The following is a 69,004-nucleotide window of genomic DNA, read 5'->3' as shown; positions in this document are numbered from 1 at the left end:
TGCACCCCACAGAGGAGGGCCAGCATGCCAGGCCTACTCTCCAGGGAGGCACACCACCCATGCTTGCTGGCTGAGATTGGCATGCAGAACAGACTCCCTAACCGGGCCTCGCAAGCGCCTCGGCATCTCTGAGCCCACTAACCAGCCGTGCATGCTGGGCGCTTGCCGGATCTTCAGGGGGCAGTCAGTCGCCCGGGGCAGACGGCACTAGGAGGTTGCAGGAATCTCGCTGCAAATCCTGCCTGGAAACCCAGGTCACCTGGAGGTTTCTGGCAGGGAGGGAGGCCTTCAGGGCCCCACGCCACGGGCTGGGGATGGAAAAGGAGCCGCTCTAGGCGGCCTTAGGCAGAGCCTCTGAATGGCCGTCATTAGAAATCGGTGCCACTTCTGGGGAGCTCCCGGGCGGAACTCCTCTGAATGATAGTTGCCACCACCCAAGAGGAAGTCTGATTCTCAGAACCCCTTGGATAACCCCAGTTCTGGAGGAAAATCCCACTAGGCTCCCTCTCCAGCTCTGCTCTACGGGATTAGGCCTTTCGGGGGAGTTTGCCAGGAAAGGGCCTATCTTGGAGGGCAGGGCGATGCCGAGAGAAGGGGTCTGGCCCTCTGTGGAAATGGAAAGGAGACAATGCGTGTCTCCAAATCCAGAGAGTGCATGAGGGGCAAACCAAAAAGGAGGCACCCCAGGACCAGGAGAATCAGTAAAGGCTAATTAAGACCTTTGTCCTTCCACCCTTGCAGCACCTGGGCCCACTCCTTTCCTTTTCATGTCCCAAGCCCTTGTGAACCAGCCAGCTTAATTCAGGGTTCTGGCGCAAATGCTTGAAAGCATCTGTACCCCATGCTCTGAGAGCTATCCTAAGTTCTCTAGTTTCATATTGTTGTTACCCACCTGTCTACCCCACTCGCCACCAACCCCCTCCCAAATTCTCTTGCTCCTTCCTGGGACAAACCATGATCCTCCTTGCCTTCAGCCAGTGAGCATAGGCAGTTTACATTGGGGAGAATGAGCCAACCACTGACCTGGCCTGTTTTCAGCGAGCATACACCTCATCGTCGAAACAAAGCTAAGCCCATTTATTAAGCCCACACTTGTCCTCCTGTAGGCAGGTCTTGTGGCCTCTGAGGCCTTGTCAGTGTCTGTTCTCAGCTTTGTTCTCCCCAGTACAGTGTTAAACTCTCTATCTGTCGAGGACCCTCCAGAGATGTCTCCTACGTTAAAAATGTGTCACTTTGATAATCTTAGTGGAGCCCAGGGAGATTGGCTACCCTGCTCCTTCTGCTTCCCCTTCTCCTCACCCTTCATTGCTGCCAGGGATCCAGATAGAGAGCAGTGGCTGATGGGGGTCTCCAGAAATGTTGTAATTTGTCCTCTGGCGAATGGCGGTTTTTCTCCAGGGGTGAGACTTCTCTCCGTATCTAGAAGCCAAGCTGGTTCTTAAGGCAAATGGGGCCTGGGGCTTAGCAGATGATGATGGCGGTCTGGCGCTGATCCGAACTTCCCTTCAGGCTAAAGGGAACTGTGAAGGGTGTTCTTCTGGATGGAGCATCTGCCCTTACATTCAAGGGCCCGAACAGAGCGGCCAGAGGCCTTAAATTCATCTTTGCCCTGCACATAGGACTCTTGGCTGCTCTATCCTTCTAGGTGACAGGTGGCAAAAAGCATAATTCAGGAAATCTGATGTTTTTTCTTTGTCTTCACAGCTGCCAAAAGTTTACTGAACAAGAAGTCAGATGGTGGTGTGAAGGTAGGTTCCCATCCAGTCCTCACGCCAGCACGCCAGCACTCACACCCTGATGACAGCCACATCAGGGGCTTCTGGCCTACCTTGCTCCTCTCCCCGTGGGGGTTCTTGACCTGCCGTTTGTTTTGGGTTTTTTTTTTTTTGAGGGGTATCTTTTAAACGCTTAATATGTGTCATGTACCGTTCTAAGCGCTGGGGTAGGTATGAGATAATCAAATCTCACACAGGGCCCACAGTCTAACTAAGAGGGAGATCAGGTATTGAGTCCCCATTTCCCAATTGAGAAAACTGAGGCACAGATAAATTAAGTGACTTGCCCAAGGTCATACAGCATGCAAGTGTCAGAGGCGAGATTAGAACCCAAATACTCCAACTTCCCAGCCCATACCTTTTTGTAATGGCCGTGCTGCTTGCCTGTTTTCTTTTGAGAAACAAACTGTCTCAGGGAAGCAGGTTCTAGTTAGTGTCGATCAGTCATATTTATTGAGCACTTAATGTGTGCGGAGCACTGTACTGTACTAAGTGCTTGGGATAGTACAATATAACAGACACATCCCCTGCTCACAATGAGCTTACAGACTAGATGGGGAAAGGTTCTAATGGGTAAATGTGTCTCCCCCGCTTCTAGACTGTAAGCCCGGTGTGGGCAGGAATTGTCTCTATTACTGAATTGTACTTTCCAAGCGCTTAGTACAGTGCTCTGCTCACAGTAAGCGCTCAATAAATACAGTTGAATGAATGAATGAATAAAGCAGTGTTTCTCTTCATTCTGAAAGAGGGTCTTTGGAGAGGATGTAAGTTATTCAGGCTGGTTGGACTCTTTGAGAGATCTCCTGAACCCAGTTCTATCCAGAAACTCTTCGTTTCATGTCCTGGGGTGCCCTCACCCCCACCCCCTCATCCCCAGCCACCTCCAGATTTGTTGTTTGATTTGAACCCCTTTGATGAGCTAGGTGCTGCAAGGAACAGATGAAAGTATTGGTGTGACTATTTGAGAGCCCCATGTGGAGTCAGGCAGAGCAGAGGAGGCAGGCAGGTAGGGGTTCCTGTGGCGAGCTCCTGGGGCCAGAACACGATGGCAGCTGCAGCCCCTGGGGATGAACGGATTAGATGTCCTCATGGGGATGGCCGGGTGGAGATGAGAAACCGGTAGCCTTTTGGACTGGCTGGACTGTCCTGGCACACCCTGGAAATGATCTTAATGAGTTTAGACTCAGAATTGTTTGTGGCAAACAGAAAAGACGGCCTGAATTTGCAACATGTTTATCCTGGGCCCTTCCCAAGACCGGTATATCCAATGCCTGGAAGCACATGTGTGCGCCCCATGCACTCTCCCTGTCTTTCCATCCCCTCTTCCTTTCCCTCCCTCTCTGTGCTTGCCTTCTCCTATGCGCTCCTGCCCCCAATATAGAAAAGCTTGGGCCGAGCGCATGACGTAAGGCAGGCAGCAGTGGGGAGGGTGTGCGGTCGGCTGTTTGGGGCTCTCTCCTCTGAGAGAAGAAAATTAACCCAGCTGCTTTGCGGCTGCCATGGCCTCCATCGGCTCTAGTGGACCCTGGGGCTGAGGACTATTCTCTGGTCCTTAGTCTGTCTCAGTCTGGCAGGAGTTGTCTAGCTGGGCATATCCCTTTCACCGCCTGGGTCCACAGACTCCATTTAGTCTCGGCTCCGTTCTTACCTTGCAAGTGGTTTGCTGGTGCTCAGGGGAGCTTGAGTTTGGGGAGCTTGGGGGTGGGAGGTGGAAATAGGGAAAGGCAGGGGACTGAAGGGGACCGGGGGAGGAAACGATACACAGTGGTGAATGTGAAAGACACTGCGAAAGATGTGTTGGCAAAACGGAGGCAGCAGTCTAAACCTGAAGCTGTGGGATTCTGGGTCAGCAGGAGGGTGTGCCTCTCTTCCCCCTTTCCCCTCTTTGAAAATGGGAGTGGGGGTGGGGGTTGGTGAGAGAAGAGCTGCAGGAAGGGAGTTAATGGATGCCAGAGGGAGAGGTGAGGATGGATTACAGAAATGTTGAGGATGGCGCTAGGAGAGCCTGGGCTAGGTTGGAATTTGAAGGAGGAGAGAAAGGAAGGATTCAAGCCCTAAAAGGGATTTTTCAGCTCTTCCTTTGCCCTCCTTACCAAAGAGGGAATGGGTAAATGGCTGTCTCTCAATCGATCAATCAGTGGTATTTGTTGAGCGCTTACTGTGTGCAGAGCACTGTACTAAAAGCTTCGGAGAGTACAGTATGACAGAGTTGGTAGATACGTTCCCTGCCCATAAGGAGAGGGCCGTCTAGACCGTAGGCTTGCAGTCCTAGAGGGAGTCAGAGCCAGTGGGCGCATCAGAGTTGGTTGGAGAGATGTGACTGGAAAGAGGTGTGGGGAGAGATTTGAACATCATTTCCAAGGTGGAAATCGGAGCAGCGGGATTGGGTCGCAATACCCAGAGAGAGTGAAATAGGGAGAAAGAGGAGTGGGAGAAACCAAAAGAGGGGCTGAAGACAGCCAAGGGCGAATCAGGTGGAGTCAGAGTCACAGAATTGAAGCCTGGAGGAAGATACAGGAGGTGGACTGGTGACTTCCTTGGACCCGCCTCCCTGTGACTGGAATTTCTTGGCTCTCCTAGGCAACGGTAAAATGAACCACCGTTGACTGTCTTCTTCTGCACTTCTGAAAGTAATAGTCCATAAGTATGAACCCTCACTGGTACCTCTGAAGTTACTTGGAAGTACTTCTACTCTCCAGTTTATATTTATTTGATTTATTTGTTTTTTTACAATATTTGTTAAGCACTTACTGTTTGCCAGGCACTGTTCTAACGCTAGGGTAGATACGAGCCATTCAGGTTGGACACAGTCCCTGTCCCACATGGGGCTCACAGTCCTAATCCCCATTTTACAGATGAGGGAACTGAGGCACAGAGAAGTGAAGTGACTTGCCCAAGATCACACAGCAGGCACAAGTGGTGGATTCGACGTTAGAACCCAGATCCTTCTGAGTCCCAGGCCCTTGCTCTACCTACTAGGCCACGCTGCTTCTCTCTTTCTCATGTTTCTGCCTTTTTACCCTACCCCCCACTCCAGTAGTCCTGCTGCAGGCACCCGTACAAGCTCCATTCTGAGTTCTCTGTCGTTGTTTTGCAGGCGATTTTGTCTGGAGGAATCCTAGAAAGATTTGCGTTTGATATAGGAGCTGATCTGACCTCTCCCCTTTGGTTTCGGCACCCAAAACGAGGTCTTTGCAAATGAACAACTCTCTGGAGGGTCGTAATGGAGAAGGGAGAGTAACTCTCAGGGCGATAGGTGTCAGGCCTGCAGTCCTTTGGGGGGCTGGCTGTGATTTAGGAGCCTCAGACTACCTTTGAAAATCAGGTCCAGGGGGCTTTTGAGCCCCATCCTCAATGCGACAGGTTTGGGGTTCAGTAACTCCAGTAAGCGGTCCTTGGGCAAGGCTTTGGAGTCTGACATGAAGTATGGACTGGGTAGGTTTTGGAGATACTCGTGGGGGTCTCTCTCTGTCAATCCTGCTGGTTCTGGGCAGCACTTCCGTCTGCCCCGGTGCAAAGCCCGTGCTGGTGCACTAACCTAAAGGCGTTTCTGTGCTGCTCTTCTCACCTCCTCTCTCCCCTTCTCTTTCCCTCTTGCTGTGGTGTGTCCAGAAACGGAAGTCGAGTTCCAGCGTACACCTGATGGTGAGCCCTGCCCACCCACCATCTGCTCACCCCTGCGCTGCCTGCCGCCCGCCCACCCCGTCATGCATCCCCATTCTCATGCCGTGCACGACTGCTTGTGCTCATCACCGCCGCATGTCTGTGCCAGACAAGCAGGGGGTGGCTCGGCCTGCTGGCAGGGGCCATTGCACAGGGGCTCTCTCACCCCTCCCTGCAGCTCCATGGCCACCCCCCCAACCCCAATGGAAAAACATGTTTGGGGAGCCCCTGGTCACTGCAGTCCAGTGCGGGAGCAAACGTTAGTATTTACAAGGCTGGTACTGCTGCCTAATCCAGTTGCCCTGACCTCCACGTTGGGGTGAGTGTCAGGCAGGGAACCCTCTATCTCAGGAAGGGGAAGGGCTTGGCTTTTCTCTGTGTTTTAGGGATGGCTACTGTGGCTCAGGGTCTCAGGGAAGGGTAGGGCTTTACAAAGACAATCTTGGGAGTTTCAGCTTTAAAGCACTCAATCAACTCTCCTCCTCCTACCTTACCTTGCTAATTCCTTACTACAACCCAGTGTACAGACTTCACTCCTGTAATGCCATCCTACTCACTTTTCTTCAATCTCCTCTACCTCACCTCCCACCACTGACCCCTTGACCACTTCCTCCCTCTGGCCTCGATCTCCCTCCTCCTTTATTTCCAACAGACCACCACTCTTCCCACCTTCAAAGCCTTACTAAAATCACATCTCCACCAAGATGCCTTCCACGACTGAGCCCTTTTTTCCCCCTACTCCCTCTCCCATCTGAATCGCCTACACCCTCGAACCCGTAGCCTTTAAGCACTTGATATTCACCCCACCCTCAGCCCCACAGCACATATGTGCAGAGTCATAATTTATTTTAATGTCGGTTACCCTCTCTAGACTGTAACCTCCTTGTGGACAGGGAACGTGGCTACCAACTCTGTTGTAATGTACCCTCCCAAGTGCTTACTGCAGTGTTGGGCACATAGTAAGCATTCAACATATACCATTGATTGATTGATTAATATTGGGGTTCACTGAATGGGAGCTTCCTGACTCTTGTCGTAGGGTTTGAGGAGCAGGACAGGTGCTCAGTGTCTTGCACCTCTATTCATTCATTCATTCAGTCGTATTTATTGAGTGCTTACACTGTGCAGAGCACTGTACTAAGCACTTGGGAAGTACAAGTTGGCAACATATAGAGACGGTCCCTACCCAACAGCGGGCTCACAGTCTAGAAGGGGGAGACAGACGACAAAACAATAGTAATAAAATAAATAGAATAAATATGTACAAGTAAAATAAATAAATAAATAGAGTAATATATATGTACAAACATATATACATATCTTCAGGCCCTTCTGTACAGTCTAGATACCATTACCCAGCCTAGCTCCAAGAGTCCTAATTATCCCCTAATCTCCAATAGAAAGCCTCTAAGGGGTGAAAAACTGTCAGGGATTAAATACATTCCCTCTTTACCTTCCATCAGTTAATCTGTGATATTTATTGAGCACTTACTCTGTGCAGGCCATTGTACTAAGCACTTAAGGGAGTACAGCACAATAGAGCTGGTAGACACGATTCTTGCCCACAGGGAGCGTACAGCCTAGAGGGGGAAACAGACATAAAGATGATATCACATCAGGTCTAGTTGTTGGAACCATCTCTTCTAGAGACAATGTGACTACAGCCCTATTGGAATCTGAAACCGTAGGTGAGCATGCAGTAGTGATTTCAGATTTCTCTAATTGCCAACTGAGAAATGGCGGGGGCGGTCTCAGGACATAGACATGTGATGATAATGAAGTACAGGTCCAAATGAAGGATTATGTCTCTCTGAGAAGGTTCTGCCCTCAGCCAAACCTCAGCGGCAGAGTCCAAGGAGAGTCAGGACTGGGCACGGCACGGCCCGCCCCAGCATTCTCTCTTCCTCATGATAATGGTCAAAGGAGCATGGCACCGTGGATTAGGGAGGGTGGTCTGAGCCCGTTACTGAGGCAGCAGGGGTCAGCAGATGGACCGTGGTAAGGTGCAAGCCCATAATCCCAGCAAGTTCTCTCGGATCCCCTCTTCTCTACATGTAGGGTCCTCTGTCAGTCCATGTGTGGTGTGTAGTGCCCTGCCATGGGCCACGTATCTGATCCTGGGCAGGGCTGCTGTGGGATGCCTCTGCAGGAAAAAAATGTCACTGGTTTGTCGTAACCTCCTGTCGGTCGGCTTTGGGTCTGGTGCATGGAGGAAAGGAACGGTGGAGGAACAAGGCCAGACCCAAACAGCTCTCAGGGTCTGGATTTGGGAGATGGTGTCAGATCAGGCCAGCGACTTGACTGGCTCCTCCCTCCACTTTGGAATTGTATATCAAAGCGGGGCCAATAGCCCCCTGACCCCGATTTCACACACTTTGTCCTGTTTGGTTATTTGGCTGGCACAAAGATGAAAGTTTCTGCCCTGTTTCCACAGGGACAGTCATTCATTTCCTAGTGTTTGAGTACCTGCTATGAGCGGAGCACTGTACTAAGCACTGGGAAAGAGGACAATAGAGGAGAAGTTAGACGTGATCACTGACCCACCCGGCGACTCACAATCTAAGAAAGGTAGGGGGAAGGAAGTGAGAAGGTGATGGACACCTACGGGAAGATCGAGATTAAAAACTGCAAATTAAAATAAAAGAAGGGCAACATTAAGTATAAAAGCTAGTACACTCTTCAGTTGTTTTCAGGCTCTTCATCTCTGTAGCTGGCCGGCTGGGTGGGATCCCTTGACACAACTATTGACGTTCAAATTCTAAACGTGTAAGTGGGACACGGAGCAGAGGCCATGACTTTCACTACAGAAATTGATTCCTTCTTCCAGCACCCTTCCCTTCCTCCCCATTCCTCCAAACCACTGAAGTCCTACAAAGAAGAAGACCCCCTCGAATCTTGGCTACAGGATGTAGTTTCACCGCGTAGCTCCTCCCCATCCTGGTGATCTGATCCCGGGTTGCAGCCCTAGGCCGCGGTGCCCAGCTGGCCCAACGGCCACTGCTGTCCCAGTGGTGATGCGTCTAGAGCCCTCTGTGTCCCCCCTTGGGCTGTGGGGTTCTTCAGCTCTCTTGGCACCCTAATGCCCCCCTCCGCACCCCCACCCCAATTATCACAACTGCTCCCAAGTTTACCAAGCACATTAGTGAACATTGCACAGTCGTACCTATCTCCAGGGCAAAGGCAGATCAGCTCTGTGGCCAGAACCATTCACTACATGCCAACCACTGGTAAAACTAAGCCGCACATTGCCCTCTGAGACTTCTTCCCGATCAAGGAATCGTATCTCCTTTTTGGCTCAGTTGTCCAGCTGGATGATAAGGCGTTTTCTTGTGGCGGCAGGGGACAGAGAGAGGAAAATTTGGGCAGTGGGGGCTTGGTTTTGCTTTGTTTTCCTTAAAGACGTTGTTCTTGGTAAGCAGAAATGATTTGAAAAGAGTGGGGCATTTGGGAAAACAGCCAGAAAAGGACCCTGGAAATTTTGACTTCCAGTTCTGGGGTTTGCCTTTGCCTCTCTTGATCAGTCACCTAGGCAAAGTAATGAACTCTCCTTTTCCCGGATGCGTCCCCCATGAAATAGGTGGAATGCTAAATTTCTTCACCAGGTGGGGTGTCCCGTAATGGGCCTCCTCTGGTAGTCATTGCAGGAGACTTTGGGCCTCAGAGCCCAGACACGGAACCGACAGAGCCGGGAGTCCCTCGGGCTACTCCCAGCGTTCCTCATCACCTCCGTAGCGTGTGCCTCTAGTCCATCTCCACAGCCATTGATCCCATCTGTACAGTGTGATGGAGACCACCGCCCGGCTGCCTCAGGGTGGGCGCCGTGGCCCAGGGACTAAGGGTTTTAAGTGGGCGGTCGGTGAGAAGAACCTGGGCTGCTGTTCTGACACTGGCGGAACTAAATCATCTGTTTTCTTGTCTCAGCCACAGAGCAACAACAAAAACAGTCTCGTAAGCCCAGCCCAAGACCCTGCGCCTTTGCAGACTGCCATGGTACCTCCTGACTACGGCTTCTCCGCCTTCACACTGTGGGCTGTCTTCCTCCTGCTCTCCCTTCTTCCCCAGGCTGCCTCTGCCCCCTTCCTCCTATGCCTCCCCCTGGGCTTTCTTAGATCCCTTTCGACTGCCTGCCTCCCCGCCTGCCCACCCACCTGCCTGTCTGCGACCTCGTGCCTTGGCTTCCCTCCTTTCTGTTTGCTGCTGCTGCTGCCGCCACTGTCACTGCTGTTTTTCTTAGGTCGGGGAAAGTAGGGCTCAGCTGAAACCCCAACCCCAGCAGTAGGCCCCGGGCGATCAGCTGGATGCTGTCCGGGGGAGAGTGGGGCAGGGGAGAAAGATGGGAGCGTGCAGATGCTAATGCTGTCCTCCATCCGGAAAAGACTTTGGACTCTCAACTCGTGGGGCGTCCCAAAATGGAGGCGTACAACACTCCTCCACTGCCATTTCGCTCTGTCTCTCTCTGGTTAGGTGGCTAGTCCTTTGGCTGCCGGCTCCCAGGGAGCTTCCCTCGGATTGCACTCTTCCTCGCTGTTTGCAGATGCCTCTGCAGAAGGAACTGTATTGTTTTAGCACCTGGGCATAGTGACAGTAGAGGGTTTAGTGGTGAATATGGTGGGAGCGATGAGGGCCCCTGCTTTCCTGGGCCCTATCTGTTTTAGGTTATGGAGCAGGAGACTCTGGCCAAGTCCAGAAGTGTGTGACGCGGGAGACTCCCTGGGCACTGCTGTTTTCCATTGGGTCCAAATAGATGATTCTTCTGGGCCAGTTCATCATTTGGCTCTCCCTCTGCCCTGGCTTCGATGTGTCCTAACTGCATGCTCCTGGCTGAGCATTGCTGTCACGTTGCCCTTGCACCCAGCCTCAATGTTGCTGTGGTGGGACCTGCCCCCGTTGGTCTCTTTGCTTTGGAGGTGAATAACGTCCCCCATGGAGGAAAACACATAACCGACGGAAGGGATTTGGAGGCAGAGGCCCCTGTCCTTTCAGCTTCCTCAGCATCTTCTTCCAATTCCTCTGACCCTGGGGTCTTGGACCCCAACGCTTGTTCCTATCCCCGAGACCCCCGTGAGTTTGGGATGGCCGAGGCCGTGTCACCGAGGCGGGGGGGTCTTTGTCTCCCATTTGGAGAACGGCCCCTCCAGTTGTCCCAGCCTCCTTTGGGGTCTCCCAGTCGGTCCTTTGGGGAGGAACTGCCGTCTGGCCCCTAAAATAGCAGGGTAATGCCTATCTTCCCCTCTTACAGGAGCCTCAAACTACTGTGGTGCACAATGCAACTGATGGTATCAAGGTGAGTGTGGCAGTTTGCCTGGTTTTCCCGCTCTTTACCTGTGGGGTGGTGCGTGCCCCGACCCTGTAATAATGACCAGACTCTCCAAGGTCACCGGCCGTCAGACTGGGGGTAACAGCCTCTGGCTCCCTTGGAGCCCGTAGAAATGGATTCTGTCATTTCCAGCGTACAACTGCTAGAGGTTGGGAGTGCTGGGGGGTTACCTAGCTAGGAGGGGCAGGGAGGGGATCGAAAACTATCTCCAATTAATTGAGGATGCAACCCATAGAGGTGGTATCTTCTGCAGCATTGCTCCTTGAAGATTTTGGAAATTCCCCAACAATTCCTTGGTGTCCCAGGCAGAGGAGGACATCTACCTTTGTCCCCTGGGTGGTGGCTGGGACTACCCACCTCTCCTTGTAACAGATTTTAAAAACAAATGGTCTGAGGGGCTTCAGGCAAGACCGCATGTAATAATGTGCTCTGTCTGGCCTGCAGGGCTCCACAGAGAGCTGCAACACCACCACTGAAGATGAGGACCTGAAACGTAAGTCCCCCTCCAGTTCCGTGGGAGTAGCAGAATGGGACGTGGTCTAGTGGATAGAGCACGGACCTGGGAATCAGAAGGACCTGGCTTTTAATACCGGCTCAGCCACTTCTCTGCTGTGTGGCCTTGGGCAAGTCACTTAACTTCACTGTGCCTCAGTTACCTCAACTGTCAATTCATTTATTCATTCATTCAATCACATTTATTGAGCGCTTACTGTGTGCAGAGCACTGTACTAAGCGCTTGGGAAGTACAAGTCGGCAACGTCTAGAGATCCAGCAATGGGCTCACAGTCTAGAAGGGGGAGATGGACAACAAAGCAAAACATGTGGACAGGTGTCAAGTCGTAAATGGAGATTAAGACTGTGAGTCCCGGGTGTCCAATCTGATTACCTTGTATCTACACCAGCACTTTGAATGGTGCCTGGCACATAGTAAGTGTGAGAGAGAGAGAGAAAGAGAGAAAGTAAGAAAATTAATTCAAGGCATACTGCAGGCCTGGGGTTTGATGCTGCTTGGCCTGTGTATAGGGTAATTATGAGTTGCTCAGTCCAGGAGTGAGATGGAGGGGAGTTGTAATAGTAGTAGCAGTATTTGTTAAGTGCTTACTAGGGGCAAGGCACGGTACTAAGCACTGGGAAATAAGTGAGGCATAGGCACGGCCCCATACCTCATAGGGGCTCACAGTCTAAGAATAAGGTGGTGAGGGGTTGGAGACGAACACACAAGAAAGATGAAAGGGGAAGAGAGGACTTACATTGGGCAGGGTTTTTGGTTTTTTTTTTTTTTACCTCTGCCCCAAGTCAGGTTTAGGCAAAAGCAGAGGCCGCTGCTTCCGCCCACCGTTTGACCTTAGATCAGTGTTCCCAGAGCAGGGATCAGTACTGGACGTGAGATCTGCCCTGGGGAAGTTGAAATCAGAAGAGGACCAAGCCTACCAAGCCTCTGCTTAGCCCTGAGAGAGAGATTTCATTTTAGCCCCCTGTGGGACAACCCGATCACCTCGTAATGTCCCCAGTGCTTAGCACAGTGCTTTGCACGTAGTAAGCACCTAATTAATGCCACTTAAAATTTTTTAAAAAAATTATTTCACAAAAGTAAGGCAGCCCAGGCATGACTAGGGCAGGAGAGAAAGCCTTGGTATAAAGGCAGGGGGTCTGAAAATGGTGGCCCCAGCCCCATGCAGAATTTCTTGTGGGTTCTCCATACACAGATGCAAACAAGGATCAACACAGAGACCCAGAAAAACTGAAAATCTTGTGCTCCCAGTTTCCTGGCCTTTACTGTATTTTAATCTGAAAATTTCCCTTCTGGTTGGAGTCCCAGGTCCCCAGGGCCATTGAACAAATCAAACAAAGCCAAATGCCTAAAGGTCAATCATTGACAAATAATTGCCTAATCCAGCCATTTTCAACCAGTCACTGGACCGGGGGACCTGGTCTTTATTGACAGGCCAAGAGGACAGACCGCAGAAATTCAGGGAGTCCAGGAAGAAAGAAACAGCTGGTGAGAAGAGAGTACCTTGTCTTAGGCTCTGAGGCACAGCAGGCCTTCCCTCTACTCTCTGTTACTCCTCTGCACCACCAGAAAGAGGCTTGGCTCAGGACGGGTGGGGGGTTTGAGGGGGAGAGAGAGACTGGGTGCATAGACATAGGTGAGAAGGGGAGCATTTACAGTGAAACCTTGAGATACAGTTTCTAAAAAATGGTGAAGACCCTTATCCTAATAATTACTGACAATTCAGTCATCAACAAAACTATTTCTTGACTCCTAACTCTTTCTGAATCCCAAGTCTGATCTTGGCCCCAGCTACCCTAAAGAAGCAGCGTGGCTCAGTGGAAAGAGCCCGGGCTTTGGAGTCAGAGGTCATGGGTTCAAATCTTGGCTCTGCCACATGTCAGCTGTGTGACTTTGGGCCAGTCACTTGACTTCCCTGGGCCTCAGTTACCTCATCTGTAAAATGGAGATTAAGACTGTGAGCCCCACGTGGTACAACCTGGTCACCTTGTAGCATCCCCAGCTCTGTGCCTCAGTTACCTCGTCTGTAAAATGGGGATTGACTGTGAGCCCCACGTGGGACAACCTGGTCACCTTGTAACCTCCCCAGCTCTGTGCCTCAGTTACCTCATCTGTAAAATGGGGATTGACTGTGTGCCCCACGTGGGACAACCTGATCATCATCATCATCATCATCATCATCAATCGTATTTTTTGAGCGCTTACTGTGTGCAGAGCACTGTACTAAGCGCTTGGGAAGTACAAATTGGCAACATATAGAGACAGTCCCTACCCAACAGTGGGCTCACAGTCTAAAAGGGGGAGACAAAACCAAACATACTAACAAAATAAAATAAATAGAATAGATATGTACAAGTAAAATAAATAAATAAATAAAGTAATAAATATGTACAAACATATATACATATATACAGGTGCTGTGGGTAAGGGAAGGAGGTAAGATTGGGGGGGCGGAGAGGGGGACGAGGGGGAGAGGAAGGAAGGGGCTCAGTCTGGGATCACCTTGTAACCTCCCCAGCACTTAGAACAGTGCATTGCACATAGTATGCGCTTAATAAATGCCGTCATTATTGTTATTATTACCCTTGGTTCTGACCCTAGCCCTAACAAGATTTTTTGATCATTAAAATACCGGGTGGGTTGATTTTGATTTGTGGAAATTCTGGAAAATGGAATTTGTTAACGATGGATTTATTGCAGTGCTGAAAGTTAAAAAAAATAATAATAATTCTTGCCTGAATGGTGGATACCTCTGCCATCTTCCCAGTCAGAGAGAAGTGTACTTTGGGGTGGGAGGGCTACAGCTTTGGGGGCCAGCGAGCAGGCTCTTCATCATCATCATCATCATCAATCGTATTTATTGAGCGCTTACTGTGTGCAGAGCACTGTACTAAGCGCTTGGGAAGTACAAGTTGGCAAAGGCTCTTGGCTTTGAGGGGGGCGGGGGAGTGACAGGTGGCTGGCCAGCTTGACCAGCTACTAAAGATGAGTCCAGGGCCACGGGATGGAGTCAAAAGGGAGGGTGGGACAGCAGCTGCTGGCGACCAGTGAGACAGCAGGGGCTGAGAGTCAAGTGGTTCAGCTCCTCTCTGGCCCCGTCCCCTGCTATCCCTGCCCTTCCCCATTCCACTGCCACCCAAACACCCATTTCTGACTCTTTTCCATATACTGGAGCCGAGCTAATACTATCAATCAGTCAGTCAGTCATATTTAGTCACAGTCTTCTAGACTGTGAGCCCACTGTTGGGTAGGGACCGTCTCTATATGTTGCCAGCTTGTACTTCCCAAGCGCTTAGTACAGTGCTCTGCATACAGTAAGCGCTCAATAAATGCGATTGAATGAATGAATGAATTTATTGAGTACTTACCATGTGCAGGGTACTGTGCTAAGCACCTGGGAGAGCACAGCACAACAATATGACAGACACATTTCCTGCCCGCAGTTAGCTTTCAGTCTAGAACAGTCTTGGAGAAGCAGCGTGGCTTAGTGACAAGAGCACAGGCTTGAGGGGCAGAGGTTGTGGGTTCTAATCGCGGCTCTGTCCCTTATCAGCTGTGTGACTTTGGGCATGTCGCTTAACTTCTCTGTGCCTCAGTTCCCTCATCTGTAAAATGGGGATTAAGATTGTGATCCCCATGTGGGACAACCTGATCACCTTGTACCTACCCTGGCGCTTAGAACAGTGCTTGGCACGTATTCATTCATTTAATCGTATTTATTGAGCGCTTACTGTGTGCAGAGCACTGTACTAAGTGCTTGGGAAGTACAAGTTGGCAACATTTAAAGACGGTCCCTACCCAACAATGGGCTCACAGTCTAGTTGCGCCATAGTTAGCGCTTAACAAATAGCATTATTATTACTATTAAGACTAGTTCTAGCTTACTTCCAGCTTTTTGAATTTTAAGTTGGTTTTGAAATTTTTACTTTTTAAATTTTTTTAGGCATTTTGTTTTAGGTGATTCGTTGTTCACCCAATATTGCTCCTCCACAGCAGGAGGAAGTAAAGGGGTGTTGTTGCAGAGGAAAAATCCAGAGGAACTGCAAGTGGAAAACACACGCATGCACACACACACACACACACACACACACACACACACACACACACACACACACACACACACACACACACACACACACACACACACACACACACACACACGCCCCATGATGATAATGATGATAACTCAGCCTCGAGGCGCTTGAATTGGCGGGGAGCAGAGCTGCATGTAGATTGGCACTGAGAGGATAGTGGGGTAGCAGGTGATTTTAGTGAAGTGTGAGAACACCGGCAGAATTCCAAGTAAGGCGGGAAAGTATGCTTCCAAATTATCCCCTGCCTCGGGGGAGCATTGATACCCTGCCTCCTGCATGACACTTCAGGGTCTTTGTAGGCCCAAGGCCTCCCTTGAGCCACAGTTGCTGCCTTCGCTGTTCCTGAAAGCCCGAGGCTGAGCTCTGTTTGGCCCCATCCGGGGTCTGAGCCGGGTGGCTGGGGTGTGCCGAGCTGCGAAGCCAGGACTTGGGATATGTGCCCCGAAAAGCGGGAGACTCCCACTTTCCTTTTGCTTCCACCTCTGCTCCACCATCGGCCTGGGACTTTTCTGTCCTGCCTTCTGCTCTCCGGCTCGCTTGCTCATCCTGCGTTGTTTTATTTGTTCTGACCAAATTGCCCTGCCCTGGCCTACTAGCTGCCCCACTCCACGCCGGGGGTGGCGGCTCGGCGTCCCAAGGACGGAGCCCCTGGGACCCCGCGCCGCCCCCCGTGGTCCCTCAGCCCGAGCCTTCTCGCTGCTCCTCAGCCAGTGTTGGGTAGGGACTGTCTCTCTATGTTGCCAACTTGTACTTCCCAAGCGCTTAGTACAGTGCTCTGCACACAGTAAGTGCTCAATAAATACAATTGATGATGATGATGATGATGATAAGTCCTCGGGCAGTACCACTCGCTGCCCCGGCCCCCACCGGGACTCGGACTCCCACCTCAACTGGTTCATTCAGCAGCCCTCTCGCCCACTGCGCTCAGCCCGGCCAAGGCTGACTTGGACGGGCCTATGGGGTTTGGAGTCACCACCCCCAGATGGGTTGAGGAAGCCCTTTCCCATGCCCCCTGTCTCTCATCCCAGCTCTTCCCTAGCCGGATCTCACAGAGACCCGGGGGCTGCAAGTGGACCACGTGGGAGGGAATACTGTTGGCTGTATTGAGTGGGGCTGTTTTTGTGGGATATGTATGTGAAGTCTGGGGAGAGAGTAACTGAAAGAGGACTAGTGTTGCCTCGCTTTGCTGCCCGACTCAGTCCAGCTGCGCACGTGTGGTGTCATTTGGCGTTGCCCTCCCCTCCAGCTGGGTGGCCTCATGTGCGTGTCCTCCCTCAGCCGTGCAGCGTAGCGTGGCTGTTCTACCCCAGCTGTGCGGCGTAGCAAGGCTGTCTTCTGTCAGCTGTGCACTGTAGCGTGCCCGTCCTCTCCCAGCTGTGCACCCGAGTGTGGCTGCCCTCCCCGAGTTGTGCAGGCTTGTGTGGCTCTGCCTGCTTCTACTTGTGGTTGTGCTGTTTGGCTTTGCTCCTTGCCTGAGTGTTCCGCCTTATGAGCTTGTGCCGCTTTCTGGTTGTGCCGCCTGGCTGGGCCTGCCGCCCCTGGCTGTGCCGTCGTGGTGTTGCTGTTCTAATGCTTGCATTTGTCTTGCAGCCGCTCGCTCCTGTGAGGAGAGGCTCGTGGCCTGGGACTGCCCCGGGCTCCCGTCAGGGTTAGCGCGTGCTCAATCCGAGCCCTCCCTCACTCTCGTGGTGCCCTTCGCTCTTAGCGGAGCCCCGTGTAAGTGAGCTGTCCATGAGAGCAGGGCACTGACCCCACTGGCCCCTCCGACGGAAAGGCTTTATTGGTTCTCAGCTCTTCCTCTCGGCCTGCTCGTTAGCCTAGAAATTGTCTTTTCTCTCCTCTGGGACAAAGGGTCTCGGTGTACATAGCCAAAGGTGAGTTCTGCACAAGTTGAAGCCCCCTGAACCCGCATCAGCACCCGATGCTGCTGATAATGTCATTTCTCTGAGGTGATGTTGCCATGGACAGTGTCCTCCAGATCCAGAACACTAAGTACCTACAACCTGTTCCTCTTTGCCTTGCTGCGTATTAGACTCGTGTCCTATAAGACGGGTTCTAGCTTACTAAAGAACATAGCCTGAGAAGCCAGAGGAGCCCTTCACCACACCAAGCGTTCAAAAGGAATAAAGGAGATGTGGAATCTGGCTAGGATCCAAAAGGAAACTCTGCCTGAGTTTCTTGACGAGTTGTCAGACCCTGGTTACGTATGTCTACCATGAATAATATTTGGATTGGAGATGCAACTGAAAAAAATGGGAGAGAAATTTGAAACCGCAAACTAAGATTTAAAATCGATCAGTCAAAATAGATCTCAGAATAAATCAAGGAGCTTCCTACTTCTCCATTAGCTTAATTAGGGGATAGGGAGTTTTTATCCACGTGGAGCCTGTTCTGCAGAGCTGGATGAAGAAACTCCTCTCCTTCCACCAGCACCAGGAGAAAAATCAGACAGATTTTGTCTCCTTCCCGTCTCTTCGCACTTCATGCCCCAAGAGAACTCTGAGGGATTGGCTCTGTCGGGGACCACCCCTTATTGTGGTGCAAAAAGGAGGCGAAAAGGTTGCTTCCTGGGAAATGTAGTTTCTCCTGTCCTTTTCTGCAATTCCTTTCCAACTCTAAACGGGCCCCCTGGGTGTTTTGAAAACATACAGTTCTCACCATTCATTCATTCATTCAGTCAGTCATATTTATTGAGCGCTTACTGTGTGCAGAGCACTGTACTAAGCGCTTGGGAAGTACAAGTCAGCAACATTTAGAGACGGTCCCTACCCAACAATGGGCTCACAGTCTAGAAGGGGGAGACAGACTACAAAACAAAACAGTTAGACAGGTGTCAAAGTCATCAGAACAAATAGAATTACAGCTAAATGTACATTCATTCAATTGTATTGAGCGCTTACTGTGTGCACAGCACTGTACTAAGCGCTTGGGAAGTACAAGTTGGCAACATATAGAGACGGTCCCTACCCAACAGCGGGGTCACAGTCTAGAACGGGGAGACAGAGAGCAAAACATATTAATAAAATAAATAGAATAAACGTCCAAATAAAATAAATAGAGTAATAAATATGTACAAACATATATACATATACACAGGTGCTGTGGGGAGGGGAAGGAGGTAAGGCGGGGGGACGGGGAGGGGGAGAGGAAGGAGGAAAATGAATAGAATAGTAAATATATACAAGTAAAATAGAGTAATCTGTACAAATACATATACAAGTGCTGTGAGGAGGGGAAGGAGGTAGGGCGAGGGGGAAGGAAAAGGGGGCTCAGTCTGGGAAGGCCACTTGGAGGAGGTGAGCTCTCAGTAGGGCTTTGAAGGGAGGAAGAGAGCTAGCTTGGCGGAGGTGTGGAGGGAGGGCCAAAGACTGACCATAACCCAGCACAGTCTAACACTGTTCCACATTTCATGAGATGTGTCTGGTAATGAGGTTTTGGTTTCATTAGATCAGGGATCCCCTACTCGGCCCAGGAAAATCATCTAGACTTTGGAACCTCATGCTCTCCGGGCTAAGCCCCTTGGGATGGTGAGCTGTGCCCGGTGCCCGACGTGGGGAGAGTAATTCCTGGCAAGTCTGGGACTGGCAGGAGAGGATGGAGGTGTTTCAATCAATCAATCATATTTATTGAGTGCTTACTATGTGCAGAGCACTGTACTAAGCGCTTGGGAAGTACAAATTGGCAACATATAGAGACAGTCCCTTCCCAACATTGGGCTCACAGTCTAAAAGGGGGAGACAGAGGACAAAACCAAACATACTAACAAAATAAAAATAGAATAGATAGGTACAAGTAAAATAAATAGAGTAATAAATATGTACAAACATATATACATATATACAGGTGCTGTGGGGAAGGGAAGGAGGTAAGATGGGGGGATGGAGAGGGGGATGAGGGGGAGAGGAAGGAAGGGGCTCAGTCTGGGAAGGCCTCCTGGAGGAGGTGAGCTCTCAGCAGGGCCTTGAAGGGAGGAAGAGAGCTAGCTTGGCGGATGGGCAGAGGGAGGGCATTCCAGGCCCGGGGGATGACGTGGGCCGGGGGTCAAAGGCGGGACAGGCGAGAACGATACGGTGAGGAGATTAGTGGCGGAGGAGCGGAGAGTGTGGGCTGGGCTGGAGAAGGACAGAAGGGAGGGGAGGTAGGAGGGGGCGAGGTGATGGACAGCCTTGAAGCCCAGGGTGAGGAGTTTCTGCCTGATGTGCAGATTGATTGGTAGCCACTGGAGATCTTTGAGGAGTTTCAGGCAGTGTGTTGTTGACCCATCTGATCCCCAGCCTTTGAAGAGTTTTCCTGTGATCTACAGATGTTTTCTGCTAGGAATGAGAGTGGTATAGGCCAAGGAATAGCAGCAGTTGGACCAGGCTGGGAAGAAGAGGGTCTCACTCACTAGGCAGGGCTGGGAAGTATTTTTAAGGTGTGGAAACAGGAGACAGAGAAGAGGAAGATCTCAGGAAGTGTCAGGCAGTAGAAGGAGGGAGACGAGCAGTCCATCTATCAGTGGTACTTACTGAGCACTTACTGTGTGCAGAGCACTGTCCTAAGCGCTTGGGACACAATGCTTTCTGAAGGGGCAAAGCAAGAAGTCCACCAGCCACAGGAGCCTCTGTACACCCATGCAGGTGAATTGCCCCTCTCTCTCCCCCACAGTGCGCAAACAGGAGATCATTAAGATAACAGAGCAACTGATTGAGGCCATCAACAATGGAGACTTTGAGGCTTACACGTGAGTAGGGGATGTGAGTTGTGACCTGCTGTTTGGAAACCCTAGGTTTCACTCCTGAGCCCTGCAGCAAAGACCGATTTTTACCCCTCCGTCACCTTAGAAACGCTACTCAGTGGATCCTTCTTAGTGGGAGCAATCCGTGGGCCTCAATTTAGCATCCAGATTTCTTAAGGGAAATCGGAGAAGCAGCGTGGCTCAGTGGAAAAGAGCATGGGCTTTGGAGTCAGAGGTCGTGGGTTCAAATCCCAGCTCCGCCACTTGTCAGCTGTGTGACTTTGGGCAAGTCACTTAACTTCTCTGGGCCTCAGTGACCTCATCTGTAAAATGGGGATGAAGACTGTGAGCCCCATGTGGGACAACCCGGTCACCTTGTAACCTCCCCAGTGCTTAGAACAGTGCTTTGCACATAGTAAGCACTTAATAAATGCCATCATTATTATTATTATTAAGGGGAGGAGCCGGCCCCGAATGGAGGTTGATTGGCAGGGCCCGGGCACCAGCATTAACTGGTGAGCTTATGTAGCTTAGGCAGGCCCTTTATAGGGAGGCCCAGACGTGCCCCTGCTATGCCTAGCCCTTGGCCCAACCCGAAGGTCTGTGGTCGGAGAGGCCCTGCACGGAGGGTGGGGTAGGATGGGGAGGAGTTTGGGTGGCTCTGGGCAGGATGGGGTGAGTCGGAGCGGGAAGCCTGACCGTCTCCTCTTGCAGGAAGATCTGTGATCCAGGTCTCACCTCATTCGAGCCAGAAGCGCTGGGCAACCTGGTGGAAGGAATGGATTTCCATAAGTTTTACTTTGAGAATCGTGAGTGGGTTCGTGCTGTTGATGTCCTCCTGCTCGCTTTCTCTCCCTCCTCGTACCGTCTCCTCTCCACCACCTCCTTTTCCTCTTCCGCCCGCTTCTCCCCAGTCTTCTTTGGCCCACCGTGCCTGCCTTTCCCTCGCTAACTCTTTCCTTCTTGTCCCTGCTCGTCGTCTCCCAAACGGTGGTAAGGCGGTGCTCCCTAGCCTTAAATCCTTTCCACCTGGATAATCGGGATGGATGGAGGGGGCGGAGGGCTGAAGAAACGCTCAGTCTCCTTTTGCGAGGGAGATGGCTGTCGGCATGAGGGGACGGGTGGGTGGGTGGGACCTGGGCAGTGGGTCTGATGGGCCACCCGCCTCCCTTTCTTCCCCTTTCTGTTTTCCCTTGCTTATCTTCCCCTCCCTCCCTTCCTCCTGGTTCCTCTTCTTCTTCCTCCTCCCCGCCCACCGGCCCCCACAGTGCTCTCCAAGAACAGTAAGCCCATCCACACCACCATCCTGAACCCCCACGTGCACGTCATCGGCGACGACGCCGCTTGCATCGCCTACATCCGGCTGACCCAGTACATCGACGGACAGGGCCGACCCCGCACCAGCCAGTCCGAGGAGACCCGCGTTTGGCACCGCCGAGATGGCAAGTGGCTCAACGTGCATTACCACTGCTCGGGGGCCCCCGCCGCTCCACTGCAGTGATGCCTCGCCTCAGGTGCGCCGGGGAGGTGGCGGGCGGGAGGGGGGAGGTCAGGGCGGGAGTGCCAGGGAGTACCACCATGGCAGGCTGGACCGTTTGAACGGGGCGGGTCCAGAGGGGTGGGCCAAAATGGTAACAACGACTGCGGTATTTGTTGAGCGCTTACTAGGTGCCGAATACCGTGCTGAGTGCGGGGTAGAGACGAACAGTCCCTGTCCCACGTGGGGTTCATGGTCTGTGGGTTCGGTAGCAGAGGCCCAGCCCCTTTTAGGGGGTCTCTTCCACATCCTCCTAGAGGGTCTCCTCCAGCCTCTTGTAATAATAATAATAACGGCATTTATTAAGCTCCTACTATGTGCAAAGCACCGTTCTAAGCGCTGCGGAGGTTACAAGGTGGTCAGGTTGTCCCACGGTGAGGCTCACAGTCTTAATCCCCATTTTACAGTTGAGGGAACTGAGGCCCAGAGAATCAATCAATCAATCAATCGTGTTTATTGAGCGCTTACTGTGTGCAGAGCACTGTACTAAGCGCTTGGGAAGTACAAGTTGGCAACATATAGAGACGGTCCCTACCCAACAGTGGGCTCACAGTCTAGAAGGGGGAGACAGAGAACAAAGCCAAACATACTAACAAAATAAAATAAATAGAATAGATATGTACAAGTAAGATAAATTAATAGAGTAATAAATATATACCAACATATATACAGGTGCTGTGGGGAAGGGAAGGAGGTAAGATGGGATGGAGGGGGGAGAAGTGAAGTGACTTTCATTCATTCAATCGTATTTATTGAGCGCTTACTGTGCACTGTACTAAGCGCTTGGGAAGTACAAGTTGGTAACATATAGAGACGGTCCCTACCCAACAGTGGGCTCACAGTCTAGAAGGGACTTGCCCAAAGTCACACAGCTGACAGTTGGCGGAGCCGGGATTTGAACCCATGACCTCTGACTCCAAAGCCCGGGCTCTTTCCACTGAGCCACGCTGCTTCTCCTCTCTTGTAGAGATCTTTTCCAGCCTCAGCTGAGCTCAGCTGCCCCTAGAAGATACGCTTAGGCTCGCCTACCCCTTTCCTGGGCCTCCCATCCATCCCACATCTAACGGGGCTGTGGGACTCGGGTTTCCAAGCACACCAAGACTGGACCCAGCGGAACTTGGGAGCCTGGTTAGGATAGCTCCTTGCTTCCACACTGTCTCCGGGTTCACAGTAAGCGCTCAATAAATACGACTGAATGAATGAAAGTCACCTCACTTCTCTGGGCCTCAGTTCCCTCATCTGTAAAATGGGGATTAAGACTGTGAGCCCCACCGTGGGACAACCTGACCACCTTGTAACCTCCACAGCAGCTCAGGGGCAGACCAGCACGGCTTAACATCTAGCTAGGAGTGACCACACACTGTGGGGGTGGCGGGGGAGAAGCAAGTCAGTCATTTGTTCAGTCTTATTTATTGAGCACTTACTGTAATAATAATAATAATGACGATGGTATTTGTTAAGCACTTACTATGTGCCAAGCACTGTTCTAAGAGCCGGGTTGGATACAGGGTAATCAGGTTGTCCCACGTGGGGCCTAGTCATAATCCCCATGTTACAGATGAGGTAACCGAGGCTCAGAGAAGTGAAGCGACTTGCCCAAAGTCACACAGCCAAGTGGCGGAGCCGGGATTCGAACCCGTGACCTCTAACTCCCAGGCCCGTGCTCACTAAGTCACGCTGCTTCGTACTCTGCTGCCGCATGCAGAGGACTGTACTGAGCTCTTGGGAGAGTACAGTACGAAACAGACAGACACATTCCCTGCCCGCAACGAGCTGACGGTGTAGTGGGGAAGAGAAGCAGCGTGGCTCAGTGGAAAGAGCCCGGGCTTTGGAGTCAGAGGTCATGGGTTCAAATCCCGGCTCCGCCACTTGTCAGCTGGGTGACTTTGGGCAAGTCACTTCACTTCTCTGGGCCTCAGTTCCCCCATCTGGAAAATGGGGATGAAGACTGTGAGCCCCACGTGGGACAACCTGATCACCTTGTAATCTCTCCAGCGCTTAGAACAGTGCCTGGCACATAGTAAGCGCTTAATAAATGCCATCGTCATCATAGTGGGGGAGAAGTCACTGAGCATTTCCAATTCCACGCCGTGGCCGGCCCTCCGGAGGGTAGTTAATCGGGCCAGGCCAGCTCCAACCCCCCGCAAGCCCACACGCGAGACCAAAGAGCCGCCGAAAGGCAGGCCCCCCCGACCGTGGCGGCCCGGGCCCAGAGTCCCGTGACTAACTGTTGCTTTTGCATCTTCCCCTATTCCCCCTCTGCCCAATCCCACGGGGTTGGCCGGGCGCTTCCTCCTACAGCGGCGTTTGGAGATTCCCAGCCGGAGGTCAAACCTTCGCTGCCAGCGGCTCTGGAGGGCCCGAGTGACGGCGACAGTCCTGTTCGTTCGAGGTTTAAAAACAATTACAAAATTACAAAGCGGCAGCAACCAATGCACGCCCCTGCATGCAGCCCGCCCGCCCGCCCATCGTGTCTGTCTCTGCTGTACTGAGGTGTTTTTTACATTTAAAAAAAGAAAAAGGGGGGAAAAAAGTGGTTTATAAAATGAAATCGATACCCGCCGATACGTTTTAAACCACCTGCAGCCCCAGGGCTAGCAAGAGGTGGGAGTTTGAGCGCCCGCCCTGGTCTTTAACGCCAGGCCCGCGGGGAGCGAGCCCGGGCTAGGGCCACCGCGGACTTCGGGTGGCCGGCCAGGAACTGTGACGCCGACGCTGCTCGGGGGCTGCGCAGCCACCGGCAGGGTCGCCCCTGGGGACCCCCACAGCCCCAGGAGGGGCTGGCTCCGCCCCGTCTTCTGGGAACGGCGTTCTTCTTCGGGACACGCACGGGAGCCCGGAAGGAGGGTCAGACGTCCGATGCTCGAAGCTTATTTTTTCCCTTCCTGGGAGAGAGAGCAGCATCCCCGGGCAGCTGCGGCAGCAAAGGTGGTGCCGAGCTACGGCGGGAGCAGCGTCTTGTGACCGGGATTTTGTTGTACTGTTCCATTTAGCGTAGGCAGGAGACTTGGTGCTGCAGAAATGTGTCCACTAGGAAGCATACAAGGAACCTGATATTAGTCTGGTATGCACTCACTCACTCACTCACTCACTCACTCATCCATTTCTATAGGATGCACAAATAGCGTGGGGCTGGACGCCGAAGCCCGGCCCCCACAGCTGGGAAGGGGCAGCCAGTGGCGGGCACTTTGCTTTGTGTTTGTTCTCTTGTGATCTGATGAGGTGCTGTGCCTTAGGCCGGTGCCTGCCCCCCTCGCCCTCCAACTGCCTTTGACAGTCTCATTTCTGTGCTGATCTGAATGGTGTTTGTCTTGCTTTTCATGGTGATGACCGCCCCCTGCACCAACACCCCCGCTCCCCTTTGGCCCTTAGCTGGGCCTGGAGTCTCACTGCAGGGTGTCCCCACTGGGGAGAGCATAAGATGAGAAGGGAGGCTTGTTTCTGTGCCCCTAGCTTGCACCCGGGGGGGCTGCCTCCCTTTCCACCGGTTCTCTCGCTGCCTTCCATCTCTTCCTCTCTTGGGGAGGTTGGCTTGAATGATTCCTGCCCTGGAAGGTGTCCCTCGTCCGGGGTCCCAGGGGAGAAGACCCTCTCTGCTGACCAACAAGGGCTCAGAGTTGCTGCTGGGGAGTTTTCCTGGGTCATCCCCCTTTCCTTTCCGACGGACACCCGCGGAGAAGAGGTGCCTGGGCTCCCAGCCCCTCCCTCGGCTTCTCCTAGCACCCCAGGGGAGTCGCCAAGGGAAAGAACTGCACCTCAAGCAGAGGGAGGGGAAATGACCTAGATTTTTCCCCAGCTCGCCTCCTTTTGTCCCGGGATCGCCTGCGCCGATCCCTGCGCCTTTCCAGGGAAGGTGAGTGAGCCCCAGAATTCCTTGAACTTCTTCAGGGAGGAAGAAGCGGTGAGCCAAGGGGGAAGAGGGGGGTAGGTCTGGTACTTGAACCCGAAGCCAGGAGGCGAGCAGAACGACAGACCCTCGTGCTTCAGTTCGGTCAGGATCAGAGGTGCAATTTGTTCTCTCCCCAGCTCTTCCCTCGGATTGGGCTTTTCCAAGTCCCTTCTTTCTCTCCCCTTTCCCCACTTCCCTCCCTGCCCCATCTTGCTACGCACTCCACGACTCCCAACGCGCATAGGCCACTCCACGGCAGGGTTTGGTTTGGCAGTCTCGGAGACAAACAGTCTTTAAATAAACACAAACTCCAGCTTGGTATGACCACCCAAGACCCATTTCCTCTGAGCATTCTCTCTCTCCTCTTCTGGGGCTACGTCAGCATCTATAGAAATAGAGATTATTAAAAGATCACCTTTTAAACGGGAAATGGAAGGCATTTGATGCAGAATTTTTGCATGACGACATAGAAATAATTTAAAAAATAGCTAGTGTTTGTTCTGAATGTTGGTAGACCCTTCATAGCTTTGTTACAATGAAACCTTGAACTGAAGATATTTAATAAAATAACATTTAAACAGTCTACGGGATTACTGATCTGGGGGTCTCGGGGATGTTGGAAAAAAAGGAGGCCGGGTTCGGGTTCTGTTGAATGTCTTATCTGTAGCTGTAGAGAGATAAAGGGAGGGAGGAAGGAAGAAGGGGCTCAGAAGATACTGGGGAAAATGATAGAGAAGGGAGAATTTTGAGAAAGAAAAAGGAGAGATGAGATCTGGCAGAAGTTAAGGTCGGGGAAGAGGTGATAGGAGAGGGGTGAAGTACAGAAGATATAGGATAAGAAATAGAACTGTTGAAACTTTGCGCCCCATGTGGGACAGGGACTTTGCCTGATTTTCTTGTATCCACCTCAGCAATTAGTACAGTGCTTGGCACAGAGTAAGTGCTTAACAAGTTCATTCATTCATTCATTCAATCGTATTTATTGAGCACTTACTGTGTGCAGAGCACTGTACTAAGCGCTTGGGAAGTACAAGTTGGCAACATAAAGAGACAGTCCCTACCCAACAGCGGGCTCCCAGTCTAGAAGGGGGAGACAGACAACAAAACAAAACATTAACAAAATAAAATAAATAGAATAAATATGTACAAAGAAAATAGAGTAATAAATACATACAAACATATATACAGGTACTATAGAGGCGGTGTGGCCTAGGGAAAGAGCACAGGCTTTGGAGTCAGAGGACCTGATCCCGATGCCCCGACTTGTCTGCTGTATGACCTTGGGTAAGTCACTTAACTTCTCTGTGCCTCAGTTCCCTCATCTTCAAAATGGGGATTCAATACCTGTTCTTTCCTCGAGGTAGACTGTGAGCCCCATGGGGGGCCTGACTGTCTTGTATCTACCCTGGGGCTTAGTTCAGTGCTTGGCACATAGTAAGCGCTTAACAAATGTCAATTGTTACCATTTTAAAAAGCTGGGGGGAGGCTGGAAGGGTGAGAGAGATAAGGATGATGACGACGAAGGTATTAAGCACTTACTAGGTGCCAAGCACTGTTCTAAGTGCTAGGGTAGAAACAAGGTAATCAGGTTGTCCCATGTGGGCCTCGCAGTCTTCATCCCCGTTTTCCAGATGAGGTAACTGAGGCACAGGGAAGTGACTTGCTCAGAGTCGCACAGCTGACAAGTGGCGGAGCCGGGATTAGAACCCACGACCTCTGACTCCCAAGCCCGTGCGCTTTCCACTAAGCCACGCTCCTAAGCAGGGAGGATGAGAGAGGAGTGGAAAGGAAGAGATGGGATGGATGGGGAGGGGTAAAAGGATGGGTGGAAAATGGGGAAATGGGGTAAATAGAAGATGGTGGAAGGAGGGGAGGATCTGAGAATCTTATCCCATCAGAACGGGTCCGGGAGCATAGCTGCCCCTTATTTTGTAGTTCATTCATTCATTCGTATTTATTGAGCACTTACTGTGTGCAGAGCACTGTACTAAGCGCTTGGAAAGTACAATAGTAGTTCCGTCGTGCCATCCAAAATGGCTAAATCAGTGGTATTTAGTGAGCACCTACTATATTCATTCAATCGTATTTATTGAGCGCTTACTGTGTGCAGAGCACTGTACTAAGCGCTTGGGAGAGCAAGATACCACAGAATGAGTGAACATTTTCCCTGCCCATAACGAGCTTTCGGTCTCGAGGGCTGGCCCTGCTTTGGGCTTGTGGAGAATCGATGACCATGGTGTCTCTCCCTTCTAGGCCGTGAGCCCGTTGTTGGGTAGGGATTGTCTCTATCTGTTGCCGAATTGTAATAATAATAATAATAATAATGGCATTTGTTAAGCGCTTACTATGTGCAAAGCACTGTTCTAAGCGCTGAGGGGGATATAAGTTGATTAGGTTGTCCCACGGGGGGCTCACAGTCTCCATCCCCATTTGACAGACGAGGGAACTGAGGCTCAGAGAAGTGACTTGCCCAAGTTCACACAGCAGACGTGTTGGAGTCGGAATTAGAACCCGTGACCTCTGACTCCCAAGCCCGGGCTCTTTCCACTGAGCATGCTGTCTTCTCCCAAGCGCTTAGCACAGTGCTCTGCACAAAGTAAGCACTGAATAAATACGACTGAATGAATGAATGAATGAATGGCAACCAGGGGCTACCAAAGTGGGAGGGGGACGACATGGCCGTTGGGGTGGAGGAAGAGGCTGCTTCTCATCATCAATCGTATTTATTGAGTGCTTACTGTGTGCAGAGCACTGTACTAAGCGCTTGGGAAGTACAAGTTGGCAACATATAGAGACAGTCCCTACCCAACAGTGGGCTCACAGTCTAAAAGGGGGAGACAGAGGACAAAACCAAACATACTAACAAAATAAAATAGAATAGATATGTACAAGTAAAATAGAGTAATAAATATGTACAAACATATATACAGGTGCTGTGGGGAAGGGAAGGAGGTAAGATGGGGGGATGGAGAGGAGGACGAGGGGGAGAGGAAGGAAGTGGCTCAGTCTGGGAAGGCCTCCTGGAGGAGGTGAGCTCTCAGTAGGGCTTCTCTTCGCTCCCCTTCCTCAGGGGCAGCAGCCATTGCTGCTGGAATTCACTTATTCATTCAATCGTATTTAATGAGCGCCTACTGTGTGCAGAGCACTGTACTAAGCGCTTGGGAAGTAGAATGGCTTCTGCCTCTTTTCCCCCCGTGCTCTTCCCGCTCCTTTTCTCTCTCTGTGTGTCTGTGTGCCCGTGCCCTGTTTGGCTCTTGGCCCGCCCGGCCCTGGCTGGTCTATGGGTAGGGGCCGTCTCTATATGTTGCTGACTTGTACTTCCCAAGCGCTTAGTACAGTGCTCTGCACACAGTAAGCGCTCAATAAATATGATTGAATGAATGAATGAATGAATGGTTTCTGCGCTGTGCCCGGCGCCGTGGATCGAGGCCTGGGCCGTGACCTTCGCGAGGGCGGCTGCGTGTGTCCGACGGCCAACTGAGGCATCGTCGGCGTCCCTGGGCCCCGCCAGTGGTTCAGCCAGGTCTGCCAATAATAATAATAATAATAATAATAATAATAATAATAATGGCATTTATTAAACACTTACGATGTGCAAAGCACTGTTCTAAACGCTGGGGAGGTTACGAGGTGATCAGGTTGCGTGGCTCAGTGGGAAGAGCACAGGCTTTGGAGTCAGAGGTCATGGGTTTGAAGCCCAGCTCCGCCACATGTCTGCTGTGTGACCTTGGGCAAGTCACTTACCTTCTCTGAGCCTCAGTGACCTCATCTGTAAAATGGAGATGAAGACTGTAAGCCCTCGCATGGGACAACCTGATCACCTTGTAACCGCCCCCCCCACTCCCAGCGCTTTGCACACAGTAAGCACTTAACAAATGCCATCATTTTTTTGAATCCCCATTTTACAGATGAGGTAACTGAAGCACAGAGAAGTTAAGGGAGTTACCCAAAGTCACACAGCAGACATGCGGCGGAGCTGGGATTTGAACCCATGACCTCTGGCTCCAAAGCCCGTGCTCTTTCCACTGAGCCACGCTGCTTCTCATAAATAATAATAATGATGGCATTTATTAAGCGCTTACTACGTGCAAAGCGCTGTTCTAAGTGCTGGGGAGGTTACAAGGTGATAAGGTTGTCCCACGGGGGGCTCACAGTCTTCATCCCCATTTTATATATATATATGTTATATATATATAATGGCATTTATTAAGCGATTACTATGCGCAGAGCACTGTTCTAAGCGCTGGGGAGGTTACAAGGTGATCAGGTTGTCCCACGGGGGGCTCACAGTCTTCATCCCCATTTTACAGATGAGGTAAATGAGGCCCAGAAAAGTGAAGTGACTTGCCCAAAGTCACCCAGCTGACAATTGGCAGAGTCAGGATTTGAACCCATGACCTCTGATTTCAAAGCCCGGGCTCTTTCCACTGAGCCATGCTGCTTCTCTACTTGAACTTCCCAGGCGCATAGTACAGTGCTCTGCACACAGTAAGCGCTCAATAAATACGATTGAATGAATAAATCCCCATCCCCCCCGCCTTACCTCCTTCCCCTCCCCACAGCACCTGTATATGTTTGTACGTATTTATTACTCTATTTATTTATTTATTTTACTTGTACATATCTATTCTATTTATTTTATTTTGTTAATATGTTTTGTTTTGTTCTCTGTCTCCCCCTTCTAGACTGTGAGCCCACTGTTGGGTAGGGACCGTCTCTCTATGTTGCCAAATTGTACTTCCCAAGCGCTTAGTACAGTGCTCTGCACACAGTAAGTGCTCAATAAATACGATTGAATGAATGAATAATAATAATAATAATGATGGCATTTGTTAAGCGCTTACTATGTGCAAAGCACTGTTCTAAGCACTGGGAGGTTACAAGGTGATCAGGTTGTCCCACGGGGGGCTCACAGTCTTCATCCCCCTTTTACAGATGAGGTAACTGAGGCACAGAGAAGTGAAGTGACTTGTCCAAAGTCACACAGCTGACAATTGGCAGAGCCGGGATTTGAACCCACGACCTCTGACTCCAAAGCCCGTGCTCTTTCCACTGAGTCACGCTGCTTCTCATGAATGAGTATGCATATATATATATACATACATATATATACACATACATACATATACATATCTAATGGTATTTATTAAGTGCTTATTATGTGCAGAGCACTGTTCTAAGCGCTGGGGAGGTTACAAGGTGATCAGGTTGTCCCACGGGGGGCTCCCAGTCTTCATCCCCATTTTCCAGATGAGGTCACTGAGGCCCAGAGAAGTGAAGTGACTTGCCCAAGGTCATTCGTTCATTCACTCAATCGTATTTATTGAGTGCTTCCTGTGTGCAGAGCACTGTACTAAGCCCTCGGGAAGTACAAGTTGGGTCACCCACCTGCCAAGCGGCAGGGGTCGGGATTAGAACCCACGACCTCTGACTGCCGAGCCCGGGCTCTTTCTACTGAGCCACGCTGCTTCTCCGCCCGCGCCCCCCCGCCCCCCCCGCCGGATCAATCAATCAATCAATCAATCGTATTTACTGAGCACTTACTGTGTGCAGAGCACTGCACTAAGCGCTTGGGAAGTCCAAGTTGGCAACATATAGAGACGGTCCCTACCCAACAGTGGGCTCACAGTCTAGAAGGGGGAGACAGACAACAAAACCAAATATACTAACAAAATAAAACAAATAGAATAGCTTTGGACAAGTAAAATAAATAGAGTAATAAATATGTACAAACATATATACATCTATACAGGTGCTGTGGGGAAGGGAAGGAGGTAAGGCGGGGGGGATGGAGAGGGGGACGACGGGGAGAGGAAGGAAGGGGCTCAGTCTGGGAAGGCCTCCTGGAGGAGGTGAGCTCTCAGCAGGGCCTTGAAGGGAGGAAGAGAGCTAGCTTGGCGGAGGGGCAGAGGGAGGGCATTCCAGGCCTCAATCAATCAATCAATCAATCGTACTTATTGAGCGCTTACTGTGTGCAGAGCACTGCAGTAAGCACTTGGGAAGTCCAAGTTGGCAACATCTAGAGACAGTCCCTACCCAACAGCGGGCTCACACTCCAGAAGTGGGGGACGGAGAACAAAACCCAACATACTAACAAAATAAAATAAATAGAATAGATAGGTACAAGTAAAATAGAGTAATAAATATGTACAAATATATATACAGGTGCTGTGGGGAAGGGAAGGAGGTAAGACGGGGGGATGGGGAGGGGGACGAGGGGGAGAGGAAGGAAGGGGCTCAGTCTGGGAAGGCCTCCTGGAGGAGGTGAGCTCTCAGCAGGGCCTTGAAGGGAGGAAGAGAGCGAGCTTGACGGATGGGCAGAGGGAGGACATTCCAGGCCTCAATCAATCAATCGTATTTATTGAGCGCTTACTGTGTGCAGAGCACTGCACTAAGCGCTTGGGAAGGACAAGTCGGCAACATCTAGAGACGGTCCCTACCCAACAGCGGGCTCACACTCCAGAAGGGGGGGGGGGGACGGAGAACCAAACCCAACACATTAGCAAAATAAAATAAATAGAATAAACGTGTATAAATGAAATAAATGAGTAATAAATATGTACAAACAAACATACAGACTGTGAGCCCACTGTTGGGTAGGGACCGTCTCTATATGTTGCCAACTTGTACTTCCCAAGCGCTTAGTACAGTGCTCTGCACATATTAAGCGCTCAATAAATACGATTGATGATGATGATAGATACAGGTGCTGTGGGGAAGGGTCCCGCCGATGGTTCGACACCCCCCCCGGGCCCCGCCTAATGGTTCGGCCGGGTCCGCCCCCCCCTCCAGGCCCGCCGATGGTTCGGTCCTCCGGGCCCCTTCAATGGTTCGATCCCCCCCCCCGGACCCCGCCTAATGGTTCGGCCGGGTCCGCCCCCCCCTCCAGCCCCGCCGATGGTTCGGCCCTCCGGGCCCCTCCGAAGGTTCTATCCCCCCCGGGCCCCGCCGATGGTTCGGCCGGGTCCGCCCCCCCCCTCCAGCCCCGCCGATGGTTCGGCCCACCGGGCCCCTCCAATGGTTCGATCCCCCCCCCGACCCCGCCTAATGGTTCGGCCGGGTCCGCCCCCCCCATCCCTCCCTGTCTGTGGTCCGCTCCGCCGCCGCCCGGACCGTACCATCGTCGCCCCTCTGGGGGGGGGCTCCCGGGTCCCGGCGGGGGCCCCGGCGGGCGGAGGGCGCGGGCGGGCGGGCGGACGGGCGGACGGGGCCGAGGGTACGGACACAGGGTGGGCGGCTGGCGGGCGGAGGGGCCGGGGCGGGCGGGGCGCCGTCCGCGGGCGGCCGCGGGGGGTCCGTCCCCCCCTCCGCCGGCGGGGGCAGTGGTCGCGCCCGGCGGCGGGCTCGCGGCCCGATGGCGGAGCCCGGGGAGCCCAGGGACGCCGCCCGGCCCCAGCGGTGGGTGAGCGTCTCCCCTCCCCTCCTCTCCTTTCCCTTCCCTCCCCGGACCCCCAATATGCTTACCTTAATAATCACCATGATCAATCAAATCCATCGTATTTATTGAGCGCTTACAGTGTGCAGAGCACTGGGCTGAGCGCTTGGGAAGCCCAAGTTGGCAACATCTAGGGACAGTCCCTACCCAACAGTGGGCTCACAGTCTAAAAGGATGATCAATCAATCGTATTTATTGAGCGCTGACTGTGTGCAGAGCACTGGGCTGAGCGCTTGGGAAGCCCAAGTTGGCAACATAGAGAGACGGTCCCTACCCAACAGTGGGCTCACAGTCTAGAAGGTTGCTCAATCAGTCGTATTCTGTGTGCAGAGCACTGTATTAAGCGCTTGGGAAGCCCAAGTTGGCAACATAGACAGTCCCTACCCAACTGTGGGCTCACGGTCTAAAAGGATGATCAGTCAATCGTATTTATTGAGCGCTGACTGTGTGCAGAGCACTGGGCTGAGCGCTTGGGAAGCCCAAGTTGGCAACATAGACAGTCCCTACCCAACTGTGGGCTCACAGTCTAAAAGGATGATCAGTCAATCGTATTTATTGAGCGCTGACTGTGTGCAGAGCACTGGACTGAGCGCTTGGGAAGCCCAAGTTGGCAACATAGACAGTCCCTACCCAACTGTGGGCTCACAGTCTAAAAGGATGATCAATCAATCGTATTTATTGAGCGCTTACTGTGTGCAGAGCACTGGACTGAGCGCTTGGGAAGCCCAAGTTGGCAACATAGACGGTCCCTACCCAACTGTGGGCTGACGGTCTAAAAGGTTGATCAATCAGTCGTATTTATTGAGCGCTGACTGTGTGCAGAGCACTGTATTAAGCGCTTGGGAAGCCCAAGTTGGCAACATAGAGAGACGGTCCCTACCCAACAGTGGGCTCACAGTCTAAAAGGATGATCAATCAATCAATCAGTCGTATTTATTGAGCTCTTACTGTGTGCAGAGCACTGGACTGAGCGCTTGGGAAGCCCAAGTTGGCAACATAAGAGAGACGGTCCCTACCCAGCAGTGGGCTCACAGTCTAAAAGGATGATCAATCAATCAATCGTTTTTATTGAGCGCTTACAGTGTGCAGAGCACTGGACTGAGCGCTTGGGAAGCCCAAGTTGGCAACATGGAGAGACGGTCCCTACCCAACAGTGGGCTCACAGTCTAAAAGGATGATCCATCAATCAATCATTCGTATTTATTGAGCGCTTACTGTGTGCAGAGCACTGGACTGAGCGCTTGGGAAGCCCAAGTTGGCAACCTATAGAGACGGTCCCTACTCAGCAGCGGGCTCACAGTCTAAAAGGATGGTCAATCAATCATATTTATTGAGTGCTGACTGTGCGCAGAGCACTGGACTAAGCGCTTGGGAAGCCCAAGTTGGCAACCTACAGAGACGGTCCCTACCCAGCAGTGGGCTCACAGTCTAAAAGGATGATCAATCAATCGTATTTATTGAGCACTGACTGTGCGCAGAGCACTGGACTGAGCGCTTGGGAAGCCCAAGTTGGCAACCTAGAGAGACGGTCCCTACCCAACAGTGGGCTCACAGTCTAAAAGGATGATCAATCAATCAGTCAATCGTATTTGTTGAGCGCTTACTGTGTGCAGAGCACTGTATTAAGAGCTTGGGAAGCCCAAGTTGGCAACATATGGAGACGGTCCCTACCCGACAGTGGGCTCGCAGTCTAAAAGGACGATCAATCAATCGTATTTATTGAGCACTGACTGTGTGCAGAGCACTGGACTAAGCGCTTGGGAAGCCCAAGTTGGCAACATATAGAGACAGTCCCTACCCAACTGTGGGCTCACAGTCTAAAAGGATGATCAATCAATCAATCGTATTTATTGAGCGCTTACTGTGTGCAGAGCACTGGGCTGAGAGCTTGGGAAGCCCAAGTTGGCAACCTAGAGAGACGGTCCCTACCCAACAGTGGGCTCACAGTCTAAAAGGATGATCAATCAATCAGTCAATCGTATTTGTTGAGCGCTTACTGTGTGCAGAGCACTGTATTAAGCGCTTGGGAAGCCCAAGTTGGCAACATATGGAGACGGTCCCTACCCGACAGTGGGCTGGCAGTCTAAAAGGATGATCAATCAATCGTATTTATTGAGCGCTGACTGTGTGCAGAGCACTGGACTAAGCGCTTGGGAAGCCCAAGTTGGCAACATAGAGAGACGGTCCCTACCCAACAGTGGGCTCACAGTCTAAAGGGATTGATTGGTAGCCACTGGAGATTTTTGAGGAGGTGAGTGATATGCCCAAAGCGTTTCTGGACAAAGATAATCCGGGCAGCAGCATGAAGTATGGGCGCCTACTGTGTGCAGAGCACTGGACTAAGCGCTTGGGAAGCCCAAGTTGGCAACATAGAGAGACGGTCCCTACCCAACAGTGGGCTCACAGTCTAAAAGGATGATCAATCAATCAATCGTATTTATTGAGCGCTTACTGTGTGCAGAGCACTGGACTAAGCGCTTGGGAAGTCCAAGTTGGCAACATATAGAGACAGTCCCTACCCAGCAGTGGGCTCACAGTCTCCAAGGGGGAGACAGAGAACAAACCCAAACATACTAACAAAATAAAATAAATGGTGATGATGATGGCAATTATTAAGCGCTTACTATGTGCCAAGCCCTGTTCTAAGCGCTGGGGCGGTTACAGGCTAATCGGGTTGGCCCACGGGTAGAGAAGCAGCGTGGCTCAGTGGAAAGTGTACGGACTTTGGAGACAGAGGTCATGGCTCCGCCACTCGTCAGCTAGGAGACTGTGAGCCCACTGTTGGGTAGGGACTGTCTCCATATGTTGCCGACTTGTACTTCCCAAGCGCTCAGTACAGTGCTCTGCACGCAGTAAGCGCTCAATAAATATGATTGATTGATTGATTGACGTTGGAGTCAGAGGTCATAGGTCCGCCACTTGTCAGCTGGGTGACTTTGGGCAAGTCACTTCACTTCTCCGGGCCTCAGTTCCTTCATCTGGAAAATGGGGATTAAGATTGTGAGCCCCCCGTGGGACAACCTGATCACCTTGTAGCCTCCCAGCGCTTAGAACAGTGCTTGGCACAGAGTAAGCGCTTAATACGTGCCATCATTATTATTATTATTATTATTCACCCCCCATTTTACAGATGAGGTCAGTGAGGTCCATTATTATTCATAATAATAATGAGAAGCAGCTTGGCTCCGTGGGAAGAGCCCGGGCTTGGGAGGCAGAGGTCGTGAGTTTGAATCCCACCCCCTCCACTTACCAGCTAGGTGACTTTGGGCAAGTCACTTTTAATCTCTGGGCCTCATCTGTCAAGTGGGGATGAACCTGTACTTCCCAAGCGCTTAGTACAGTGCTCTGCACACAGTAAGCGCTCAATAAATAAGATTGATTGATTGATTGATTGATTGATTGAAGACTGGGAGCCCCACGTGGGACAACCTGATCACCTTGTATCTCCCCCAGCGCTTAGAACGGTGCTTGGCACAGAGTAAGCGCTTAACAAATACCATCATTATTACTCTAATCCCGGCCCCTCCGCTTGTCAGCTGGGTGACTTTGGGCAAGTCATTTCACTTCTCTGTGCCTCAGTTCCCTCATCTGTCAAATGAGGAACCTGCTGACCTTGTATCTCCCCCAGCGCTTAGAACAGTGCTTGGCACAGAGTAAGCGCTTAACAAATACCATCATTATTATTCTAATCCCGGCCCCTCCGCTTGTCAGCTGGGTGACTTTGGGCAAGTCATTTCACTTCTCTGTGCCTCAGTTCCCTCATCTGTCAAATGGGGAACCTGCTGACCTTGTATCTCCCCCAGCGCTTAGAACAGTGCTTGGCACAGAGTAAGCGCTTAACAAATACCATCATTATTATTCTAATCCCGGCCCCTCCACTTGTCAGCTGGGTGACTTTGGGCAAGTCATTTCACTTCTCTGTGCCTCAGTTCCCTCATCTGTCAAATGGGGAACCTGCTGACCTTGTATCTCCCCCAGCGCTTAGAACAGTGCTTGGCACAGAGTAAGCGCTTAACAAATACCATCATTATTGTTCTAATCCCGGCCCTGCCGCTTGTCAGCTGGGTGACTTTGGGCAAGTCACTTCTCTGTGCCTCAGTTCCCTCATCTGTCAAATGGGGAACCTGCTGACCTTGTATCTCCCCCAGCGCTTAGAACAGTGCTTGGCACAGAGTAAGCGCTTAACAAATACCATCATTATTGTTCTAATCCCGGCCCTGCCGCTTGTCAGCTGGGTGACTTTGGGCAAGTCACTTCTCTGTGCCTCAGTTCCCTCATCTGTCAAATGGGGAACCTGCTGACCTTGTATCTCCCCCAGCGCTTAGAACAGTGCTTGGCACAGAGTAAGCACTTAACAAATACCATCATTATTATTCTAATGCTGGCCCTGCCGCTTGTCAGCTGGGTGACTTCGGGCAAGTCACTTCTCTTTGCCTCAGTTCCCTCATCTGTCAAATGGGGATGAAGACTGGGAGCCCCACGTGAGACAACCTGATCACCTTGTATCTCCCCCAGCGCTTAGAACAGTGCTTGGCACAGAGTAAGCGCTTAACAAATACGGTCATTATTATTCTAATCCCAGCCCTGCTGCTTGTCAGATGGGTCAATTCTCTGTGCCTCAGTTCCCTCATCTGTCAAATGGGGATGAAGACCGTGAGCCCCATGGGGGGCAACCTGATCACCTTGTATCCCTCCCCAGTGCTTAGAACAGTGCATAGCGCCTAAAAATGCCATCGTTATTATTATTGTTATTATTAAGCACTTACTATGTACCAAGTACCGTTCTAAGCGCCGGGGGAGATACCAAGCGATCAGGTGGTCCCACATTAGACTCACAGTCTTAATCCCCATTTTACAGCCGAGGTCACTGGGGCCCAGAGAAGTGAAGTGAGTTGCCCAAAGCCACATAGCTAGTCAGTGGCGGAGACAGAATTAGAACCCACGACCTCCGACTCCCAAGCCCGGGCTCTTTCCACTGAGCCACGCCCCCAATTCCCACTCCCATCCCTCGCCGGTCAAACCGTAGGAGGCACAAGGGAAGGAGAGAGAGTCCGGGGGGGCTTTGGCTGTGGGTGAGAGATGCAGGAGGGGAAGAGATTTTCCAAGCGCTTAATTCAGTGCTCTGCACACAGCAAGCGCTCAATAAATACAATTGAACGAATGAATGAAAAGAGGGAGACCCCACTATTTAGGGAGCGCGATCGCGAGCCTCAGACTGTGTCCATCATCTCCCCGTGGCGTAGTGGAAAGAGCACGGGCTTGGAAGTCAGAGGTCGTGGGTTCTAATCCCGTCTCCGCCACTGGCCAGCTGTGTGACCTTGGGCAAGTCACTTGACTTCTCTGTGCCTCAGTTCCCTCATCCGTAAAATGGGGATTAAGACGGTGAGCCCCACGTGGGATCACCTGATTACCTTGTATCTACCCCAGCACTTAGAACAGTGCTCAGCACATAGTAAGTGCTTAACAAATGCCATTATTATTATTATTATTATTGTTATTATTAATAATAACCCCAGCCCCGCCCTGGAAGCCCTCCTTCTCTAGGCTAAGGGAGGACGCCGTGGAACGTCCCACTTGGCATCGCTCAGGTTCATCATCATCATCATCATCAATCGTATTTATTGAGCGCTTACTGTGTGCAGAGCACTGTAGTAAGCGCTTGGGAAGTACAAATTGGCAACATATAGAGACAGTCCCTACCCAACAGTGGGCTCACAGTCTAAAAGGGGGAGACGGAGAACAAAGCCAAGCATACTAACAAAATAAAATAAATAGAATAGATATGTACAAGTTAAATAAATAAATAAATAGGGTAATAAATATGTACAAACATATATACATATAGGTTCAGCGGGCTGGTCTTCCGGCCCAGCTTATTCATCTCTCCCAGGGCCCTATGGAGTGACCCGTCCTAGAGGACGTCGTCGCTGCTGCCGTCTCCTCCTCCCCGGACACCGAACGGAGAGGTGAGAGGAGAACGGCAGGCGGAGGTCTCCGGGGATGTCGGGAAGGAGAGACGTCCGGTGACTTGGGACCGGGAAGCTGGCGGGAAGGGTGCCGATCCGTTGCCTCCCCCCGCTTCCTGGACGTTTCTGCCCGGCTGTGTTTACTGTGGACACGTGGGGCTGCAGGGTCAGGGCCGTTGGCGTTGTGGACGGCAAACTGTGAGAGTTGTGCAAGATAAGTCGAGCTGAGAGATAAGTCGAGTCCCGTGTTCTGCTATCTGTCACTGGAAGGGGCGCGGGGCTTCCGGGGGCGTGCCGGGGGCCGCGAGCCAACTTTTCCGGCTACAGTGACCGGAGCGCTTGCCGGACATCCGCTCAGTCGAGATCTCGGAGCTCTCGCTGGAACGAGCTCGGTGTTTCGCCTCAGGTGCCGCGCTCGACCCGTAACTCGGAACTGGAAGGGAGGCCCGTTGGGGTCCCAGAAATCGGTCCCCCAGTATAGACCTTCGGGGTGCTGGGCGGAGCTGGGTGAGAGGTCATCCTGGGGGTGGTCAGAGACGTTCGAATCCTGGCCGGGGAGATTCTCAGCCTGGGGAGTCCCCTTCGCCTGCGTACGTAGGGATGGAAGGAGCCGAGCGGGCCGTAAGGACGGAGCGGGGTGCGAGGGAGCTCGAGGGCAGGGGAAAGAGTCCAATTCTCACGGTTTGCTCCACTGACACAACTTGGTCTTGCAGGTGTTGGGGCCCCCTGGGGACTCCATGGGGGTCCAGGCAACTGAGCCGGGCCGCCCTCCCGTCCCCACGTGAGCTCACCTGTCGGCTGAAGGAGCTGAAAAGAGCGGGAAACGATGGGCCGGGGGGCCATGGTCACTTGAAGCCGATGAGACCCGCTTGGCCTCCCCTTGCTGCCCCAACTGCCTGCTGAAGGAGCACGTCCCTACACGCCTCCCCCTCTCTGAGGAAAGATACCACCTCCTGCCCCTCCTGTCCTTTTCTCCCACCCTTCCGCTCTCTCTCCCTCCCTTCCACCCCGCGCCCCCCTTCCATGGTCCCAGGGATCCCGAACCCCATCCTCCTCCTCCTCTTCCTCCTTCGGCTCACCATGCATCAGCTGTGGAAGGTAGTGCGACCTGCCCGGCCGCCGGAGCTGCATCGCCTGGTGCTGCTACTTATCGCCTTCAGCCTTTTGTCCATGGCTTTCCTGGCCTATTACGTATCGACCAGTCCCAAGGCCAAGGAGCCCCTGCCCCTCCCCCTGGGGGACTGCAGCAGCGGCGGGGCGGCGGGCTCTGCCCCGGCCAGGCCGCCTCCGCCGCCCCCCCCGCCCCCCGCGGCCCTCGGAGCCCGCCCGCACGGAGCCCGTGGTGCTGGTGTTTGTGGAGAGCGTCTACTCGCAGCTGGGCCAGGAGATTGTGGCCATTCTGGAATCCAGCCGCTTCCGCTACAGCACGGAACTGGCGCCGGGCCGGGGCGACATGCCCACCCTGACCGAGCAGGCCCGGGGCCGCTACGCCCTGGTGGTCTACGAGAACCTGCTCAAGTACGTTAACCTGGACGCCTGGAGCCGGGAGCTGCTGGACCGCTACTGCGTGGAGTACGGCGTGGGCATCATCGGCTTCTTCCGTGCCCACGAGCACAGCCTGCTCAGCGCCCAGCTCAAGGGCTTTCCGCTCTTTCTGCACTCCAACCTAGGGCTGCGGGACTACCAAGTTAACCCGTCCGCGCCCCTCCTGCACCTCACCAGACCCAGCCGGCTGGAGCCCGGACCGCTGCCCGGCGACGACTGGACCGTGTTCCAGTCCAACCACAGCACTTACGAGCCGGTGCTGCTGGCCAGCCCGAGGCCCGCAGAGTCCCCCGAGCCCGGCCCCCGCCGCGCCCGGCTGCCCACCGTGGTGCAGGACCTGGGGCTCCACGACGGCATCCAGCGGGTGCTCTTCGGCCACGGCCTGGCCTTCTGGCTGCACAAGCTCGTCTTTGTGGATGCCATCGCCTACCTCACGGGCAAACGGCTCTGCCTGGCCCTCGACCGCTACCTGCTCGTGGATATCGATGACATCTTCGTGGGCAAGGAAGGCACCCGCATGAAGGTGGCTGACGTTGAGGTCAGTGGCGCTCTGGGCTTCCCCCGGCCGCCGCCACCCGTACCCTCCCTGGGCCGACCTCGGATGACCCTCCGTCTCCCACCTGGGTGACCCCCGCCTCCCCTTCTTCGCCTTACGCGCTCCCTGACGGGAACAGAACCGTCCCTCCCTTCCTGCCCCGTCTCTCCCCCACCCGCCCCAATTAGGTCCTGTCGACCTCTCCTCTTTACCGGCCCCTTCCCCTCAGGCCCTGCTGGCCACCCAGACCAAACTGAGGAACCTGGTGCCCAACTTCACCTTCAACTTGGGCTTCTCGGGCAAATTCTACCACACAGGTGAGTCCCCTTGCCGCCCCCGGCCCGGGGCATCGGCCGCCTTCTGTCCGAGAGTGGGAGGAGGCGGTCCACGGACTAACTCGGGGGGATGTCTGGGGCTCGGTGGTGAGATGGGAGAGGGAGGCCGACCACGGTGGCGGTCTCGCCCCGGACGCGGGCGGCCAGCGTTGCTAGTATCTGGAGGCCGAGGGCAGTTGGGTGTGTCTGGTGTGTAGCGGAGGAGCGGGCGATGAGGGAGGCCGGGTGGTCTGTGTTGGCGGCCACAGGGACCGAGGAGGAGGATGCCGGAGATGACATGCTGCTGCAGCATCGGAAGGAGTTCTGGTGGTTCCCGCACATGTGGAGCCACATGCAGCCGCACCTTTTCCACAACGGCTCCGTCCTGGCTGACCAGATGCGGCTCAACAAACAGTTCGCGCTGGTGAGATTGACGGCGATCACCCCTGGCCCCCAGCCTGTCTGACCCGCCCCGATCCCACCCCAACCCGATCACCTCCACCCCGCTACAGCGCTCGACTCGTATTAAACGGTTATCGAACGCCGCCGTCGTAATCGTTTCCACCTCCCGACGGGGGACGGGACCAGTCCCGTGCCCTTCGGTCAGCTCCTTCCTCAGCCCCTGGCTCCGGCGCCAGCCCCGAGACGAACGGCTGTGCCTGCGTTCCAGGAGCACGGGATTCCCACGGATCTGGGGTACGCGGTGGCCCCCCACCACTCGGGCGTCTATCCCATCCACACGCAGCTGTACGAGGCTTGGAAGTCCGTGTGGGGCATCCGGGTGACCAGCACGGAGGAGTATCCCCACCTCCGCCCAGCCCGCTACCGGCGTGGCTTCATCCACAACGATATCATGGTAAAGAGGAGTCCATCCCACTGCCCCCGACTCTCCGACCCCCAGCTCCGCATCCCTGACCCTGGGCCCTCAGGACCTCATCCTGCCACCCCGACTTGCCAGTCTGTATTCAGACCACCCACTAGCACAGCTTCTTCTGTGTGGCCTCGGGCAAGTCACTCGACCTCTCCGTGCCCTGGTGACCTCATCTGTAAAATGGGGATTAATAAAAATAATGGCATTTATTAAGCGCTTACTATGTGCCAAGCACTGTTCTAAGCTCTGGGGAGGTTACAAGGTGATCGGGTTGTCCCACGGGGGGCTCACAGTCTTAATCCCCATTTTACGGATGAGGGAACTGAGGCTCGGAGAAGTGACTTGCCCACAGTCACACAGCTGACAAGTGGCAGAGCCGGGATTTGAACCCATGACCTCCGACTCCAAAGCCCGGCCTCTTTCCACCGAGCCACGCTGCTTCTGCAGATTAAGACTGCAGGCCCCATGTGGGACAGGGATTGGGTCCAACCCGATTATCTTGTATCTACCCCAGTACATAGCTTTTCACAGATACCGCAATTGCTATTATTACCGGAGATCCCGCCCCCCGGAGACCCTCCACACCCTTCCCTCTGCGTCCCCCCAGTCCACTTCCCCCTCTCTCTCTCTCTCTCTCCTGCCTTGGACGCAGGTGCTGCCGCGGCAGACGTGTGGACTCTTCACTCACACCATCTTCTACAACGAGTATCCCGGGGGCTCCCACGAGCTGGACCGCAGCATCCGGGGCGGAGAGCTGTTCCTGACGGTGCTCTTGAACCCAGTACGGAGGGGCCCCGCGAGGGGAGAAAGCGGGAGGGGGAAGCGCCGCCGAATCTGAAACGGGGGGCCGCCGAGGTCCGACGCTGAACCGTGGACGGGTCTCCCGTGCAGATCAGCATCTTCATGACACACCTGTCCAACTACGGGAACGACCGTCTGGGGCTGTACACGTTTGAGAGCCTGGTGCGGTTCCTGCAGTGCTGGACTCGCCTGCGCCTGCAGACCCTACCCCCTGCGCCTCTGGCCCGCAAGTACTTTGACCTCTTCCCCCAGGAGCGCAGTCCCCTCTGGCAGGTCAGGGAACGGGGAATTAGGCCTGGCTGGGAGAGAAGGGAGATGGGGGGGCCCTTTAGGAACCGCCCTCCTCGTGCTCCCTCCCCAGAGCCCCTGCGACGACAAGCGGCACAAAGACATCTGGTCCAAAGAGAAAACCTGCGACCGACTCCCCAAGTTCCTCATCGTGGGGCCCCAGAAAACAGGTAATCGGTTTAAGCTCTTCAGACCCCGGGAGCTCATTTTCCTCGGTGAAGACCCCCGACCCGCGGCCCATCCCCGGAGGTCACCCACCCCTTTCCCCACACCGTCTCTCAACGCCCCTCTCCCTCCGCGTTCCCGGGAGGGGAATGTACCAAGCGGTGAGCCGCAGCGGCGGGGGGCCCTCGGAGTCCCTACCGCTTGCGACCCTGGTGCTGGCGTGATGGTGGCTGGTGATCTGAGAGGGTAGAGCGAGAAGAACGCGGGGCCTGGGCATTGGAAGGACCTGGGTTCTTATCCCGGCTCTGCCGCTTGTTAGCCGTGTGACCTTGGGCAAGTCACTTCTCTGAGTCTCATCTGTAACGGGGATTAAGACCCTGAGCCCCATGTGGTGCCACCCCAGCGCTCAGCGTAAGCGCCTAACCCAAAAAAAGCATGTGACAGGTGCTGATTTTCCCTTAGGTTTTGGCCCTGACACCTGGACCCACAGACCCCAGCCCCTCCCGTCCCCCTGAAACCCTTCGATCTCCAGGTGCCTGCCTCCTCTCTCTTTTTCCTCCCCTACAGGAACAACAGCTGTGCATTTCTTTCTGAGCCTGCACCCTGCCGTGACCAGTAGCTTCCCTAGTCCCAGCACCTTTGAGGAGATCCAGTTCTTCAGCGGTCCCAACTACCATAAGGGCATTGACTGGTGAGGCTGGAAGCCCTGCATCCCCTCCTTCTCAGAGCATTGGGTCACGGGGGAAGGTCCTGGGAGTCACTACCCTCCCTGAGCAGGGAACGCTCCCCTTTTCAGATGCTTCAGCTGTCCCCCTCTCTTCCTTCCCTCAAAACGTTCCTCCGTCGACCCCAGCTCCCCGGAGTCCCCTCCGGCAACGCCCCTGCATCCCTCTGTCCGCTTTGTCTTGTCTGTGACCCACGCGGGCCTCCTGCGCTTCCCCACCAGGTACATGGACTTCTTCCCCATCCCTTCCAACGCCAGCACCGACTTCCTGTTCGAGAAGAGCGCCAACTACTTCGACGCGGAGTCCGTGCCCCGGCGGGGTGCCGCCCTCCTGCCCCGTGCCAAAATCATCACCGTGCTCATCAACCCCGCCGACCGTGCCTATTCCTGGTACCAGGTCTGCATGCTGGGGACGGAGGACCGGGGCCGAGGGGCTAGGAAGCCGGGGGCGGGCCACCGGGTAGCCGGCGGGACCTGGGAGAAGCCAGAGGAAGGGAAGTCAAGGAAGGGGTAGGATGTGGGGAGGAAAACAACGGGGGCCCGGCCAGACTAGCTCTGAAGTCCCCCGGGAATCCCGGGAGGAACTGTGGAGCGCCGTGCCGGGCGGAAGCTCCTGGACAGCCTCGTCCTCTGACCGTCTTGAAATGACAGATGGGGCCCGGGCCGGTCGTCGACACTTTGGAACTGGAAACCAGCGTGTAGGGCTCGATTGCGGGGCTGGAGGTGTGCGTGGTGCCCCCCCCACCCCGACCTCTCTCCACCCTGCCGACTGTGTCCCCGCTGGGGCCGGGGGGCGGCAAACCCCCCAGTCGGACGGACGAAATCCGTTAACGGACGGAGCGGCCACAGCGTAGCTCTGGCCGGAGGCCGGCAGGAAGCGGCCAGCGGGGTGGCGGGATGGGGCGCTTCCCGGCCCTAGTTGGCCGACCATTCTCAAGTTTCCCCCCGAGCCGGTCTCCCGCGGAAGGCGTCGATGGAGTTGTAGATGGGGGTCGTCCTGGCATCCCTGGGGGCTGGTGCGGGTCAGTCAGTGGGGGCGGGCACGTGAGCTGAGCCCGGTCGGGACCCTGGGTTGGGAAGGGGGCATCTCCGGGGACCGGCCGGGCTGACCCGAGCTCACCCCCCGCCCCTCAGCACCAACGAGCCCACGGAGACCCTGCGGCTGTGAACTACACCTTCCAGCAGGTGATCTCGGCCTCGCCTCAGGCCCCCCCAGCGCTGCGGGCCTTGCAAAGCCGCTGTCTTCTCCCGGGCTGCTACTCCACCCACTTGCAGCGATGGCTCACCTACTACCCTTCCGGCCAGGTAGTGCCCAGGGCCGCCGGGGCCCGGTAACCGATCCCTGGGGCAGGCGCCGGAGGCCCTCTGCTTCACGAGGGGCTGTGGGGTGGGACTTGAGGTACCCGGGGAGCGTGGCCCTGGGGTGGCTTGGTCGGTCACGTCGTCCTTCCCGCAGTTGCTGATTGTGGACGGGCAGTTGCTGCGCACGAATCCCGCCGCGTCCATGGAGACTATTCAGAAGTTCCTGGGCATCACTCCGCTCGTCAACTACACCCAGGCCCTCAGGTGAGGGACGGCGGGACGCACATCCTCAGGGCTCCGGGGCACCCCCGGGGACAGGCGGCCGAGCGTGCACGGGGGATGAGGTCGCGGTGCCAACGCTGCGATCCGCTCGCTCCCTTCCCGCCGTGCTTCAGCCCGTAAGGAACCACCTAATAGATCCTATCGATAAGGGAACACCGCACTAGGAGCCCGAGCGTCCCGGCCCCCGTCCTCGCGGTTGGCCCTCTCTCCGTTCCGTTATCCTCTGTGGCGTTATTCTGCCGCCAGACTTCCCCGTTCCTCCCTGTAGGTTTGATGAGGCGAAGGGTTTCTGGTGCCAGGCGCTGGAAGGGGGAAAGACCCGCTGCCTGGGAAAAGGCAAAGGGCGGAGATACCCGGACATGGATGCCGCAGTAAGTGGTTTTCGCCCCTTTCCGGGGACCTATCCCTCTCCCTCGGTTCCCGCTCCTACACCGGCCTCCGACACCGTCTCTCTTGCCCCTGACAGTCCCGCCTCCTCCTCGTGGACTTTTTCCGGGACCACAACATCGAACTTTCGAAGCTGCTGAGCCGGCTGGGGCAGCCGCTGCCCTCTTGGCTGCGCGAGGAGCTGCAGCGCTTTGGCTGGGGCTGAGTCGGTCCCCCGTGGGAGCCCGGGGGCCCCGGGGGAGACATGGGGCCGGGCCGGCAGGCGGGGGGACGCCGCCCTCCTCCTCCCTCTCCCCTCTACCTCAGAGCTCACTGGGGCCCTGTTGGGGCAGGGGGCCGGAGGTCCCAGGGGAGAGGGCTCTGAGTCTCCTCTCCCCGGGGTTCTGGGCCCTAGGAACACGGAGTTTGGGTTTGGGCTCTTCCCCGACCCCTCCCCACCCCCTGCTAGCTGCAGTCGTCCTCTCGTTGAGCTCAAGCCCCTCATCTCTTTTCTTCCATGCAGAAGGGACGCCCTCTCCCTATGGACCTGAGGCCTGGGAGTTTGGTTGTGGGGGCTTCGTGCTACCCCGTAAACCGGTGGCGGCGGTGGTGGTGGCGGTGGTGGGAGGCGGGGGGGATCCTCTCCCCGACCCCCTCGTGGGTGCACGTCGGTATGCGTCCGTTGGACTCGCGGGCAAGCGAGGGGTGGTGGAAGCCCCGGCCTCCCTAGTGTCATTCACATTGAATGTGGACGAGGCCGGACGGCAGCTCGTGGAATTGAGCGCGGGGGCCTGAGACGGGAACCCCGATCCCGGCCCCGCTGAACGTCCTAAATAAAACCACCTTATTTTTCGATCCCGTGTGATTGGCGCCGGCGGGGACGGGGGTCTGGACTCACGCCTCGAGGAGAGGGCTGTGGCCACTGCAGGTTGGAGGGGGTGGTGTGTATGCGTGTTTGTTTCCGGGTGGTTGCAGCAGGGGTGCCTCTTACACATCCCTCTACGTGGGAGAGAAATTTCAGCCTCCCCTGCTGGGTTGGGGGTTGGGGGGCAGTTTGAAGACAAGGATAAGATAAAAAAAAGCAGGATACAGAAGCCACCTTCCACCCCTTCCCCTCATCTCCCCCTCCACCCAACTTCTTTGTGGTTCAGCGCTTAGAATGGTGCTTTGCATAGTAAGTGCTTAATGAATGCCATCATTATTACTCCCAAACCCTAGAGGATGAGAAAGGGCAGACCCCCTATCATTGCCCTCCATCCAAGATAGAAAAGGGGGAGGGGAGATTTTGTGTGGAACGAGGGCGGACGTGGGCCGCCCCTCTCCGCTCCTCCGATAAGGTCTCGTTTTCAGGTAAGACGGATCGTTTTAGCCACGGCGGTACGATGAGAAAGGGGCCCGAGGGCTCTTGTTGCCGGCCCCACCTCCCGCTGGATGAAGAGGGCCAGACGGACAGTAATAGAAAAGGCGAGTTTATATATTTATAAATGTCAAATAAATACCGGGACCCACCCGGTGCTGCCGTCCCGGGCTCAGGCGGGGCTACCCCCGCCCCGTCCCCGCGGCCCTCCTTCGGGCTCCCGTTGCCTTCCAGGCGCGGGGAGAAGTGTTCCGGGTGCTATTGCCAGCTTGGGCCTGAGCCCGAGGGGTCGGGGGCGGGGGGGAGAGGGGGAACCGGGGGGCGGGGGAGAAGGGGGGAAACGGGGGAAGAAACGTCTATGTCCGGCGGTTTGGGCTGGAGGCGGGGGAGGAACGGGAGGAGCCTGGTAGGAGGGGAAACGTCAGTCCCGTTCAGGGGGAAAAGGTGGTCATCTCGAGGGAGACCCGCTGCCACAGCTCCTTCGTCTGCTTGCTCCGCTTGAGGTTCTGCAGGATGTCATTGAATTGCATCATGCCCATGGGCGTCAGGCAGAACGCGCTGCGGGCGCTGCGGATCGCATTCACAAAGTCGTCGTAATCAGCCGGGGTCAGGTGGATTAGGCGGTGGTGGATGTACTGTGGGGTGGAGGCGGGGGAGGGGAAGGACAGAGGATGAGACCGGGGGGGAGGGGGCTGACTGGCATGGGCGTGGTGGTCCTGGAAGGGCTTCGGGGGGGGGGGCCCCAGGTAGGCCGGTGCCCCACCCTGGCGGGGATTACCTGCATGTAGGCCTGTTGGCAGCGCTGAACCAGCTGGTGGAAGGCAGGGGTGCGCAGGTGGGTGTGGGCGTGGGCCGGGTTCAGCCGTTGCAGCGTCTCCATGACGATCTCCTGCAGGACGAACGGGCTCAACACCCCCTTGGCTGCCCCCAGACAGAACTGGTGCACGTAGTTGACTCCTGGAGAGGCGAGGGGGGAAGGAGCTCGAGGCGGATCCCCAACCCGCCCGGCGAACCGGGCCGGGGCTCCCCCCAGTCCTCGGGTTGGTTTGAGACGGCGGCGGGGGGGGGGGGGGGGGGGGGGGGGGAAACGGAGGCCGGCAGTAGTCCAGCAGCCCTTACCCAGTTTGGCCGCCAGTCCCAGCAGCCACTTGACATCCTCCGTGTAGGGAGGGCTGCGGGAGAAGTTGTTGGGATGATCGTTGTGTGCCCGCCGGCCCAGCATCTCCAGCGCCAACATTCCTGGGGGACGGGGGGAAGGGGTGGGGGGGTGAGGGGCAGCCCTTGCTGGGCCCTGGCCCTTTCCCCTCCCCGTTAAAGGGTTCCGTCAGAGAAGCAGCGTGGCTCAGTGGAAAGAGCCCGGGCTTGGGAGTCAGAGGTCACGGGTTCTGATCCCAGCTCCGCCACTTGTCAGCTGTGTGACTTTGGGCAAGTCACTTCACTTCCCTGGGCCTCCTCGGTGACCTCATCTGGAAAATGGGGATGAAGACCGTGAGCCCCCCGTGGGACAACCTGAGCACCTTGTATCCTCCCTGGCGCTCAGAACGGTGCTTGGCCCATAGTAAGCGCTTAACAAATGCCATCATTATTATTATTATCATAATAAAAAATAACCATGGTATTTGTTACGCGCTTACCATGGGCCGGGCACCGTTCCAGGCGCTGGGGTAGAGACGAACTAATAGGGTTGGACACAGTCCCCTGCCCCTGATAGGGCTCACGGTCTTAACCCCCATTTTACAGATGAGGGAACTGAGGCACAGAGGAAATCACGAGTCTCGCCCGAGAGAGCGGACAAGTGGCAGAGCGGGGATTAGAACCCAGATCCTTCTGACTCCCAGGCTTGTGCGCTCTCCACTAAGCCACGCTGCTTCTCCCGCCTCCCCGCTTTTCATCGGCCTACCCTCGTTCACCCCTGCTTGGCTTCCCCCTCCCCTCCACCCGGCCCGCCCGGTCCCCGGAGGCTCACCGACGCGGTAGGCGGCGTGCAGGTGGTGGAGGCTGTGGGGGCTGACGGGCTGGCTGTGGGTCTCCTCCTCGGGCGGGGGGAACCCCCCGCTCACCAACGGGCTCGGCTGGGCCGTCAGCGGGGGCAGGGAGGCCCCCTGAATGGCGGGGAAGGTGGAGGCGGCGTGGACACTGCCAACTGAGAGAGGGCACGGACGTGGTGGCGGAAGGGTCGCGGCAGCGGGTGGCCCTGGAGACGGCCACCTTTCCCCCCCCGCGAAAGGGTTTTTGGAGCTCCCCTCGCGCTCCCCCCAGCCCCGACCCCACCTCCCCTCGTCAACATCCCTCCCCGACTCACGAGTGACGCTGGCGGGAAGCGGGAGGCCAGACTCTGCGTGGTAGGGGTGAACCGCGATCGGAGTGATGGAGGGCACGGGAAAAGACACGGCCGTGGCTGTGAGGGAGGGCGGGGTCACCGAATAGGGGTACTGAGCCCCTAAGAAAGCGGGGTGCACGCCCTGGAGAGAGGGTTGGAGGGGGTCACGCTGGCACTCCCCCGTCCACGCGGTTCTGAGGCCACTGTCCTCCCTCGCCCCCCCCCCAAGCCCGTCTTCCTCTCTACTGCAGCCGGCTCTCTCCCTCCCCCACCGCCTCCGAATCCGCGACTCGCCCCTCACCCCCTAGACTCACCTGCGGATAGGCAGAGCTGGGCACGGGGAAGACCGCAGGACGTGGCATATGGGGAAGGGGGTGGCCCAGGTACTGGGCGCTGCAGGGCAGGTGGGTCTGCAGGGCGGTGTAGGGATGCAGGCCGGGGGAGGGGCCGTGCCCGAGGCTCGGCCCCGGATACAGACCGGACCCAACCGAGATGACCGGCACCACCGTGGCCGCGGCCGTCACCGCGGCGGCCGCCACCGTCACCGGCTCGACCACGGGGGCCCCCCGGCCCTCGGACAGGCCCCGGGCGGCCTCCCCGGCCCCCCGGGCTCCGGGAGCGCTGCAGCCCGTGGCTCCCTCGCGGGTGGCGGCCATGCCGCCCACCGTCTGCTCGTACAGCCAGAACCACTGGTGGGCCACTTCGAACAGCACCTCGGGATACACGCCCCCTCCCTTGGCTGCCTCCTCCACAGCCATGCAAGCTTTCTCCAGCATCAGGTTGTCCTGGGGGAGCACAGGCAGGAGAAAGAGATGGGAGAGGCAAAAAAACGGAGAGAAGGGATAGCCGGGGAAAAGTCTCGGGCCTCCTGATTTCCCACACACCTGACACCCCCGCGTTGTGGGCGGGGAATGCGTCCGTTTATTGCTGCTCTGCACACAGCAGGCACTCGATAAATACTATTAAATGAATGAATGAGTGAACGAAGGTGGCCCCCAGGACTTCCGACCCAGAAGGACATCCGAAGCAGGTGGCAGCTTCCACGAGCCCCCTCCCCGCTCCGCTCCAAAGCGCTCAAGGCCAGAAGGGGCCAATCCCCGGCAGGGGCCGGGCGGGATCGCGGCAGTGTGGCTCGTGCCCCTCGGCCGGCCTCCCTCACCTGCTCTTTGCACTGCACCAGGGCCCTCTGGATCTCGTTGGGGTTCAGCGCGTGGGCGTGAGGCAGGCAGCTGAGGGCTAGCTCGGCGGCGGCCCGCACCATGTTCGAGTCCCGAGCCCGCGAGGCGCGGTCGGCTAGGGAGGCGACTTCGGGGGGGGTCAGGTGGCCGTCCCAGCATTCCACCAGGATGTTCAGGGCCGCGCTGCCGATCTCCATGGCCTGGCCTGGGCGACACCGAGTCAGAGGGGAGCACCGCGCCGCGGGGAGGGAGGGGCAGAGGGAGAGGAAGGCCGAGGCCTAGGTGGGGCCCACGTCCCGTTGGGCGGGCCCGGCCAGGAGGGCCCGCGGGCAATGGTCAGCGCCCGGTCTGAGCAGAGGTCTCGGAGGACGACCCTCAGGCCGGGGCCCAGACGGGATCCAAGCCAGGATGCCTCCAGGGAAGGGGATGGCGCGGGCGGGGAGGGAGGGAGGTGACGGCGGGAAGGGGGAGGACTGAGGACACCGTGATGCACCTGTGATCCAGGAGACGTGGGAAGAATAGGTGCGGGACAGCCAGTTCGGGGAGACAAAGTTGTGGAGGCCGAGGGCGTAGAGGCCGATCTCGAAGGCGCAGAGGTGCAGGTTGCGGTGGGGGCCCTGGTGGCCCCCCGAGGACGAGGGGTGCGTGAAGATGGACGTGCTGCTGTTGCCCCCGGCCTTGATCAGCACCGTCTTGGCCAACTCGAAGTAGAAGTGTGCGGCGGCTTCGGAGGGCTGGTTGGGAACATGGGGGGCGTGGCTCTCAGGGCGGCGGCTCTTGTACCTGCAGCGGCGGCGGAGGGGAGGGGACGGGAAGGCTTCAGGGGGTGGCTCGCGGAGCGGGAGGGGGTGGGACGGGGCACGGCCAAGGGGCCGGAGGAAGGATGGGAGCTGGCCGAGGGGAGAGGGAAGGGAGACGGCGGATGGGGCCTAGGCGGAAGAACCCGTCCCTCCTCCTCCTCCTCCTCTTCCACCCACCGCCGCCGGTGGCCAGGCGCCCGGACCCGGCTCCAACCACCGACCTGCTGACTTCAGCCGTCTTGGCCCGAGCTCCTCCGCTGGCACTGGCGCGGCGGCTGCCGCTGGAGGACGAGGAGCCCAGCGAATCGGAGGAGGAGCTGCTGATGCTGTCGCTGTCCTGGCCCCGGCCCCAGGAGGTCGGGGCCCAGCCGCCCCGCAGGGGCCGCCGGCTCAGAGTCGGGGAGCTGTCGGACGTGGTCTCCGGGGCGCTGCTGTCAATGCTGGCCATGCCTGCCCCCGGACCGGGCCCGGCGTCAGCCCCGGCTCCCGGACCCCGCCTCCCCTCCCCTGCGGGCCCCTGGGGCGGCCCTCGCTCCACAGGAAAACCCCGGCGCCCCGGCCCGGCTGCCCGCGGCTCACCGGTGTGCTTCTTCTTGGGTCGCCCCGGGGACCCCCAGCCGCGCCCGTTGTAGCCTCCGCGGCTGCCGAGCGCCAGGCGACTCGGGACCTTCCCTTCTGGCTTCGGGACCACAGTGACCTCGGCGGGGGGCACCTCGCAGGGGGAGCGCGGGGAGCTCTCTGTAGAGGCGGGGGCGCGCCGGGAATCAGACCACGGCAGGGGAGAGCTTCCTGCCCTGACCCAGAACCTCCCCCGACGCTACCCTCGGCCAGCCCACGATCGAGGGAAAGGCCGGCCCCCTCACCGGGTGCGTTCTTTTCGGGGAAGCCTTCCCCCGGGCCCGGGCCCGGTCCCGGTCCCGGTCCGGCTCCCGCCACGCCCCCTGCCTGGGCCCCCGCCGAGGCGCTCGGGGGCAGTGGCTGCAGGGCGCCGCCCGCCGTCGGGGCTCCGTGCTTGGATGGGGACTTCTGGCTCGATCCGGCAGTTGGGCGGCTGGACGAGTAGAAGGAGCTCAGGGTCTGGGGCTTGTGAGTCTGGCTCTCCCGGTCCAGGAGCTTATCCAGAATCTGCAGCGGTGGGGAGACCAAGGCAGGCCGGTGAGGTGCCCTCAGGCCACAACAGCGAGATCTGGCTCGGGAATCCCGTGCTGACCCTGGGGCCGTGGGCGCCGCGGAGCCCTCCACGCTCCCCCCCAGTCCCCGCCCAAGTACCTTTTTGAGCTTGGCTTGATCATCCTTGTAGGTGATCATCAACGCCAACGCCAGGTCCCCTTTCTCCCGCCGGGTCCCCTCACAGAGCAGCGGGTGCTCGGCCTCGCTGACCGTCGTCTTCATGCCTGGGGGGGACGTGGGACCCACGCTGCTGGGACATCGCTCCAGGACCAGCTGATTGGGTGGGGCGGGAAAAGGTTCCTTCCCCCAGGGCAGGGACGTAGGGGGTCAAACGTGGACATCTTGGCCAAACAAGGCGAGGGGTGGGGAGAGGGGCATGGAGGAAACTGCCCCACTCGGGAGCGGGGAACTTTCTTACCCAGGGCAGCCACCGCAGCTTCAAATCCCAATTCCTCATCCCCGGGCATCTCATTGTTCCAGTTGCGGCTTGGGGGCCGAGAGCCTGTCGGAGACACAACTGCGGGAAAGTATGGGGTCAGACCACCTGCTCAATCCCTCCCGAGGGGGCTTGGCTCTGCGGCCGGGCACCACCACCCCGCCGCCCGGCTACCCCGGGAGGGCCGCGGACTCCCGAATGGTTCTGCAACCATTCAGCCCCCATTAGGTGCAAGCCAACGATCCAAACTAAGTGGAACGGAGCCCAACCCTGATTTCGTACGTCCGGACGACTGAACGCCCCGGGGTTTGGCTCTCGACAGCTGGGCTTTCACTTCATCGTATTCAGTTCGGATAGCTGACAAAACTTTCAGATAACCAGTTAATCAGTTTTCAACTGTAAACTCTGAACCATTTCCTTCCCTATTCGAGTCTGGTTTTCCACCCTCACGCTACCATTAACACACATTTCATCTTTCAAAGCGGGTCCAGATCAACCGCAATCGGCACGTCAATGTTAAAACGGACCTTTTTGCGTGTCCTTTCAACGTCCCTTATGAACAGCTTTCTCTCCTATCAAGACATCTTTCTGGGTCCTCTTTTGCCAAGAACCACGGGCGCCAAACTGAATAACAATTCTGGTGTTTATTAAGCGCTTACTATGTGCCAGGCACTGTACTAAGTACAGAGGTGGGTACAAGCAAATTGGGTCGGACACGGTCCCTGTCCCAGGAGGGGCTCACGGTCTCGATCCCCATTTTACAGCCGAGGTAACAGGCACGGAGGAGTGAAGTGACTTGCTCAAGGTCACCCAGTAGACAAGTGGTGGAGCTGGGAGTAGGACCCAGGTCCTTCTGATTCTCCAGACTGGGCCCTATTCCACTACGCCGTGCGAAGTTTCCTCCCCAGGAAAACCCAGGGCCGATTCCCTCCAGGTGCTGAGGACTGGATTGGGAAATGGCACCAGCCCCACCCGCTGGGTCCCTCCTCTTCTAGGCCAGAAAAATCGCCCCTCCGGCCCCTCCCAAATCTGTCTTGCCCTCGTCCTGCAGACACCCGGGGAATGACCATCCCCATCACCGCAGACCCTAACCAAGGGGGCGAGGTTCCCCTAGCTGGGGCTTATCCTCTCTCCCCTCCCCATCCCCTCTGAGCTCAGCCCCGACAGGGCCCCGGTTTCAGCGCCACTCCCTCCCCGGCCCGGTGAGTCCATACCGGGGGTGCAGAGCACATCGAAGATGAAGCTGGCCAGCATGAGCGGCAGAACAGGCCGGTAGTCGCAGAGCGTCCCTTCCCGTAGCTCCTCCGCCCGCCCACGCATCGTGCTCATCTCACTGGCGCCCAGCGGGATCTTTTTCAGCAGGGCGGCCACTTCCGACTCCTGGTAGGCCAGCTTCACCTGGAAGGGTGAGGGGAAGGAGGGGTGAGGTCCTCTGCCTCCCGGCCAAGGGCCGGTAGGGCCAGGGGAGGGGTCGGGGGAGACGGCCCACCTCCAGGGCCTTGGTGGAGGCCGGCGGCCGCTGCAGCTCCAGGGCGAACATGCCGATGCGGAACGCGAGGTTGTGATGTTCCGGCCGCTCTCCCAGCACGGTGAGTAGGAACGCAGCTTTGGTCAGCGTGTTGGTGGCCACCCAGGTCTGCCGGCTGGTGGACACCTTGTTCTTTTTGCCCTGAGTAGAAGGCGTGGGAAGTGGAAGGCTGGCACTGGGCGGGCCAGAGCCCCGCGCTCCGCCCCGGCTCTGATTTCATCCCCCGAACTCTCCCTTTGGCACCAGATCGAGGCGAGGGCTCCCTCCTCAGCAGGAGCCCGCCGACTGCCTCTCAGCTCGCTGGGGCTAAGAGGGCGGGAAGGGACCACGCTCGCTCGGACCCCGGCCCGAACCCCCCGACCTCACCCCCCGGGCCTCGGTCGCGATGACCCTGGCGGTGGGCTGCGGTGGAAAATCTCAGGTCGGCGAGGGAACCGGGGCGGGCCGCGTGGGCACGAGGCAGACCTCACCTTGGCAGGGGGCGGCTCGACCTTGAGGTCGGGCGGGTTGGTCAGCAGGTCCTGGGCCAGCTCCACGGTGAGGCGCGAGGCTTCGCCGCTGTAGCCGTGGGCATGGAGGGCCTCGGCACAAGCAAACAGCACCTGGGGGGGGGGCGGGGGGAAGCGGGCGCCAGACACGGGGAGAGACGGATGGCTCTCCTCAGGGCTTCCCGCCGCCGGGCCTGGGTCCCCCCCGCCACGTCTCGCCGCCCCCGACCTCGCTTACCTCCATCCGACTCTCCTGCTCCAGCGGCTTGAGGCCCGCAAAGAGGTCCTGCTCCTCGCCGGCTCCCCCCTCGGCCCTCCCCTCCCCTTCCCCTCCGGGTCCCCCGTCCTGGGGGTTCAGGTAGTAGACCCGGTAATCGTCGTCCTCCTCGGCCCCTTCCCCGGCCCGGCCCCCGGCCCCTCGGGCCTCCCCTCCCGCGGGGGCCGCTGCCTCTTCCGCTTTGGGGCCGCCGCTCTCGTCCGTGGAGGGGGCGTCATCTTCCCCGCCGGGCCGCTCCCCCGCTGGCCTTGGAGGGGCGGGGGGCTCGGGTCCCTCGGAGAAGTAGACGCCCCCATCCTCCTCGTAGGCGTCGGAGGGGTCGGGGGGCCCACCGTGGTAGGCTGGAGGCCCGCAGGGGCCATCCGGGAAGCCTCCGAAGCTGCTGGCCTCCGCCCCCAGCGCCAGGCTGCAGCCGTCGTCCAGGCTCATCTCCGCCAGGTCCGGCTCCAGGGAACTGTCCTCGCTGCTCAGCCTCCGCTTGCCCCCGGCCCCGGGCCCCTTGCTCCCGCCCTGGCCCTTGCCCGCTCCCGGCAGCTTGGCCTTGCTGCCGCCCGCCCCCGGCTTGTGGGCGGCCTTGTCCGCTTCGGCGGAGAGGCGGCGCAGAGCGCGCTGCGGGGGGCCGTCCGCCGGCCCCTTGCGTTTCCCGCCCGGCTCCTTGGGCCGGACGGCCGGCTCCTGGGGCCGCTCCCCGTCGGGGGCCCGGCCGGACTCGGCCCCCGGCCCCTCGGGGACCCCCGGGCGAGGGGGACGGGGCGGCAGGGCCCGGGCCCAGCACAGGGCCAGCTTCCGGTCGCTGCCGCTGTAGGTCACTCCGGGCAGCGGATAGGCCTCCTCCCAGCTGAAGTAGCACGCCTCCACCGCCGGCCGGAAGCCGGGAAACAGCCGCTCCGGCGCCTTCTTGTGCTGCCCCCGTTTCACGTTCTCTATCACCTTCAGCTGCCACTGGTGCAGCTGCCCACACAGATCCCGGCGCCTGGCCGAGGGAGGGGACGGAGGACGGGATGGGACGGTAAGGCACCTGGGAGCCACGGGGCGCCCAGAGCACCCCCGCCCTTCCCCGCCGCCGCCGCCGCCGCCTACCCCCGGACGGGCTCCCCGGGGCGCGGCGCTCACCGCTGAGGGTTGAGTGTCGGGTCGAGCACGGCCAGCCGCCACAGCGTGACCATCTCGTCGCACATGCTGGCGCAGGCGTGGGCGGCCACTTCCGACTGGCCGTTGCTGCGGCCCGTGTGCCCGCTGGCGCTGCTGTGCGAGGCGGACGTTCGGACGCTGTACCACCAACCGGTGATCTGGGGGGCGAGACGGGGGTGAGAGACACGGACGGATGGACGGACAGACAGAGAGGGAGGGAGGGAGAAATGCATTGGTAGGTGAGGAGGAGCGAGCGCACCTGAGCAAGCGCGGGCAGAGAGTTCAGGCCTAAATCTGGCTCCACCCAACCGAAACACACTTGGTGATGATTCAGGCCACCTACCAGATGCATTCTTTATGAAGAAAATTAAAGCCATTGGGCGTGACCTCCCTAAAAATCCCCCCTGACCCTCTCCAGTTTCCCCCTCGTCCACCTCCGCGCTCCAAATCTCCCAATAGTCCCAGGGGAATCTCCAAAAAAAGAGATTTCTCGCCTCCTCTCAAAATCGACCCCGTGCACCCGCACTTCTGATCCCAACCCTTCATATCTCACTTAAACACTCACCCCACTCCCTCCATCCCTCCCTGACTGCATCTTCAACCGTTCACTTCTCAATGGCTTCTTCCCCACTGCTTCTGAACATGCTTCCACAGCCCCTAGCCTAAAAAACCCTCCCTTGGCCCCAGGGCTCCCTCCAGTTATCACCCCATCTCCCGCCTACCATTCCTCGCCAAACTCCTTAAGCGAGTTGTCTACACCCACTGTCTCCACTTCTTCTCCTCCAGTTCTCTCCTCAATCCCCTCGAATCTGGTTTCTGCCCCCTCCACTCCACAGAAACGGCCTCAAGGTAAACAGTGACCACCCTCTCACCAAATCCCTCTAGACTGTAAGTTCTTTGTGGACAGGGAATGTCACTGCTTTTTGTGGTACTGTACATTCCCAAGCGTTCAATACAGTGCTTTGCACGCAGTAAGCGCTCCACAAATACGACTAAATGAGTGACCGAATCAAATCTGGCAACCTCTACTCCATCCTATTCCTCTTAGACCTCTCAGCTGCCTTCAACGCTATGGACCACCCCCTTCTCCTTGAAACTTTACCCAGTCTTGGCTTCAGTGACTCCATCCTCTTTTGGTTTTCCTATCTGACGGCTCCTTCTCGGTCTCTCTAATAGCTCTTCCTCTGCCTCCTACCTTCCAAAAGCGGGGGGGAGGGGAGGGTCCCTCAAGGCTCAGTCTGGGTCCCCTTCTATTCTCCAACCACACCCAATCGTTCCCACGGTTCGACTATTATCTCTATGAGGACGATTCCCAAATCTACAGCCTCCCACTTCCTCCTGCTTTCAAGACAACTGTACCTGGATATCCCGTTGACAGAGCAAACTAAATACGTCCGGAACAAGACTCCTCATCTTCCCACCCAAATCCTGTCTTCTCCATCACTGTAGACAACACCACTATCCTCCTTATCTCGCAAGCCCATTAAACCTTGGGGTTGCCCTCAACTCATCTCTTCTTGTACAACCCGCGTAATTCAATCTCTCACCAAACTCTGTCGGTTCTTCTTGCACAACACCGCTAAAATCTGCCCTTTCCTTTCCATCCAAACCGCTACCACGTTGATCCAACCACTTCTCATATCCCGCCTTAATTACTGCACCTGCCTCTTCGCTGACCTCCCAGCCTCCTGTCTCTCCCAACTCCAGACCTAACCACAATCGGTTGCTCAGGGTCATTTAAAAAAAAATAAAAATAAAACTGCTCAGACCACGTCTCCCAACTCCTCCAGAAACTCCAGTGGCCGCCCATCCACCGCCGCATCAAACAGAAACTTATCGTTGGCTTTGAGGCACTCAGCTTGCCCCCTTCTACCTTACCTCGCTACAGCCCAGCCCACGCACTTTGCTCCTCCAGTCCCAGGTTGCTCGCTGTGTCCCTGTCTCATCTGCCACGCCCCGGACCCCTTCCCCACGTCCTCCCACTGGGCCGGAACTCCCTCCCGCTCCCTATGCGCCGGACCACCACTCTCCCCGCCTTCAAAATATTATTCCGGTCACATCTCCTCCGATTCAGCCCTCTTTTCCCCGGCTCCCTCTCCCTTCTGCGTTAACTACGCGCTAGGATTTATGCCCTCTGGGCATTCGGTATTCACCCCACCCTCAGCCGCACAGCACTTCCGTACCTGTCTGTAAAATATTTCCTTTAATGTCTGTGCCCCCCTCTAGACTGTGAACTCGTCGTGGGCAATGTGTCTACCACATCTGCCGTATTGTACTCTTCCAAGAGCTTAGTGCAGAGCTCGGCGCACAGCAAGCGCTCCATGAATACCACCGACAGATTGATTTGGGCGAGAAAAGCGTGCTGGTTGCTCCCAAGGTACAATAAGCGTTACCTGTTCGTAGGTGAGGCACTGGTCAGTGAGGATCTCCAGCAGGGGGGCAGCATTGCTGTCCCGTCTCTTGAACATCTCCCGCACGATGGACAGCAGGTTCCAGACGCCCTCGGGCTCTCGGCCGCGGAGGGGCCTCAGCAGGCAGGCCCACTCGGCCGCCGCCGGCGGCTCCGTCGACGAGAGGTACATGGAGTTCACGTCGCTGCGACGGGTCGGGGAGGGGAAAGGGTGCGGCTGTAGGAGACTTGGAAATGGCTGACGGGGGGAGGGACCCGGGCAGGGATGCTGCAGACCGGCAACGAGAAGGTGGTGGGGAGGAAATGGACTGAAGCGGGGAGGCTGGACACGGGACCCTAGGTTCAGGCCCCCAGCAACTCCAGAGCTTCTGCGTCTACCCTAACCACGGGGGCCTCGTTCCAATGTCCACGGGACGGGTGCCAGGGACAAGGGTACCTGAAGACAACCGGGGATGGGCCACAGAACTTGTGCAGGGTCTTCTTGATGTTGTCACTCAGGGTGGACTCGTCCAGGTACCAGGTGCTCTGATCGGAGGCAGAAGGGCCCGCCGTCGGGTCTGGGAGCGGGATGCAGAAAAGGATGACGAGGTTCCCCCGTCATCCCGCCCGACCCCCGCCTCCTCACGAACAGCGGTCTCCCGGCTCGGGAAGGTGGCTCTGTCCCCCTTCGGAGGCAGCCAGGAGGCCAGGGTACTCACCCGGAGCTCCGCAGACGGTGTTAATGGCTGTGGACTGGGAGGACAGGAGCTCGTCCAGGAGACGTTGGGCAGTAGGGAGGATCTGATGAGGGAACGGAATGGGAAGGACCGTGGCCCTCAATCAATCGATGGTATTTATCGAGCGCTTCCTTTCATTCATCCAGTTGTATTTATTGAGCGTTTACTGAGTGCAGAGCACTGTACTGAGCGCTTGGAAAGTTCCCTGTGTGCAGAGCGCTTGGGGGAGGACGATACATTTAGAGTTGGAAGACACAATCCCTGCCCACAAGGAATTCACAATCTAGTATGAGACACAGACAATATAATGAGAGGGGAGGCGTGGGAGGCACTCCTAGATCCCAAGGTCAGAAGCTAATGTGGCTTTGAGCCCCCAAGTGAGCCAGGTGTGGGGCAGGAAGGAGGGATGAGAGTGCAGTTCCTTTTACACAAGTAGTTTCTGAATAAGGAGGAGATGGCATAGAAGTGGCTGAATCGAGTCAATCCTATCTGCTGAGCGCTTCTGTGTGCACAGCACTGTACTAAGCGCTTGGGAGAGTACGATACAGCATGGCTTAGTGGCAAGGACACAGGCTTGGGAGTTAGAGGCTGTGGGTTCTAATCCCGGCTCCGCCGCTTGTCTGCTGTGTGACCTCGGGCAAGCCACTTAACTTCTCTGTGCCTCTCAGTGACCTCATCTGGAAAATGGGGATGAAGACTGTGAGCCCCACGTGGGACAACCTGATGACCTGGTATTTACCCCAGTGCTTAGAACAGTGCTTGGCACATAGTAAGCGCTTAATTATTGTTACTACCAATACGGCAGACACATTCCTTGCTCCCCGTGATCTTACGGTGTAGAGAGACAGAAAAAAATGTAAATAAAATGACGGATATGTACACAAGTGCTGTGAGGCTGGAGGGTGGGGATGAGTAAAGGAAGCAAGTCGGGGCGACGCAGAAGGGAAAAGAAGGCTTAGTCAGGGAAGGCTTCTTGGAGGAGATGTGCCCTTCGGTAAGTCTTCGAAGCAGGGGAGAGTCACTGTCGGCTACGAAGGGGGAGAGGGAGACTGAGGGAGCGATGGGATGGATTTAGGGGCCAGAGACTCCACTCACCTGCTGAGGGAGTTCACTGATCAGGTACTGAGCAAACTTCTGCAGCTGGTCTCTCTGCAGCCGCGACAAGGACTCCGAAACTGGAGCCCGCAGGCAGACGGCGGAAGCCTGGAAGGATCGGACGTGTCGGGGAGGAGAACGATACGGGACGACGTGAAGATACAGAGACGGGGAAGAATGGAGAGGAGAGGTCGGGGAGGAACTCTGGGCCGGGAGCCTACAAGAGCCAGCCGCACTTGGGCTGAAATCCACTCTGGAGGCTGGGAAATGACGAGCTTCGTGACCGTTGGGAGGTGGGGGAGATAGGGAGATGATCCCGGTGGTGGGAGACCGAGCCGACGGGATGAGGCTCCGCTACCGGGGAGTGAGGACACCACGGAGGAAGGAAAGGCCTTGTACCGACCGGTTGGGGAAGCAGCAGGAGGGAGCTGTTTCCCAGAGTGGGCAGAGCTCTCGGACAGAGATCTGGGGAGGGGTGTGGGTGGGAGGTGTGAGGAGGGGAGGGGAGAGGAGGAGAGGAGGGGAGAGGGTCTCGGGAGGTGGGGCTCACATTATGGATGCGGAAGAGGCAGAGCGCCACGACGTGAGTGCACCACTTGGCGCCGGCCCCACAGGTACAGCTACAGGAGGTGACTCGGCAACGGTCGAACATCACAGCCACGTTGTAGGCACCTTTGGGAGGCACCATTTGCGGAGGCACCACTGTGGCGCTCAGGTGGAACCCTGCATTAAGGTGGACGGCGGGGAGGAACGATGCATCGGGACGGGCCCGCGACCAAGGCCCGGCTCTTCCCCTGGACTGGCTGTGGGGGTGCAGGGGAAGGACTCACTAGGGGCCCCAAGTCTTACCTGCAAGGAGGGTCTCTCTCGTGGGGAGGGGGAGGGAGTGAGGGGGCGGGGGGAGAGGGAGGTAAAGAAGACATCTCCGTGTCCAGCAGCGGACGGGGCCTCGGTAAAGGGGTGGCATTCTGAAGGGTGGAGAAATCATTTCCGGGAGGCAGGACGGGGGTGGTGGGGGGCTCACACCTATCTGCAGCAATCCCTTCCGGAGAGACAGGGGGTCTCAAGGTGGGACGGGGAGGGTGGGCGTCTCACCAATCTGCAGTGGGTCCTTCACGGCCCTCATTCGAAACAGCTGCTCCCCACGCTGAAACTCATCTGCGCTGCCGTTAGCCAGGCACGAGTACAGCCTAGAGAGGGAACACGCTAAGTATGTCACGCCCCTGCTCACCCCTCTGCCCGACCCACACACCTCCACCCAACCACCCACCTATTCTGTATATCCTTCTCGCCCTTCCTGAACCCAACCTGCCCCTTCCCTGGGTATTGGCCAGCTCCCCCAGTCTTAGAGGAGCTCTACTCACTCACTCGTATTCATCCGGTCGTATTTATCGAGCGCTTACTGTGTGCAGAGCACTGAACTAGGCACTTAGAAGTTCTACAAGAGGATCGGGGGCTGCAGTCCCCCTCTTCACGCCCTTCCCTCTCCCCCGGTTCCCCTTCATACCGGATGTCCTCCTCATTCTCGGGAAAACTCCAGAAGGCGATGCGGAGTTGCAGCTGCTCGGGGACGGGAGGGTAAACTTTCTCGACCACCTCAAACGGGATATGGAACGCCACCTGCTTGGCTGACAGCTCCACCAGGGGGATCACCAGTCCATCTGCAGATACAAGAGTCAGGGCAGCCCCCGTCCTCCGGCTCCACTTTTTCTGCCCGAAAGGGATTAAACCGTCATCATCCTCCCCATTCGGGAGAGTTACGGGGCTCCGGCAAGACGGAAGGGCGATCACGCCCCAACCGAGTCCTAGGCCCCACGGCATTAAAGCAATAAGGCGACGAGAGGACGAAATTCCCCTCTCCCCTCCTAGTCTCTCTGGATTCCAGCAGAACCTGGGGAAGCCCCGGGAGGGGCGGAGGGAGCAGGAGAGGGGACTGGACACACCTAGTGTGAGCAAAACAGGTGGTTTCAGGCATTCCACCTCTGCCCACATGAATTGTGCAGTAACCCCTCGGGCAATTTCTGAGACACCAGTGTCATTCCTACTCGCCTCACCGTGGCCGTTTCTTTGTTTCTTCCCTGACTTTCTTTCATACGGAGCCACTACAGGTAATCAATCAATCAATCAATCGTATTTATTGAGCGCTTACTATGTGCAGAGCACTGTACTAAGCGCTTGGGAAGTACAAATTGGCATCACATAGAGACAGTCCCTACCCAACAGTGGGCTCACAGTCTAAAAGGGGGAGACAGAGAACAGAACCAAACATACCAACAAAATAAAATAAGTAGGACAGAAATGTACAAGTAAAATAAATAAATAAATAAATAAATAAATAAATAGAGTAATAAATATGTACAACCATATATACACATATACAGGTGCTGTGGGGAAGGGAAGGAGGTAAGACGGGGGGATGGAGAGGGGGACGAGGGGGAGAGGGAGAGGTAAGGAAGTGGGGAGTGGCTGCCGAGTGAGGCTGATACGGACGAAAGGAAAGACAGACGGTAAAATAATTGTAAGCCGTTTGGGGCCTGGAACAGAGACTGTGAGCCCGTTGTGGGCAGGGATTCTCCTTTCTGTGGCTGAATTGTACTTTCCAAGTGCACGCAGTAAGCGCTCAGCAGGTACGATTGAATGAATGAAAGAAAGAAAGAGCAGAGGGTGGAAGGTTTGGGTTGGGCTCGGAGCTGAAGCGAACAGCTCCCACAGTGATGCCCTTTGCTTCCAGACCTGGGCTCTGCCCATTTTCACGGCGACCCCCAAAGGGGGAGGAGAAAGAGTTAAGCCCCTGCCCACTATCCACAGTGACTTCAGAAGGCAAGACAGGTCAGTGGCTTGGCCGCCGCTGTCTGTCTGCCCCTTCTAGACTGCGAGCCCGTTGCTGGGTAGGGACTGTCTCAATCCGTTGCCAAATTGTACCTTCCAAGCGCTTAGTAAAGTGCTCTGCACACAGTAAGTGCTCAATAAACGCGATTGAATGAATGAATCTTGCTGAACATGGGGCCACCTCAAGAGGGAGGCTTTCATAGGGGCACTGAAGACAATTCCTTGGGAACGGTGGCCCAGGAACGGCAGTCCCAAGGGTCCCCCAGATTCTCCCGGAGGTCAGGGTCCCTCACTTCGTGGCTTAGTGGAAAGAGCCCGGGCTTGGGAGTCAGAGGTCATGGGTTCTAATCCCAGCTCCACCACTTGTCAGCTTGGTGACTCAGGGAAAGTCACTTCTCCGTGCATCAGTTCCCTCATCTGTCAAATGGGGATGAAGACTGTGAGCCCCAAGAGGGACAACCTGATCACCTTGTATCTACCCCAGCGCTTGGCACACAGTAAGCACTTAACAAATACCATCATTATTATGAGAAGCAGCATGTCTCCGTGGAACGAGCCCGGGGGTGGGTTCTCATCCCGGTTCCGCCACTTGTCAGCTGGGTGACTTTGGGCAAGTCACTTCTCTGGGCCTCAGGGCCCTCACCTGTCAAATGGGGATGAGGACTGGGAGCCCCATGTGGGACGATCCGATCACCTTGTAGCTACCCCAGCACTCGGCACAGAGGAAGCAAATCCCATCATTTATTACTATTCCAAGGGGCCCGTTTGTCGGGTGACCTGGAGCTGGGCCGGGTTGGGCCCCCCTGGGCTCGGGCTCTGGCTCAAGTCCCAGAAGCCTTCAAGGCTGTCCATCCCCTCGCCCCCTCCTACCTCACCTCCCTTCTGTCCTTCTCCAGCCCAGCCTGCACCCTCCACTCCTCCGCCGCTAACCTCCTCACCGTTAGGCCTCGTTCTCGCCTGTCCCGCCGTCGACCCCCGGCCCACGTCCTCCCCCTGGCCTGGAATGCCCTCCCTCCACACATCTGCCAAGCTAGCTCTCTTATTCCCTTTAAAACCCTACTGAGAGCTCACCTCTTCCAGGAGGCCTTCCCAGACTGAGCCCCCTTTTTCCTCTCCATCCCCCCAACCCTACATCCTTCCCCTCCCCACAGCACTTGTACTGATTTAGTACTCTATTTTCCTTTATTTATTTTGTTAACGATGTGCCTATAGCTATAATTCTATTTGTTCTGATGATTTTGATGTCTGTCTCCATGTTTTGTTTTATTGTCTGTCTCTTCCTTCTAGACTGTAAGCCCATTGTTGGGTTGGAACCGGCTCTAGATGTTGCCGACTTGTACTTTCCAAGCGCTTAGTCCAGTGTTCTGCACACAGCGCTCAATAAATACGACTGACTGACTGACTGAATGAATATTTGCTACTTTTTATTTTGTTAATGATGTGCCTATAGCTATAATTCTATTTATTCTGACGATTTTGACACCTGTCTCCATGATTTGTTTTGTTGTCCGTCTCCCCCTTCTAGACTGGGAGCCCGTTGTTGGGCAGGGACCATCTCTGTTGCCGATTTGTACTTCCCAAGCGCTTAGTCCAGTGCTCTGCACACAGTCAGCATTCAATAAATACCATTAAACATAGTTTTAATTCTATTTGTTCTGACGACTTTGACCCGTCCCCATGCTTTGTTTTGTTGTCTGTCTCCCCGTTCTAGACTGTGAGTCCGTTGTGGGATAGGGACTGTCTCTAGATGTACTTCCCAAGCGCTTAGTCCGGTGCTCTGCACACAGTCAGCGCTCAATAAATACGACTGAACGATTGAATATAGCATTAATTCTGTTTGTTCTGACGACTTTGACCCCTGTCTCCATGTTTTGTTTTGTTGTCTGTCTCCCCGTTCTAGACTGTGAGCCCGTTGTGAGGTAGGGACCGTCTCTAGATGTCTTTCTCAAGCGCTTAGTCCAGTGCTCTGCACACAGTCAGCGCTCAATAAATACGGCTGAATGAATGGATGAATGTTACTACTTTATAGTTTATTAATGATGTGCCTAGAGCTATAATTCTATTTATTCTGATGGTTTTGACCCCTGTCTCCGTATTTAGTTTTCATTCATTCAATTGTACTTACTGAGCGCTTACTGTGTGCACAGCACTGGACTAAGTGCTTGGGAAGTACAAGTTGGCAACATATAGAGACGGTCCCTACCCAACAGCGGGCTCACAGTCTAGAAGGGGGAGACAGACAACAAAACATATTAACAAAATAAAATAAATAGAACAGTACATATGTAGAAGACGTCTGTCTCCCCCTTCTAGACTGTGAGCCGGATGTGGGGTAGGGACCGGCTCTAGATGCACTTCCCAAGCGCTTAGTGCAGTGCTCTGCACACAGTGGGCGCTCAATAAATACGACTGAATGACTGGATATTTACTACTTTTTATTTTATTAATGATGTGCCTAGAGCTATAATTCTATTTATTCTAACGGTTTTGACCCCGTCTCTGTGTTTGGTTTTGTCGTCTGTCTCCCCCTTCTAGACTGTGAGCCGGTTGTAGGGTAGGGACCGGCCCTAGATGCACTTCCCAGGCGCTTAGTGCAGTGCTCTGCACACAGTGGGCGCTCAATAAATACGACTGAATGGATGAATATTTACTACTTTCTATTTTATTAATGATGTGCCTAGAGCCATAATTCTATTTATTCTGACGGTTTTGATGTCTGTCTCCCGCTTCTAGACTGTGAGCCAGTTGTGCGGTAGGGACCGTCTCTAGATGTCTTTCCCAAGCGCTCAGTGCAGTGCTCTGCACACAGTGGGCGCTAGAGAAGCAGCATGGCTCAGTGGAAAGAGCCCGGGCTTGGGAGGCAGAGGTCATGGGTTCGAATCCTGGCTCTGCCACCTGTCTGCTGTGTGACCTTGGGCAAGTCACTTAACTTCTCTGAGCCTCAGTTCCCTCATCTGTAAAATGGGGATGAAGACTGGGAGCCCCGCGTGGGACAACCTGATCACCTTGTATAATAATAATGACAACATTTATTAAGCGCTTACTATGTACAAAGCACTGTTCTAAGCGCTGGGGAGGTTATAAAGTGATCAGGTTGTCCCACTGGGTGCTCACAGTCTTAATCCCCATTTTACAGATGAGGGAACTGAGGCACAGAGAGGTGACTTGCCCAAAGTCACACAGCTGGCAATTTGCAGAGCCGGGATTTGAACCCATGACCTCTGACTCCAAAGTCTGTGCTCTTTCCACTGAGCCACCCTTGTATCCCCCCACAACGCTTAGAACAGTACATATCTATTCTATTTATTTTATTTTGTTAATATGTTTTGTTTTGTTGCCTGTCTCCCCCTTCCAGACTGTGAGCCCACTGTTGGGTAGGGACCGTCTCTATACGTTGCCAATTTGTACTTCCCAAGCGCTTAGTCCAGTGCTCTGCACACAGTAAGTGCTCAATAAATATGATTGAATGAACGAACAGTGTTTTCCTCTAGACTGGTGGCCGGCTGCTGGATAGTGACCGTCTCTATATGTTGCCAACTTGTACTTCTTGTACTTGTACAACTTGTACTTGTGAGGTTGTCCCACGTGGGGCTCACAGTCTTCATCCCCATTTTCCAGATGAGGGAACTGAGGCCCAGAGAAGTGAAGTGACTGGCCCCAAGTCCCACAGCTGACAAGTGGCGGAGCCGGGATTTGAACCCATGACCTCTGACTCCAAATAATAATAATAATAATAAAAATGGCATTTATTAAGCGCTTACTATGTGCAAAGCACTGTTCTCAGCGCTGGGGAGGTTATAAGGTGATGAGGTTGTCCCACAGGGGGCTCACAGTCTTAATCCCTATTTTCCAGAGGAGGGAACTGAGGCCCAGAGAAGTGAAGTGACTGGCCCCAACAAGTCCCACAGCTGACAAGTGGCGGAGCCGGGATTTGAACCCATGACCTCTGACTCCAAATAATAATAATAATGGCATTTATTAAGCGCTTACTACGTGCAGAGCACTGTTCTCACCGCTGGGGAGGTGACAAGGTGAACAAGTTGTCCCACAGGGGGCTCGGTCGTCATCCCCATTTTCCAGATGAGGGAACTGAGGCCCAGAGAAGTGAAGTGACTGGCCCCAAATCCCACAGCCGACAAGTGGCGGAGCCGGGATTTGAACCCATGACCACTGACTCCAAATAATAATAATAATGGCATTTACTAAGCGCTTACTACGTGCAAAGCACTGTTCTAAGCGCTGGGGAGGTGACAAGGCGATGAGGTCGACCCACGTGGGGCTCACAGCCTTCATCCCCATTTTACAGATGAGATAACTGAGAAGTGAAGTGATTGGCCCCAACAAGTCCCACAGCTGACAAGTGGCGGAGTCGGGATTTGAACTCGCGACCTCTGCCTCCAAAGCCCGGGCTCTCTCCACTGGGCCACGCTGACTGACTGACTGACCGACTGACTGACTGAAGGCAGGCGGCGTCGTCGCGCGGCAGCTCACCTCGTATCCTGCCGCCGCCTCCTCCGCCTCCGCCTCCCCCTCCGCCGGGTCCCCCGGCGGTCCCTCCGGCGGGTCCGGGTCCCCCGGGTCCCGTGGGGGAGTTGGGCCCCGCCGACTGCTTGCGCCATCCCCGCCAGTTCTGGCAGAGGCTCTCGGCCTCGGAGATGAAGGAGCACAGCGAGTCCTCCTCGAAGCGGTCCGAGTCTTCGAACGAGAACCGCTCCCCGTCCTCCCACTCGGCGAACATCAACTCCATGGGGCCCGACGGCGGGGGCCCGGGACCCCCGACTCCCTCCTCCTCCTCCTCGTCCTCTTCGTCGTCGTCCTCTTCGTCGTCGTCCTCCTCCTCCTCCTCCTCCTCCTCGTCGTCCCGGGACGTCGCGGCCGCCTCAGGTTTGAGGCCCGACGCTCTGAGGGCCCGGCTCCCCCTCCCCCTCTCCCCTCAGCTGATCCCCACTTCCGGCCGCGCCGCCCACTTCCGCTTCCGCCTGCGCGCGCGCATGCGCGTGTGCGCGCCCGTGTGTGTGCGCGCGCGCGCGCGCGCCCCCGTCCGGCCGTTGCGATGAGAATCATAACGTTTAGAGCACATAGTAAGCGTTTAACAAGTACCATGATCATTATCATTGTTATTATTTATTAAGCGCTTAGCAAGTGCTATTAGTAGTAGCAGTAGTAGTAGTA

General features: G+C 55.8%; 3 protein-coding genes across 17 annotated transcripts in view; 2 read left to right on the top strand and 1 right to left on the bottom strand.

Moving 5' to 3' along the window:
• Positions 1-21,585, top strand: part of CAMK2G (calcium/calmodulin dependent protein kinase II gamma) — a 72,219-nt gene extending 50,634 nt beyond the window's left edge. For 2 of the 15 annotated variants that reach the window (XM_038743475.1, XM_038743473.1), the window contains 8 exons: positions 1,705-1,748; positions 9,360-9,428; positions 10,678-10,722; positions 11,200-11,248; positions 15,957-16,070; positions 20,008-20,083; positions 20,792-20,886; positions 21,346-21,585. In XM_038743475.1, coding sequence (XP_038599403.1) covers positions 1,705-1,748; positions 9,360-9,428; positions 10,678-10,722; positions 11,200-11,248; positions 15,957-16,070; positions 20,008-20,083; positions 20,792-20,886; positions 21,346-21,578 — 725 coding nt within the window. In that variant the 3' untranslated portion in view covers positions 21,579-21,585. Of the gene's footprint in view, positions 1-1,704; positions 1,749-5,387; positions 5,421-9,359; positions 9,429-10,677; positions 10,723-11,199; positions 11,249-15,956; positions 16,071-20,007; positions 20,084-20,791; positions 20,887-21,345 lie in introns of all 15 variants that reach the window. The other 13 variants (XM_038743477.1, XM_038743474.1, XM_038743464.1 and 10 more) reach the window with 7 other exon arrangements.
• An 18,388-nt stretch (positions 21,586-39,973) lies between these two features.
• NDST2 (N-deacetylase and N-sulfotransferase 2) lies at positions 39,974-46,950 on the top strand. Its single transcript, XM_038744320.1, is given in 14 exon segments — positions 39,974-40,197; positions 40,199-40,987; positions 41,214-41,301; positions 41,568-41,722; positions 41,969-42,154; positions 42,822-42,950; positions 43,061-43,243; positions 43,332-43,428; positions 43,991-44,114; positions 44,370-44,544; positions 45,282-45,452; positions 45,604-45,713; positions 46,000-46,102; positions 46,198-46,950. Coding segments are annotated over 14 exon segments (2,649 nt in total). The 5' UTR covers positions 39,974-39,984; the 3' UTR covers positions 46,324-46,950.
• Positions 46,951-47,785: 835 nt separating this feature from the next.
• ZSWIM8 (zinc finger SWIM-type containing 8) lies at positions 47,786-68,740 on the bottom strand. The gene is made up of 26 exons (XM_038743778.1): positions 68,369-68,740; positions 62,511-62,664; positions 62,099-62,193; positions 61,554-61,726; positions 61,004-61,111; positions 59,891-59,972; positions 59,629-59,749; positions 59,176-59,377; positions 56,765-56,940; positions 55,613-56,624; positions 55,357-55,488; positions 54,848-55,027; positions 54,573-54,756; positions 53,341-53,439; positions 53,022-53,146; positions 52,616-52,877; positions 52,332-52,490; positions 51,974-52,202; positions 51,446-51,735; positions 50,934-51,157; positions 50,089-50,559; positions 49,757-49,916; positions 49,421-49,597; positions 48,574-48,693; positions 48,233-48,411; positions 47,786-48,089 (listed from the first exon to the last, which is right to left on the bottom strand). Exons 1-26 carry the CDS (start codon positions 68,577-68,579, stop codon positions 47,886-47,888), a joined length of 5,529 nt encoding a protein of 1,842 aa, XP_038599706.1. The 5' UTR covers positions 68,580-68,740; the 3' UTR covers positions 47,786-47,885.
• Positions 68,741-69,004: the final 264 nt, after the last annotated feature.

Source organism: Tachyglossus aculeatus, chromosome 3, assembly GCF_015852505.1.
Source record: "Tachyglossus aculeatus isolate mTacAcu1 chromosome 3, mTacAcu1.pri, whole genome shotgun sequence".
NCBI lineage: Eukaryota > Metazoa > Chordata > Mammalia > Monotremata > Tachyglossidae > Tachyglossus > Tachyglossus aculeatus.
The sequence above is the reverse complement of the archived record's forward strand: the minus strand, read 5'-3'. Positions and strand labels throughout refer to the sequence as shown.

Coding starts and splice junctions, on each gene's coding strand:
- ZSWIM8 (XM_038743778.1), bottom strand. CDS start 68,579: ATGGAGTTGATGTTCGCCGAGTGGGAGGACGGGGAGCGGTTCTCGTTC. Junction 56,941..59,175: donor AGTGCCTCACCTACGAACAG/GTAACGCTTATT, acceptor CTCGCCCCCCAG/ATCACCGGTTGGTGGTACAG. Junction 52,878..53,021: donor ATCAAGCCAAGCTCAAAAAG/GTACTTGGGCGG, acceptor CCACCGCTGCAG/ATTCTGGATAAGCTCCTGGA.